This window comes from Vicia villosa, unplaced genomic scaffold (genome assembly GCF_029867415.1).
Source record: "Vicia villosa cultivar HV-30 ecotype Madison, WI unplaced genomic scaffold, Vvil1.0 ctg.000352F_1_1_1, whole genome shotgun sequence".
Classification (NCBI taxonomy): Eukaryota; Viridiplantae; Streptophyta; class Magnoliopsida; order Fabales; family Fabaceae; genus Vicia; species Vicia villosa.
Window position 1 is genome coordinate 336944 of NW_026705158.1, and position 72089 is coordinate 409032.

Sequence of the window (72089 nt, forward strand, 5' to 3'; positions counted from 1 at the left end):
AGAAACTTTTATACAATGAGAAAATTTCTTAAAAAAAGTCTCTACTCAAGAAAATGGGAAACTTTTAAAGAAGAGATAATTCTCTCATTGTGTGTGTTGAATCATGAGAGGAAGAGAGTTTATATAGGAAAAAGTATAAGGTCATCTTTTGAATTTTTCAATGTGGGACTAAAAGTTAGAAAAACTAGGAAAAAGTATAAGGCCATCTTTTGAATTTTTCAATGTGGGACTAAAGTTAGAAAAAACAAAAACGATTAAAAACAAACCAATATATACAAAATGCACCAAGTGAGATTCGAACTCGTGACCTTTTATTTGCAAGCCTTACTTCCTAACCAATTGAGCTATGTTATTTGTTTGAAATAAAAAGCTAATTGAAAGTGTATGAAGCATCGACCAACATTTTTTATTTATTAAAATATAAGCAATTTAAGAGTAAACTACTATATTTTAAAATAAACTTTAAATCAAATATTTATAAAATTCAGGATGTCAATGTAAATGAACCCGAGATTTTATAAAATCCAATTTTTTGAAATAGTTTCGAATTTTTGAAAAGTGTGGGCAAATTTTGGGGTATGACAGCTGCCCCTGTTTAATCTTCTTAAACCTGAAGAGGTAGATTGGTGTATTCGCCAATCATGATCTGAAGGTGGAAGAGGATTGAACACTAGAAGACCACAAAATTTGCACTCGCAGGTGCAAGCAGAAGTGCTTTTTGGAGATGGGCTTAGAGATGCCATCCGGGTGTTTGTCTAAAGCATATGCTTTTCAGACTATATTGATTGTATCTGAAGGAGAGATGGAGTAATGTCTTACGGAAGACTACCTGGAGAGGTTCCTGAACAGGGTAGATCATTGACTGATGTAAAGAAGATTAGGCTTTAAACAAAGCTCGGGAAGAACTGCCTTGTAGAAGATTAACTGAGAAGCTCCTTGAAAGGGCAAGAGATGTCTTAAAAAAATTGGATAAATATGTTAAGGAAGATTACCTAAAGAGATTGAGACATGTCTTAAACAAGACTAACCTAGAAAGGCTCCTAAAAAGGATATGAAACGTCTTAAACAAGACTACCTAGAAAGGCTCCTAGAAAGGATGAGAAACGTCTTAGAAAAGACTGCCTATAAAGGCTCCTAGAAAGGATATGAAACGTCTTAGAAAAGACTACCTAGAAAGGTTGATAAACGTCTTAGAAAAGACTACCTAGAAAGGCTCCTAGAAAGGATATGAAACGTCTTAGAAAAGACTACCTATAAAGGTTGATAAACGTCTTAGAAAAGACTGCCTAGAAAGGCTCCTAGAAAGGATATGAAACGTCTTAGAAAAGACTACCTATAAAGGTTGATAAACGTCTTAGAAAAGACTACCTAGAAAGGTTGATAAACGTCTTAGAAAACACTACCTAGAAAGGTTGATAAACGTCTTAGAAAAGACTACCTAGAAAGGTTGATAAACGTCTTAGAAAAGACTACCTAAAAAGGTTGATAAACGTCTTAGAAAAGACTACCTAAAAAGGTTGATAAACGTCTTAGAAAAGACTACCTAGAAAGGCTGATAAACGTCTTAGAAAAGACTACCTAGAAAGGTTGATAAACGTCTTAGAAAAGACTACCTAGAAAGGTTGGTAAATGTCTTAGAAAAGACTACCTAGAAAGGTTCCTAAAAAAGGATGGGAAATTCTTTGAATTATCTTTGGAGAAGGACCTGGAATGAGGCATCAGAAACATATTTATGTCTTGAATGAGCGTTAAGATTGAATTGTTGATACAATCGTCTTTGCACCGTATCTGGATGATAATTTTCTTTTGATTGTGGAATGACCTGAAAAGGCAAAATAAGTTTTATGCACTGTCATGATGCATGTATTGTGTAATGAGGTTCTCGAAATAAATGAGAATGATGTATGTTATGTATGTATTATGAATAATGCATGGATGGACTATATAGTCGAAGCATATTAGTAACTTTGTATAGCAATTGCTGGTTGAGAAAATAAATCTTTGTATGCTGCTGGAGATGATGACAAGGTGGTTGTGTTGAGAATTCCTGTCTTCCGTTCGAGGATATCCAGCTGGGGATTTTTAATACTGCTTGGGGGTGAAAGTAGCTTGAGTGATTTGATCATGATGTGCCCTGATTGGGGATAAGAGAGATGGATAACAGACCAAGTTTCCACTGTGAGTGCCAACTTTACTGGGAACAGTGAGTTTGAATAAACCCTGTTGGAGAAGAAGATTGTATCAAAGAGCCTGTTGGGGATCCAAGTCTTTGTTGGGAAGAGATTACTTGAAGATAACTCTTTGAGGATTACTCTGTGGGGGTATTGTTGTGAAAACAACTTTGTGGGTAAGATCCTTTGAGATTTCAATTTTCATTGCCCCATGTCTTTGGGTACTTGCTGTTGAAAAACAGTTTTTTAACCATATATGGTCCTTCGCTTGTGGAAGTCTACCTGTCCCTGAATTCAGTAACATGGTATGCTTGACACTTAAAGTTACTGGATGAGAGAGTGATACTGACATCATTTGATACTAGTAGCTAAATGGCTTTGCGGAGATTGATGACCAATGCAACATGCCCCCAGTGATGGACTAGCATTTGTGGTTGTTCAACGCCTTCGAGAGATTCTATGAATTGTGACCAGATTTCCCTTGAATTCTTACTCAACAGAGTATTTCGACTGCTTTTGTGCCCCTGAGGGTGATCAAAATAATAGATATTCTTGCTCGAACTCAACGGAGTTCTGAAGACGACTTGTCCCTTGAGAGGATTAAACTTTTCATCAGCAGCTCATGATGGAAGCTTTCCTGGTGTCAAATACTTGTTCATATGCAAAGAATGTTTAGTATGAGAAATATAATTCTAATGCAAAGTTCATGTTTGTCGCGAGGTTTAAAGAATGATTTTTTTTTGAAAGGATGTTAAAACATCAATTTTTGTGAAAGGTGATGTGATACCAACTCGAGCTTTTAGCAAAAACTCCTAGGAGTCAGTTTACCGTATTCTCGTTACAGTATGCTTTCGAATTAACCCTGCCTCAATTAGGACTTTTGAGGGTTGTAACGTGGTCAGGTTCACGGTTTTAGAAAAAAAAGATTTTTAGGCTCAAAATTTTATTGGTGCCCACCCCCTTCGTGATGTTCTCCAACCTAAGTTCAGTTAACTCGATGCGAGCATTCACCCTTCAAGAGGAGTTTGAGGTGATTGAGGAATCAATGAAGTGTTTGGACATGGAAGTCACTTTACCTTTTGTATTTGGTGTCTGATCACACGATCTTTTTTCTTTTGTTAAGGATCTTTTTGTTTCGTAATCCTTTCATTTTCCCTAACTTTTGCCTGGACAAATTGTTTTGATTTTGATGTCCATCGGGATGCCTTTATTTTTGCCTAAGTCGTTGGTTTTCAAATTCGTTGACTTAGCAGGCTTTCTTTTCTCTTTTTTTTTGTATTCATTCTTTTCCCTTGTTTTTTGAACAAGTCGTATGATCCTGAGACGTCTTTGATTTGTTGGAAAGATTGTGACTGCCTCATTTCTTGGTCGACGAGGGATAGCCGTTGTGGTATTGACTTTCCTCATCCTTTTGAAAGATAACCATTGTTGTATCCTTAGATGCTTGCTCCTGATGAATTTTGAACGCTCAATCAGGTTAACTGAACACTACCCTGCCCCTGGGTTAAATGTGAGGGTTTTTCGTATAGAAAAGAAACTCCTACTTCAAGGCTCAAATGGGTTGACAAGGGATTAAATTCCTTATATCTCCAGTGTTTGGATTTGAAACAATGCATGTACATCATCAACAGGGTTTTTCTCGAAAGCACACCATTTGAGATTATTGGTATTATGTGTTCGTCATTCTCCCTTCAGAGTCATCATGCTTTATCATTGAGAGTTTGGTATCACAAGCAAATAAAAACATATTAGAGCGAGAGCGGATGAATTTTTTCAAGACAAACATATCCAATGCATCGTTATTATAGTTCAAAAACAAACAAGTATTGCATATAGACAGTATTGAACAAGAACAAGAAAGATTACGCATGAAAATGCACGAGAAATTACGAATTGCCAACATTGAGGAGATTTTCTCCATATGGACTTATTGCTTTAGAAGGTCCATTGAGTCGAAGGAGAACTTCAAATCTAGCCTGCAGGTGTGAATATGATAGCCTTTGCATCAATTAGGTCTTGTACCTTATCTCGGACTGGTTGGCAATTATCGATCGACTGACCAAGTGCCCCAGAGAGGAAACCGAACCAAGCGTTCGTATCTGAACTACAGATTACTTCTAAGAAGAAGATTCTGACGAAGCCACAAAGGAGTTGTAAGTATCAAGCTTTAGGGATTTGAGGTAGAAAATGAGAAGCTCGTTGTCTGGAAACCTGTTATGCAATGATATGTATGCAAATGCATATGCAATGCTTTCAAGGATCTTTTTGGAACCCCATTTGCAACATTGACATGTAGTTGCAGCTTTGTTGAAGAACTTCGACTTCCGTCTTTGAACGTCCTTCTTTAAGAATCAGGCTCACCATATCCAGTGGGTCATAGCCTCTGATTCGGGGTACGGTACTTTTGATTTTGAAGGCATATAGTTAAAGGAAAATAAATCCTCTTGCCCCTTGATAGGAACTCTACCGTTTGAGTTTGAAGGTATCTGGCTAGAGGAAAATAAATCCTCTTGCCCCTTGTTAGGAACCTGGCTCTTGATGATGGCACTTGGAATTGCGCACCCTAAATACTTGAGATCCTTGAAAAAGGTTAGTTAGGTGATGAGGACGAGTTGTTAGCGTACACAAAAATCCTGCAAGGAAACCAAGCGGTTAGGGTATAAACAAATCCTGCAAGGAAACCAAACGATTAGGGTATAAGCAAACCTTTCAAGGAAACCAAACGATTAGGGTATAAGCAAACCTTTCAAGGAAACCAAACGGTTAGATAATGAATACAAACAAGTCACACAAGTAGCCTTAGGTTTAAAGGCTTGCATGAAGTCCATAGGTGCATACCCTCCCTTCTTGAGTTTAGTTGGTTCAACCTGTCCTAAAAAAGTAACCGGGTTCTATGGTGCTCATATCCCTGATCTTTCTCGCGGGCATTATCTCAACATGGCACTCAATCAGCCAGCCAAAAACATCCCTAGAGTCCAATCTCAATGAGTGTAGCATCGAGTATCAACCGGCTTCAGTCAGGAATCCAAAGCCAGCCATCTCGCTACTTCCTATAGGCCAAAGTCAAGTTCACTAAGGTTCTAAGGGCGAATTAGCGCTTGATGACACTATGCGGTAGCCAAATGTCTCCTCGATCATTTTCAAGGGCCATCAGGACAAACCAAAGTGTCGCACTAATGGTGGCCACCAGTTCAACCATAACGATACATGTCGTACAGTCTCCCTGGTCTCATGCCACATACCTAAGGTACACTAGATTCGGGTGTAGGATCTTTCACACAGTAATATACCCAAGCAATACCACTAAAAGTAAAGCAAACAAAACAAACAAGTATTAAAGTGAACTAAGCTCTAAGGTAAACCCCTCTTACAATATCCCCAGCAGAGTCGCCAGTTCTGTAACACGGTGAACTGACTTTAATTTAATAAAAGCAACAATGTTGCGGTGAGCAAGAGTCGCCACCGACTTTTATTTTGTCCAATTATAGGAAAGGCAAAAAGTACAGAAAAAGACCTTATTTGAAAGAAACGGGCTCGGGGGGTAAGTTATGAAAAGGGAAGGTGTAAGCACCCTTTTCATCCGTAGTTTTCTACGGGCTCTTAACTTGCTTAGCTCATGTTTGTTTGTTTTGAGTTGAAAAGGGACGTAAGGACTTTAGCGTAAATGCGTAGCCTTTGTCTTTGAAAAAGTTTTTGAGAAGATTTCTTTTATTGAGCAAGGCAGGTTAAGAGAACTACCCTAATAAACTGGTCTTTTCCGTAATTTTTACAGTTCCCAGGACCATCCATACTATATAGAAGTAGGAAATCCTTGTTATATTGGACGTGCGGGTCATCGAAGGGTCATCGTATGGTCGTTGAAGGCAACAAGTAGAGGAACCTTAGCATTTTAGCGGGACTATCATCATTTTCCGAAGGGACTCCGAGGGACAAGATCTTTTACCGTAGGCAACAATCGAGGGTCATCGAGGGACTAAGATCTTTTATATGATGATATTTTCAAGGGTCATCGTTTGCTAAGATACCTCTACATTCGAGAGACACGACCATATAATCGTAAGGCAACCGAGAGGGGCGTACCCTAGAGATGAGTGTGTGCAGCAATCACGTGTGTTATGTTCAGTTATTTTATTTATCTTTTAATTAAAGGTGATCTAACGATTAGTTTTATCTTGTCATACAATCCTAAGGCATACATCTAAACAGTTAAATATGTACAGAAAATAAAGAGCGGAAAATAAAGTTTCTACGCTATTACAAGGCTTCGGGGAGGGGACTACAATTTTAAACCAATGTGGGATGAAACTTATTACAAACCCAAATGAAAATTAAAACAGAAAATAGGATGATTAATATATACAAAATAAGATAGAACTTGCAAACGTCCACAAAATAGTATGTGCTCAAGATAGTACCTCGCAACCAAAATAAAATATTAGTAACACAAATATATAGGAGGAAAAAAATAGTAGAAATATAAACACATGTTAATTGAAAAAAAAGAAACTAAAGTTGATGCATGAAACAAATACTTTTGATATAAAAATATAATATGTCTAAATTCTAATACGTATTTTTTATATTTTTGTTATTATATAAAAACTAATACATTTTTTTTGGTATTTTTGGTATTCAAGATGTTACTTTATAAAGATTAAGTTATTTATTAACAAACAGATCATAACCAAGTAAATATAATATACATTTTAGTTTAATGATTTTTATGTGATTTTTTATTGAAAAAAAAAAAGATTAAAGATAATTAAAAAATAAAAATAATTAAAACTATGTGATTAAAAATAAAAATAATTAAAAGAAACTAAAACAAATAATAATAACATAAAATAAACTAAAGATGAGAAATTACCTAGTGGAGAAAGTCCACTGCCTCTTGAAGCCCCTCCTCAATGAACTCCAATCTTCAGAAATCCTCTTTTGAACTCTTGAAGCTTCAGATTTGTAGAAAAATCTCAACTCAAAGGAGAGAGACTTTTATACCACAAGAAAAAAATTCTAAAAAAAAGTCTCAACTCAAAGGAGAGAAACTTTTATACAATGAGAAAATTTCTTTAAAAAAGTCTCTACTCAAGAAAATGGGAAACTTTTAAAGAAGAGATAATTCTCTCATTGTGTGTGTTGAATCATGAGAGGAAGAGAGTTTATATAGGAAAAAGTATAAGGTCATCTTTTGAATTTTTCAATGTGGGACTAAAGTTAGAAAAACTAGGAAAAAGTATAAGGCCATCTTTTGAATTTTTCAATGTGGGACTAAAGTTAGAAAAAACAAAAACGATTAAAAACAAACCAATATATACAAAATGCACCAAGTGAGATTCGAACTCGTGACCTTTTATTTGCAAGCCTTACTTCCTAACCAATTGAGCTATGTTATTTGTTTGAAATAAAAAGCTAATTGAAAGTGTATGAAGCATCGACCAACATTTTTTATTTATTAAAATATAAGCAATTTAAGAGTAAACTACTATATTTTAAAATAAACTTTAAATCAAATATTTATAAAATTCAGGATGTCAATGTAAATGAACCCGAGATTTTATAAAATCCAATTTTTTGAAATAGTTTCGAATTTTTGAAAAGTGTGGGCAAATTTTGGGGTATGACAACAGCCCATGGAAAACTTCATACAATCTTAACCCACATACGGTCTATCATATACCCGGTTATAGAGATTGAACTCCACCCTTACCTTGGATTGATGGTCCCTCTATAATTTTCCGGTCAAATTCCGCTTCGCCGCAGCTTCCAACTTTTTCCTCATCTGAACTTCTACGGTTAATTCCAAGCTTCTTATTCTGCCTCTTTTCTTTTCTTCACAACCAAACCCTCATACTCCTCTTTTTCTCTTCTTCCTGCTACCACTAAAAACCTAAGTTCTATTTTTTTATTCAAATTCACCAAATAATAATATTCTTATTAGGCCTAACAACACACCCCCCATTCCTACTACCATCAACACTTAATTAAGCCCATAATAATATTGTCTTATAATACTCCGAATAATTAAGTAGTCACATAACATATTCGAATATTATTTCCAACAATATTCCACAACTACAATCGATCCATAATTTTAATAATACCAACTCGCAATTAATACTTCTTCGACTAGTCCGACTAATTAATCTGACTTTAAACTTAACGTTTCCAATCAACATATTAATCTAATTACGCCTCTTATAATCATTCTCATAAATCCCAACTTCGCTAATTTCCAATAATTAAATCCTCAATAAATTATTTAACCAATTAATTAAATTCGGGGCGTTACAACTCTCCCCTACTTAGGATATTTTCGTTCTCAAAAATCTATCCGACACAACCATACTTAACTTCACTCTCACGTCTAACCTTCCGATATAACAACCAATTAACACGTCTTAAATCAACTACACACATGTCAACCGTTACTAACTTGCTAACCGCTCCAACAATATCTTGGGATATCAACTTACAAAGTAGTAACGACCATCACTCGCTCATCCTTAACTATACAACATCGCAACATCATCTTGACAATCCTTTCAATACAACCTCCATCGCTTCACTCACCATCAAGGTAGTAAGATACGTCCATACCACCCACTCACGATTTCTCCCACTATCAACAAGAGATTAAGGGTGATCAGTTCCTCAATTTGTCAATAGATATCCGACAATCAAAATGGAGTATAAACTATCGTTGCTAACTACAATAGTGTTCCTTCAGAACTTGTAATCAAGTCACCTACAACATCATTATTCCAATAATTTCACATCCTTATCAATGATGACCATATCCTTCATCAATCTATTTTCCAACAAAACATTTTTATCCCTCCAAAAATTTAAACGGAGCATCAATCTGACATTCGAAACACAAGATACAAATTCCCAACGTCATCCGAAAATGCAAACATCGACGTCATACATCGACACATTTCACGATAACACTAAAGCCTCTCAAATGGTACACTTGATATTATAATCGCTTCTCGAAAAACCTTTTAACTATTCCTTCAATTCACTCAACTCCGACGCCGACGTCCCGTGCGGCACCAACGAACAAATCCAGTTCCAAGGACAAGCGTAACCACAAATTCCACCTCTTTCCAACATCGTCTTGTTACAAATAAGTCTATTACAGCTTCTGGAACCATTTTTAAAATAAATTTCATCTCGTTAGCTTTCCAATTCTTCGAACGGGACTTGAATCGGATGTCCAGAACTCCAGTTATGAATTTTTGAAGTTTCACAACGATTCAGCAATTTCCCTGCATTTTGCTTACGGAAATTCCACTCCAAAACTCCTCCTTCTTCAACTTAGACATATTCCAAACAACGCTTAACATATCTCTCACTCCCAACTTCTCATAACTCACAAGGCACATTCTTTCGCCGAAATTCAGTTTCCAAAACACTGAGACAACAATTCCTTTCGCAATCTGCAACTGAAACGCACCCGAGAAGAAAAGCTTCTCCCCCACTTTGCTGAAACTAATTCCTGCAACAAAGCAAACAAGTAAAAGTTTTGGTTCATATATATGCATGTGTGTGTATAAATAACACACGAAATTACTCTTAGAATATATTTTCAATAAATTTGTTAAAAAATTCAGACAGTTAAAGTTTTGGTTCAAGTATTTGGCTCACTTGTGGAACTAATCTTCTATTTTAAATTTATATAATTTTGAACATTTTTTCAAACAAATGTGTATAAAATCCAAAAAGACCGAGTAACTCAACAATAATATACATAGCAAAACGCTTAGAGATGAAAGTTTCATATAGTCAAATAAAGCAATGACTCAATCACTATGCGGTACTTATTTACCTCTATTTCAACAAGTGATTCCATCTTTGTTTTTCACTACATTATAAGTCACTGTATATAAATATATTTGATTTCATATCTTTCGTGTCAAACATTTTTAGAAGTTACATGCAATACTTTATCTTTTTTATGAAAGTAGCATTCTCAACTTTCTTGACATGGAGAAAGTATGTGAGTTCTCTCATTAAGAACATGTCGAGTTCACCCTGTACCATCTTAAAAAACCTACTACAAATATATTTTTCAGTAGAGTCTAATATTATAGTGTCTATATGACTATATGTATATCCTAAATTTTGATAAACAACCTCTAGTTTCTTTATTAAAGGTTACTTACCAGATCGATTAGAAAATTCTAGAACATAGTGTCAAAGCCTTATCAATTTTATGTTTATTTGTGGTGATGTGAATGTTCAGTTTAATTAAACACACCTATCAAAATTTGATTCTTAAGGCTAGACTAAGAAATTGACTGGAAAATGTAAAGTGAAAAGGGTAAAATGTTTGACAAATGAAGTAAGAAAAAAAAGTTGTAAATTTGCAGTAAAAAATAAAATTGCTTAAAATTTGTAATATAGAACGCACACATACATTTTCCAAATGACACTCTTTTCTCTCTTTGATGTGTGTACTTTGAGTTTTCTTAAGAAATGTAACAAATGTGGACCCCCCAAACTGAAAACAAAAGCTACTTATATAGAGATCCTAAAATAACTGTCTATAATGGTCAACTAAGCAAATTCTGCCATATCTTCGGCTTCATGCAACCTTTTGTGCCACAAGTTTCCACGTGTCTCTGAAAAACCGTTTGTTCTTATCCACTAAAGCTTTTCTCGACTTCGCTTCATAGCAGCGAAAGAACCTAAAACTTTCTAAGTCTTTAGAATTGCATGACTTCAGCATTCCAATAGGAAGATCCGATTGAGAACTATGGGTACTACACTTCGACGAACCCAACTAAAACACAATAGACTTCCAAGTCGACCAAGACTACTTCGATCAACAACATAGGCGTCCATACCTCTGCTTTCGAGATACTGTCCCTCATGCCTTGTCTTACATATGTGTCGAAAATTCCAAGGTAACACTATATAAATATGAACTAGCAACAAATGTTTTCCTTTACGTTTATTAAACATGGTAGTATCTACTTTCCCTTGAGTGAATCATTTTTCAATACATTTTTTTCTCATTCTCTCATACCAAGTTCTAGGAGATTTATTGAGTCCAGATAATGCCCTCTTTAATTTTAAAACATGATTGGTATACTCGTGGTCCATTAATTCTAGAGATTAAGACATCCAAGCCTCCTCGTTTATAAAACCATTAAAAAATATAGACTTAACATCCATTTGATAGCACTTAAAGTCTAGGCAACACGTGAAGGCCAAAAGTATTTTATTTGCCTAGAGGCGAGCTACATGAACATACGTCTCTTCGTAGTTGATACGTTCTTCTTGACTATACCTTTTGAATACTAAGTGTGCATTATTTTTAGTAATGACTCAATTATCATCTTTTTTGTTCCTAAATATCCATTTTGTGTATATAATCGAGTGGTTTTAGGACAAGGTACTGATTCTTATATGACATTTCTCTTAAATTGGTTGAGATCTTCTTGAATCGTAAGAAGTCGACCCTCATAGATTATAGTCTCATTTATGGTTTTAGGCTCTAACTTAGAAGTACAAGTGGAATAATTACATAATTTTCTTACCTCATACCTAGTACTTACGCCCTTTTAAATATCTTACAGTACATTCCTCAAGAAAGGGTATTTTATGATGACCCAATCATAAGAAAGTTTTTGTGAGGTTTCTTGTTCAATATATTCTTCTTCACTTTTTCATTTTGTTATTTTGTGCGGATTCCTCATCTTTTTGAGGATCTTCTCTTGGAGAGTCATATTTAAATATATCATCCTTAGAATACCTGAAACATCATAAATATCTTTCCATTTATTTTTGATGTAGGTCATGTCAAATATAATTTGTAAAAATTCTTCAATTACTATGGTACGTATGGGTGGACAATGGGTCGGCTTGGGCGGTTTCGGGCCCAAAAGGCTCACCCAACCCAATCCATAGTTGAGTCATATAGGCCCATTTCCTCCCTTTTTTATCAGTTTGAACGAGTTGGATTAGGACGGATTGCGATTTAATATGAACGGTTTAATCGATTTAATCAATTTATTGGACTATTTTATGTTGAGCTCAATAATACATTTTGAGTTAAAAATTACTACAGCTAAATTCAAATTACCATAACTTAATTCCAATGGCCTATCAATGGCCTCCACATAAATCCAAATTATACAACATAAATTAAAGATCAACATAAATATAAATTACAACTAATTTCTATAATCCAAATTATATAACATAAATCAAAGATCAACATAAATATAAATTACAATTAAGTTCTATAATCCAAATTATACAACATAAATCAAAGATCAACATAAATATAAATTACAACTAATTTCCATAATTTAAATAGTAACAGTATTATAAACAATTATCAATGGCCTTCCAATAATAATAGCATCATGAGAAGCCCGATAAATGGAGCCAACGTGAGAAGCCTTTCGTGAGAAGCATGAGCAGCCCCCGATAAATCTAGCCAGCATGAACTTATCTCCAATAAAATTGCATCTAATCTCATCAATTTCAAGCTCTTCTGAACAAGCATCAAACTATCAGATGGAAATGAAGCTAACATGAAGATATGAAAAAGTATGGCTAGTTAGAAGAATTTTACATATAACAGTAAACAAACATAAGTGAAAAGAAAACAAATAAATATATGACTTTATTTAAAATGGAACTAATAAGTGAAAAGAAAACAAAAGGCTAATCCACCAAGATGTAAAATAGGAACATTTCAACAAAGTTTTATGTCGTAGCCACTATATCACAAAGCCTAAAAAATAAAAAATTGCCCACTTCTGGTCGTCTCATGCTTCTCTAATAGAAAACTAAGAAATTTAAGTCAAAATTTATTACTAATATAATTGCTTCTAGCATTGGAACTAAGTTGCAGTGCTTCCAAAGACTTTATGGAACCCCATAGCTTCTTATTCTTTACACCCTATAAAAATTAAAGCAAATAAGCTCAATCTATTACAGTGTGTTTGGATGGATGGTTTTGAAAGGAAATGAAAGGGGGCTTTAATTTTGAACAAATATTATATATTATATAATTTAGCAACTTTAAAAATGAAAGAAAAAATGACATTTTAGCATAAAACTTAATGTTTTAAGCCATTATTCATGTTTATAAACATTCATATAATTCTCTTCAAAATTTATTATACAGTTCCTTGTATTTACAACTATCTTGTAAATTGTAGTTTCAGTCAGCAGAGTAAAATCAAGATAACTTATTTTCTCTTGTTGCAAAAGAAATTTCTTCGAACTCTGAAATAATGAAATAAAAATAAGTTATTCAAAAGATATAACATTACAACATCATATTTATTCAAAATAAAGTAATAATTTTACCTGCGATAATATCTTTAGAAAGCTCAAAATCTTCCATGAGGTTCATGTCTTTGAAATAGGTAAAAGACGACTTTAACCAATTCTCGGTGCAAATTAATGCCTCCGCCATTTCAGATTTTAGAGAGCTCTTATAAGTTTATAAGACTTTCCCTCTCGTGCTGAAAACACTCTCTGACGCAACTGTAGACACTGGTGTGGCAAAAATATCCTTAGCTTTTGTAGATAAAATAGAATATTATGCTGAATTGTGTTTCCACCACACAAGAATGTCAAAATTAGGATCCCTATTGATACACTTACTAGAGTAAAAACCCACAAGCTCATTTTGTTGATCAATCGAGTCTTGTTCCTCTAAATGTTACTCAAAAGCATCGGCTCTAGCCATTATTGAAGGAAGCCTAACAATTGTTTCATCATTTGAAACATTGTTTGGGGCTACAACTTATCATTTAGAACGGAGTTGGAGAAACAAGAAGAGGCATGGTGTTAACTTTGTTAGGCCTGCTGCACCAACTTAGACGGTTATGAGAAATATACGTAGTTATGCTCTAGCAAATCAGGCTTTAAGAAGTGAGAGTAAGAGTAGATGGGTGGAAAATCTTATTAGGTGGAAATTTCCGCTAGGGGATGGATAAGGTTGAACACGACTGGTTCGTGTCAAGAAGATGGTCATATAGGGTGTGGAGGTATTGTTACAGGGAGCGACAATTAATGGAGGGAATAGGCTAGGCCAAGTTAGGCTTTGCCAAGCCTAAGCCTGACCTACTAATAATTTCTAAGCCTAGCCTATAGTCTGTCATATGCTTATTTTGACTAACCTTTTTGAAGGTATGATTAGCTTGTTATCATACTTAAAAGCCTATTTCATTTAAACATATGTAAATTAGTAATTTAATTAAGGGTTAAATACATTATACCCCCTGCCAATTAAGTGTAACACCCCTATAATTCCCCGCGGAAATTAAATAAATAAATCAGAGTAACATGCAACAAGGGTGTCATAATTCATAATAAAATAAACATCATTCCATCACTGTCATGCATTCACCAAGGAACATCTTAATACGAATCATAATTTAAAATTTCATGTTTACACAGCGGAAATAAATCGTCAAATTAGCATCACATCATTAATGCATTAATCCTCAAAACAGATCAAACAAATAGATTTATTAACTAAAAACTCAAAGCATCGCGTTCCCCAGTGTTACATCTATCAGAGCATGACACCTGACGCTAACTAACAAATTGACTCATGAGCTAATCCTCACCAAGTCTAAGCCGCTATCCTCAATATGAAAATATAATCTAAGGGCGAGTCTCATCATAATTAACTGATATTATTGCATCATAAATAATAACATATCATAGTTATAACATTCACCCAATCATATTATATCCAGACAACTCAACAAAACACACACTAGCGATCATCGATTCATAACACTTAAATACATTCAAAACATGTTATGAAAATCATGCATATGTAATGACTGACACTATGCATGTGGTACCAAACATCATCAATGGGAATAACCCACCGACCGATCCAACATCATCAAGATACGGCCCTGCCAGCAATAATTCCACACAATGAGAATTATGCCCTTCACTGAATCCCCTCATCATCAGGATTCAGCCCTCAACATATGACTATGAATGAATGCAAACATATATATAACATACTTATACCATCATCATCATCATCCTCATCATCATCAAGTATGTTTAAATATATATTAGCATCATTCAAATACCACCCAATTATCATCATCATACAATTTAGAAATCATCACACGATTATTACTTCAACATAGCATATATTTAACACATCTCATGACATATATGTACAATACATCGTTCATCAAGAAATAAATCATGTTTTTTAAAACAATTGAATCTACACTTCATTTCTATCATTTAAACACGTAGGTTACCTCGTAAGGTTCATCGTGCTTGAAACGACACTAAAAATGGACCTACGGTTTGAAAGTTATGCATCTTTTAAATTTCTCCAAAAACAACCATCACTTACAGCACGCGGCGCCAACAAGGTTCGCGACGCGAACTGAGTGCATCAATTTTCCTTAGCTCTCTGCCAAGCACTTCGTGGTGCAAACAAAAGGTTCGCGGTGCGACCTGAACAACACAAATGAGTTCGCGGTGCCAACACGTGGACGCGGTGCGAATTGGCGATTTCACAGATTTTCAGGTCTGCGTCAGACCCTGCGATCTCACCCAAATCAAGTCCAAAACTGACTCTAAACATCATATACAAACAGTTAATCATCAATTGCATCATTATTCATCATCACACATCAAAACAACACACAATAAACCAATTATCTATGCAAATTTCATCAAATTATAACCTCCCTAAACCTAACATATAATTCAATTGACTCAAACAACATCCCTAATCAATATTATTATCTAAGAACGCGATAATAGATGCTAACCGGAGAGTCCCCCCTTACCTTAGCCAATTCCTTGATCTTGATCTCTCCCTCTTCTGATCCTCTTTACGTTCTTCAGCTCTTCTCTCCAACTTCTCCTTTTTCACGTTCTGACACTTTCTTTCCCAATTCATTATTTCCTTTATTTTATGAAAATATAAAATAATTAGTAATGGGTTTACTCACTTAGCACCCCCACACTACTAATCTCACCATCCGGCCCAAATGCCATAACCATCCTCTTCAGTTATTTTCATAAAATTCATAATATTTCTAATTATTAATTCAATTCCAAATTAAATTAAAATTAAAATTATACGGGTGTTACATTAAGCGTGTTTTGGTTTTGCCCCCCTTAAAATATTTTTTTATTATGCAACCCTTACCAAATTAATATTCCATCACTCTACACCCTGATCCATGTTTTTACCTAAGATAACAAGTTACCATCCTATGTGTCAAGTTTAGTTGCCACGTTGGAATGGAAAAACGTCTTCATCCTCCATTTTTCCCCATTCAATACTATCTAACCCTAGGTTTAGTTGCAATAAAAATCTCACCAAATTCTTCCTCCGTCTTCATCCTCCATCTTCATCTGTGATTTCGTTTTCAAATTCGTCAACTGCGAGACATGGATCTAAGCAACAATCGTGGAAGCAGAAACTCTTATGAGATGTCAAGCGTTCCCAATTGTGGTTGCCGGCGGCCTATGAAGATGTTTGTTTGCAAATACAGTGTGAAACAAAAATAGGAAGTTTTGGAAAATATCGTAATGTCGGGGTAAGGAGTTTCGTAATTTACGTATAAATTGTATACAATTTTTATGCCATTAAATTATTTGTATTTTGTGTTTGCAGAACCTGAACTGCTGTGACTTGTTTATATGGGATGATGAAGTTGCCCTAGCCATGAATGAGTCCATAAAGAGTGATATTGGTGAATGCAAGAAATGTGATGTGGCATTGGTGAAGTTAGAATTGACAGCAAAAAAGCTACAAAAAGCCAAGTTGAAGCTTACCATAATGCAGAAGAAGAATTTTCAAATGAAACTCGCCTTATGGTTGTGTTGGATTCTATTGGCAGTGATGTACAATTTTAAGTAGAATTAGGATTTTGTTTTTTGTTGTGCTCTTATCATGGATTTTGATGTTATAAGTTATGTAAAATTCAGTTAAGTTTATTAATGCAATATGTTATTTTTTAAGTTTAAAGAAATATGTTGTTGTAAGTTATGTTAAATGACAGAAGCAATATAGTACACATAAGATTTGACAATACACTTAAGCAATGGGCACAAGCCTTTCACAAAATGTAGTAGACATTACACATAAGCATTACATTGGCCAAAATGCAAAATATAGTACACAAAAGATTTGACAATACACTTAAAAGGTTCCAACATTCCAACATAATAAAGGTTCCAACATAATAAAGGTTCCAACATACTAAAGGTAACATATTCATAATAAGGTCATAACATTCTATTTTCTAAGTTTCTTCCTTCTTCTTTGTGAACCTCCTCCCTCTTCTTCATCTGTCAGAGACATGGGCTGGTCAGAGCTTGATCCAGGCCCTATGAATGGTTTTGGTTTTTTAAACCAATTGATCTTAATTCTCTCACTAGAAATCCTTTTCAATGGCTTCACCTCTTTCCCTCTTTTTCTTGATTTGTTGGTAGCTATGCATATTCTAGCTGGTGCCTGACTTGTGTTGATGTATGGTATGCTTGAAAGGATGTCATCACTAATGTCATCAAAATAGTCAGTTACTTGAGAAGCATGTGCCTGAGTTGCAGCACCTTGAGTGGTATCACCTTGACTTGCAGCAGTTGCACAGGTTTGAACAACATCAGTTTGACTTGCACCAGTTTGAACAACATCAATTTGACTTGCACCAGTTTGAACAACATCAATTTGACTTGCACCATTTTGATTTCCATCAGTTTGAGTAGTAACATCTCCATCAATTTGAGTTGGTTGTGTCTTGACCTTTTTCTATCAAAGTCTCTAATCAAAGCTCCCCCACCAGATAATTTTTTGAAATTTACATACAGATGCCTCAAGAACAACCTATGTTCTACCCTTTCATTCATTTCTTCAAAAACAGAAACTAGGCCCTGCAAAAACAAACTCATATCAGTACATAAATAACATGGAATTTTACTAACAGATAGAGGTAATGCCGCTGACCTTTTCTTGATCAGATATAAAAACATATCTCTTGTCCAACCCAATGTCTCCCATCAATAGGTCAATAAACCATCTCCATGTCTCCTTTGTTTCTGTTTCAACTACATCAAATATTAAAGGAAAATACTGGTCATTAGGGTCCCTTCCCACAGAAATTTGCAACTGACCCCCATATTTCGTTTTTAGATGATAACCATCTACCCCAATAAAGGGTCTACAACCATTAGTGAAACCCTTTTTGCAACCATCAAAACAGAAATAACAGGCACCAAACCTTAGTTGTATGGATGGATTTGGTCTGTTGACAGTAATACTCAAAGTATTCCCATGATTAACTCTATGTAACTCAGCTGCATACCTCCTCAAATTAGCATATTTCTTGTCTGCATCTCCCTCTATAATCCTCTTTGCTATGAGCTTTGCCTTCCATGCCCTAGCCACATTGATACCAACATAAAAATTCTGCCTCATGTCTTGAATGATGTCACATATCCTAACACTCTCACAAGTTTGCATCTTTTTAACCACAACTTTAGCCACCCACCTTGAGCTTGCAGATCTGTTATCTAAAACCCTAGCACATGTGTGTTTGTCAAATATTTTTTTAAAGCAAAAGTGTGCTTATGGCCCACTTTTGAACAAAGTATTAAAAAACCACATTTGGCCCTAGATTCTACCCTTACCCTGTTGCTCTCATTTTTCACAAAAGTTATTTCGCTACCATTTAATACTAACCACTCACGTATTGCTTCTCTAAAATCATAAAGACAATTGAATTCCATACCCCACTCAAATTTAAAATTCTTATTGAAATGCTCCTTCTTAAACTTTTCAAACTTTGGTCCTTTCTCCTCCTCATCTGATATATCAGAGTCTGAGCTATCCAATTCATCACTTACATATTCATCATCATCTTCCACTTTTTTCTTTTTTGAACACATCATCAACCTAGTAAAGGAAGGTGCTTCATTAATAGGTACAATAAAATCAATGACTTCAAACCCATCAAGCAAGGCAGTGACACGTTCATCCTCACTATCCCCAACCCTTATACTTCATCTTTATCACATGTATCCAACACAACGGTTTCATTCACACATCTAGGACTTCTTAATGGCACTGAACTGTCTATTACATCATGTTCCACAAAGATTTCACCCTCAACCTCATTGGCACAAGAATATGCAGCCAAATCGTAACAATCATCATCTCTCCTAATCTGGAAAAAGTTCGGATCAATTTCAATAACCTTAGTCCATGGCCTATATGCCCTTTCATTGTAACCCCACCCATTCAACATATTCTTAACGATATCCATTGTAAACTTATCAATGTGAATGTTACTAACTAATGTCGTCACACCTCCCCTTTAAATCATAACCTCATCATTCATGCTCACAAATTCCCCTCCATAATGGAAAACATCACTGAATAATTGCTTATTCTAAAATTTTTAAAGAAAAGACGGATTAAGACCTAACCTTCGATGACTATTTGTTGCCTGGAAAGAAACGGTTAAAAAAACAAACCTTTCGAGCTTCAGATACTTCTTCTTCTTCATGAATGTCCGGTTTAACTGCTTTTGTATCTTCGTTTGCTTGCTTTGCTACCTTCGGTTTCTTAGACTGGCTTGACTGCGCCGTCTTCTTCGTCTTCTTTCCCATTTTCAAGTTTCTATTTTCTCTGCAAATAAACCCTAGTTTTTCCAGGGGGTGAACTGAGAAAATGTAATAAACTAATGCCTTTTATAATCAGATAATGGGGCAACCAATTAAAACCAACGTGGCAACTAAACTTGACACATAGGATGGTAACTTGTTATCTTAGGTAAAAACATGGATCAAGGTGTAGAGTGATGGCATATTAATTTGGTAAGGGTTGCGCAATAAAAAAATATATTTTAAGGGGGGCAAAACCAAAACACGCTTAATTGGCAGGAGGTATAATGTATTTAACCCTTAAATTAATGTTTTTATAGACATAAAAACTAAAAGATCAATTATACTAAAAGTTTGTTTGCATTTGAATTATTTGAGCTTACTTAGTAACATAAGTTTTGTGAGACTATTTACTTATGAAAAACAAATTATGACATTGTTCATAATGAGTTTTCATCATATTTTCATAAGTTCTTCAAGATAATTAAGTTTTATTTTTGTAATTTAATTCAAAATATAAAATATAATATAATAATAAAAAATTATCTATGTTTATTTTGATAGGCCGGTTTGATAGGCTTAAAAGTTTTTTTTATGGCCTGTGATCTAGCTTTTTGAGCTAAATATGCTTATAAAAAAAGCAGAGACCTTTTCTATTTAAAAAAAAAAAACGACCTAGCTTGGACTTGTGTAGATTAAGTTGTATGCCCCTAACCTATTCTCACTCTTAGCAACAATGAATGAATATGTGGTTTTGTTAAATTTGCTAGTCATGGAAATGCATATTTAGTGGAGTTATGGGAAGTGGCCACTAATCTATTGCAAACGATGAAGGATGTATGTGAAAATGAGGAACTTTCATCGTGTAGAGTTACATGTGGACTCTTTGGTGGTTGTCAAAGTTATAACATCCAATCGCATTGGAAGTATTGGTAGTAAGTCTTGTTGAAAAAATTCGATGGTTAATAGATTTGGATGGCAAGATGTTGGTTCATCATACTTACCATGAAGCAAACTAATATACTGATGCTTTAATCAATATTGAGTATAATATGGATGATGGTTGGGTTTATTTTGATGTTTATCCACCATTTATTTTTAGTGAATGTTTGAGGATCACTATCCAAATAATGATTTCATTGTAAATTGTAATTGTTTCCTCTTTGATTTTCGACCCTCTTTTTTACATAATAAAAAATAAAAAATAACATGATTAATAAATGAATCAAAATTATATAAAAAGAATTTCAAAAATTCAAAATTTAAAAAATAATTGGTGAATGTGATTCACGTATGTTATTCCCACAAGTGTATAATATGATGAAACTAAGAATTAAGTTCAACTTTTTTATTACCAAAAAAAAAAAATCTATTTTCACGTGTCAGATGACTCACATCACATGGTGCCGCCTTAAGAATGTACTACTGTTTTTCCCAAATCCGAACTAGGATTTCCCCTCACGTTCACACTTTTGACTAAAATATTACTAAATATATTCCCAAAAAAAAAATAAAACAAAAAAAACCCACCATATATACCCAACAACACACACATGTTTCCTTCCCTCTAACTCTTCTTCTTCCTTTCCTTGTACGGTCACTTGACATGTTCCAAACCATGTCCGATCCACCAAATGATTTTTTCCAATTCTACCACCAAAGTTTCCCAAACCAACCCCCTCCTAACTTCACCACTATTACTACCAACACCACCCCCGCTACAACCTTACCCCCGCCGGAGACCATAAACCCAACCTCACCAACATCCGCCACAAACTTAGGCCCAGACGGCCGTGTCTCAAAGCCCATCCGAAGAAGATCACGCGCCTCAAGACGAACTCCCACCACCTTACTAAACACAGACACCACCAATTTCCGTGCCATGGTGCAACAGTTCACCGGAGGCCCGATTGCACCGTTTGCAGCATCAGCATCTTCAGCATCTACGAATTTCTCAACTCTGGCAGGCCTTGGTCTTGGCCCCGGCCCACGGGCTTCTTCCCACCCTATGAATCATCAAACAATGATGTCTCATCATCCTCTCTACCAACATCCTCAACAGCTTCAACAATATCAACATCACTACAACAACAACAACAACAACATGTATAGTGGCACTGGCAACGTAGGAGGAGATGAGAGCCTGTTTTTTCAGAGACTTATAAGCAACCCAAGACCTTCAAACAATGATAGTAATATTAATAATGCTGATATTCATGGAGGAGGAGGAGAAGGAGGTTTTTTCCCAAACACTTCTTCTTGAGAATCGATTATCAGAATCGATTATTCCGGTAGGAAAAGAGATAGTGGTTTTCTTTTCTTTGGTTTTCGTTGGTCGCATGGGGTGGCGGAGGCATGAAAGCGACGTAAATTAAAGCAGACAAATTAGGTTGCTAATTTGGCCTAAATTGTTGACCAACCATTTTATTTTATTTCTACAATATTTAATATTTGTTTTTTTTATTATTATTATTGTAACTATAGTTACTATTACTATTACTATTTTCATTTTTAACTTTTGTAATAATAACTTTTGGGATTTTTTTGGTGGGCACTAGGCTATGCTTCTTCTAAATCTCTTTGCTTGGCGTTGCAAACACGTTTGTTTATTTATTTATTATTACTTTTTTTTGGTGTTGTCAAGCACTTGATTTGTGGACTAGTATTATTTATTTATTATAATGTGCTGACTTTTCCTAATTCCATGAATAATGACCACGCTATATTTTGTTTGATGATGATGGTGGTGGTAATAATACAATTGGGACCCTTTTTTCTCGAAAGAGTTAGCCATCAATGAAAAGTCGTATCTTAGTAGTACTATATAGATACATTAAATAATGTTACTTTAGCAGTTGGAAATGTGGAATTTGTATGCTTTGCTTACCAAATTCCATTGACGTAGGTGAGTGACTGATCGCATAGCAAGTAGGAGTACTAATTAAATGTTTCACTAAACTTTTACATTAACTTTATTCGGTTGTTATTCGGTTTTTAATCCAGAAAGTATCTCAAGATAAGAGAAAATGCTAGCAACACTCTCTTTTTAATATATTTTTTAACACTCATTTTCTTATTTGTTGAAACATGTGGGTCTTATCACTTTATATGAAATTCATTTCTAAAGTGAAAGACTCACACATGTTTCAACCAATAAAAAAGTGAGTGTTGGAGAGAGTGTTAAAAATAAAGTGTTGCTAACACTCCTCAGATAATGTCTAGAGTCGATTGGACATAAATGCAAATTTTAAGAGTTTATCATTATACTTTTTAAGTCTATTTTGGACCGTCTCCAAAATCCATGAACAAAATTCAATAATTATTGTCACATAAAAAAAGGCATGAAACATGTGGACGATCATACACGCGTCACATTTTTTATTGTTAGATCTAATTGAACGATAACTTGCATAAAACATTGAGTTATACGAGATTGGTTTTAATTGTGCATACTATATAAGGATTAGTTTGTGTCATTTCATGAATTTAATTTATTTTCACTCTCAAACTATTTTTCACTCTGTCACAGACTTAGGCGTTGGAGTGTTAATCTTGAAGGTCTACACTTTTTCACTACACCAAGAGTCTAATCCAACATGTATGAGCTCTATTTCATCACTTCATCACTTATCTGTAGTTTCCTAAGTGGAATAGTGGCGATGTGTGTGGATAACAATTGTTGATTCCTGTCATCTTTCCATGAAAAAACCATCATCTCTTCATCAAAGCTTCATATACTTATCTTTTTCTCATGAAGCACTGAGCTCTTTCTCGAACATATCGCATATGGAGCTCGCAAAACTATGGTGATATAGAAGATTATTTGATTCATCACTCAATGTCACGCTGCTATTACTACCATTGAAACTAACAAAGCTCCACATCCTCCTCTAGTAGAAGATGATCAAATTCTAGTCATATCTTTGTCTGTTCCTACATAATAAGATTTTGTTCCTCTGAGAGTTAATCAGGGATCCTTCCAAGCCCACAGGTTTTTCCAACCTTTGGAACAAATTTGCCAAGGCTTACCTTTAAAGCAACCTCTACCGCAACCGCTAATGCCTAAAAAAGAGATTCTCCCAGATCTTTAGCAGTTACAAGCTAACCTAGGCGTGCAAGGAGTTGTTGATCTTCTGAACGCTGTCAATAACTTAGTATAACAACAAAACTTCCAATCCCTAAACATGATAATTAGGATTCAAGAGAACATGCAGTACGCACCTCTAAGAGCTAGCACCATGTGGGAGGCAAATTTGCGCAACAACCAAGGATTCATACAACAAGAAACTCCACTAGGCGCAACCTCACAACATATGGGGATCCTTGAGATCGTTTTCCTCTCCGCTCACCACCGCACCACTCTCGAAGAGGAGAGAGGCACAAGTTAGATACTCGAGCACAAGTGTAAAACATGCATATGCCCCTTAAGTTTCAACAAACAAAGCAACAAGCAATTCTGAAACATGCAATTTCGAGTAAATATAATAAACTCGATAATAATATATCAAAAACAAAATTTATTGGAAAAATACATTCTCAAGATCACCACCCTTATCAAGAAAATACCTTGGATCACCTCAAAGTTTCCTTACACTACAACAAAAATTATAAAATTGAACCATAAAAATGAATGAACCCAGTCATCACTAACAATATAACGAATAATAATCAAAATCAAATGAAATTTTGAGTAATAAATCAAATAAATTCGATGATTACATATCATATTGAAAAATACCTTTTCATAACCCCCATTTAAAATTGCCATACAATGCAATAACACAAAGAAAAAAAATAGTGTATCATGGTCCAAGATCAAAGAGAACCCTGCAATAAAAAAAACACATAGTACAACTTTTTTTACAAACACTAATTATACTTTACTTCTCAAGTCTCGCCTACCTTTTAAATCAGTAAACCTACATAATAATACATGACCAAATTTATTAACAAATGGGGGAAGCAACATACAAAAAGTGATATTAGAATATATTACAAAATCAATTTAACTAACACAAAAATATAATTTACCTTTTGATTAATACTACAAAAAGTACATTTCATAATGCCGTTTCACCTCGCCCAAAGGATCCACCATGGTAGAATCTATTCAATTAGGCGATTTTCTTTTATTTTTTATTTTTAAGCCACTTTTCACCAGTTAGAACTTTCAATCGTGGTGAAAAACGCCGCTTATTCAAATCCTAGCACCTACGGTTTTATTTTTTTATTTATTTTTAAGCCATTTTTTATCACGGTTGAAAGTTTCAATCGTGGTGAAAAGTGCCGCATGGTCAATGAGTTCGAATCTTGTTGTTGTTCTATTGATGCTTTTATTTTATTTTATCAAAAGACATACTACAACGGTTGTTTAATACAACCGTGATTGTATGTAGCGAGTTATCCAGTTTTCTGATATATATATATATATATATATATATATATATATATATATATATATATATATATATATATATATATAACTCTCTATGTTCATTCTTTTTGCCCTAGACAAAGTTAGACGAACTTCATCTTCTACCTCCAAACGCCATCTTATATTTACGAGACTCTATTTCTCTATTAAACTAAGCTCGAAAACATCATTTCTTCCATGAACAAAACTCAAAAACATCATTTTTAATTAACAAATTTCAGAACGCCGTCATTTCTTCTCCAACTTGAATGAGACAAGGAAAACATGGATTCAAGTTAGCAATGTTGGTTGTTGTTGCGTTAGGTAAAATATTTAATGTTGTTGTTGTTGTTGAGATTTAATGTTTTACCATTTTATTTATTTTGTTGTTGTTGTTGTTGTTGAGATTTAATGTTTAACAATTTAATTGATTTTGCTGTTGTTGTTGTTGTTGTTGTTGTTGTTTTTATTGTTGTTATTGTTGTTGTTGTTGTTGTTGTTCTTTTTATTGTTGTTGTTGTTGTTATTGTTCTTGTTATTCTTTTTGTTGTTCTTTTTGTTGTTCTTGTTGTTCTTATTGTTGTTCTTGTTGTTGTCGTTCTTATTGTTTTTCTTGTTAGTGTTCTTGTTCTACTACTACATTTTTTAATTTTAGTAAAAGACATATAACAACGATTGTTTAATACAACTGTTGTTGTATGTAACGCGCTATCCAATTTACTACAACGAGCAATAGATCGTGATTGTAAATAACTCACTTACAACTACACGCTAAGTTACAACGGACCGTCAACCGTGATTATAGGTCTTTCACAATGGTTGTTATATGTATTTTTCATAGTAGTAGATTCTCAACAACCCTATAAACAAGTAGAAACCTACAAAAATAATGCAACCAATTCAATTAATAAATGAAAGGCAAGAGAAAATATAGCATTCAAATATGCTACAAATTCAAATTATTTAGCAGAAAGTATATTTTACCTCTTAAATCTCACCAATCCTTTAAAATAATCATTTAAATTAGTAACCCTAAAAATTAAATCAACCTGTTTATTAAAAATAAAATCATTTGAAATCCCAGGCCTAAAAAAATAAAATTTATTCAAAACAGAGAGAGATAAAAAACAAACCCTAACTCAAAATTTTATCATAAGTAAAAACTTAAATATAGAAAAATATCAAAACCCTAATCTAAAGTTCTTCAGTAATTTAGAAATTAATAGAAAGGGTGAAGAAGTATAAGAAATATAACCTCATTCATAGTGAAGAAAAATGAAAAATAGAGAAAAATTACCTCTTGTTCTAAATGGAAAACGAAAAAATTAACATGCAGTTGTTCTACTTCCTTCTTAAACATAAATGAGAAAGGACATAAATTATTTTGAATAGTGAATGAAATATACAACTAATAATAATAGGAAACAAAATGGAGATGACACACTTTGATAGATGGAGAAGATGAATGTGAGATGACTTACACAAAGGAGATGGAATCATGACATGAAGATGGACGAGTTTAACAAAATGGCAGTGCATGATGCTTGGCTAGGGTTATGGTTAGGATGAGAACAAAAGAGTGAAGGAGATGGAATATGAAAAAAGCGAAAAGAGGGTGAGAAAATATCTAACCTAGAGAATTTTCTACCTCGCCAATGCTAAATACTTACATAAATAAAAATTTAATATCATTGGGGTTGATTTGGATACCCGCGAGGATATTTAAATGAATTGAACCCACCCATCTAAGTTGAGTTGAAACTGAGATTTGGTCCCGATGAATCCCTGACCCATTTCAAACCAATTTAATTCAATTTTTCAAATTATGTTACTACAGGTTAGGCAAGTTCATGGTTTATTGTCCCGTCCTAGCCTCCAGAGGTAGACTTCCATCTCTTTTAAATAAGAGTCCTCTCCATGGAGTGACTTTGAGATATTTAGAACAAGGTCAACAACCTGAAAGTGTGTCACCCTTAGATCATGCATGAATTAGCTCACCACAGTGATTTCATATTCCAAATATGTCCTAGTGTGTTCTAAGTAAATCAACTTTCTCACTAACCTATGATACTGGCCCTTACCAACTTTGGAACTTTCCTCTCACAGTTCATGTTATGATTTTGTTCAATAGGAATACTAGTAGGTTTTCATTCAAGTTTTATCATTTCTTGCAAAAGATCAACACATATTTTCGTTGAGACATAAAAATGTTTTATTTGAATGGGCTACCTCAATTCTCCAGAGGTGCTTGAGTTCTCCAAGGTCCTTCATTTAAATCTCAACTGATAATTTCTTTATAAGTATTTAAGTAAAATAATCTCATGTTACAATAATATCATCAACACAAATAAGAAGTACAATCTGATTTCCTCCTTCTGTATGTTTAAAAACAAAGTGTGATCTCCTTGACTTTTCTTATATCCCAAACACAACATTTCCTTTGTGAATCTTCTAAATCGTTCCAAAGGGGACTATTTAGTCCATATAAGTCTTTCTTCAACCGACACACCTTGTTGGCTCCACCCGTGGTACTAAAATCGAGTGGAATCTTCATATACACTTCCTCCTCTAAGGTTCCATGTAAGAACTTATTTTCAAATCCAATTATTGTAATCTCCATCCAGAATAAGCAATAAGAGATAGTAAGATTCGATCAGAATTCATCTTTTCAATTGTTGAAAATGTATCATCATCAATTCTATATGTCTGAGTATAACCTCTTTGCGTTAATCTTGCCTTAATCAAGGGTGTCATATGATTTATACTTTACATTATAGATCCATTTGCATCCAATTGGCTTCTTGCCTCGCTATCTCTCGATAATTTCCCAAGTACCATTATCAATAGCTTTCATTTCCCCACTCATAGCTTGGGTATAATTTTCTATATTCCAATATTTTTTTCCAACCGATGATGGGATTCTCATAAAATCAATAGGTGCAATAAATTTTGATATTGGGTGGAAACATGTTTAGAGGAGACATATTGAGAAATAAAATATCTATACTTTGATGGAAAAGATATTTTATCTTTTATCAAAGTAATTGGTAAATCATTCATATCAATATCACAAGTATTAAAAATTTGAGAATCACCAATATTGAGTATCATTTTTAGTACTTATCTCTAGTTTAGGTGATAGAAGTTGTTTGTGGAAGAGATCAGATTTACTTTTTCTCTGATACATAATAGTTGGTGAAGAAGATGATGGTTTCTGCAAAATAGAATACAATAAAGGAATGAAAATATGACAAGATGTAGACTCATGACTATGAATAGGAGTAGGTTCACTCGCAACATTATTCACTTCATGTGCGAGAAAAAATAGGCCATTTTTCACATACTTTAAGTACATAGTCTTTCACCACATAGTCCTTTACAAGTATAACACCACATAGTCTTTCAAGCACGAGGCTTTATGTAGAAGGCTAAGTGTTTTTAGATAGCAACTTATAGGAGTATCTCAAGAACCTGCATTTCCTTTAGCAAGGCCTAAGTTATGTTGAGAAATATAAGTTCTTTAGTAGCAGTGTAACCTGGCTAAAGAGACATTAAGTCGCTCAGGTACAATAATAAATTGACCTCTCGAGCAAGACTTATATCAAATCACACATGTGTGATTCCAATCATACAACCTTGCACCCTTGATTCAAGTGTTATAGCTTATGATTCAAGCAATACTTGTGATTTTGACATAAAACTAATTGCTAGGCTTGAAAGAAGACATAAACATGAACTTTCATTAACTATGTTAATACCTCAAGAGGTTTCTCAAAGGTACATGAATGTAAATAGTTGAAGCGAATGAATACGAATACAACATGTTATTCCAAGTGAATTACAATAGCAATGCTACAACAATAATATAGATAAATTCACATAATGAGTAGGAGACGAACAAGAGATAAATTAAAAAATATATTGTACACATAAATTGGCAAACAATCAAAACTAAAAAGTGACACCGATGGTGACTGCAATTCTGGATGAACAATGCCCCAAATTTCAAACTACCCGCAACTAAGATGAAAACTAAATAAATTGTAATGACGTCAGCTAGGGTTTAAGCTGAAGATAGAGCCCTAAAATAGGGAGTTTTGGTACCATGTAGAAAAATTATTTTAATATATTTCAAAGTTATGATTTTTATTTAAAAAATCCTACCTTAAATAGAGATAAACCTAAATCTTATGAACTTACTTAATTAATCTCATACTAATCAAATAAAATTACTATAAATATTACTATTTACAATCTAATATTTACAACAAGAAGGGAAAAAGAAAATGATGGTTGGGGTAAGAACCATCCATAGGTAGATCCTAGATAAAGGAAAGATAGAAGATGAGGAAAGAAACTGTGTATGGAAAAATAAATGTGTTCTCTATTTTTTTTCTAACTCATTTGGACATTTAAATAAATCTGATGGTGTATAAAAGTGATCCACCAATAAATCATTTATTTGATGGCTCACCTTGTATGCCACCTATAAAAAAATAGAATATTACTTTAAGAAAATAACAAGTGAATATGTTGAAATTGAACTAGTGAATATGTTGTTGAAGTATAATTCAAGTCTAGAGAATGTGTGTGGTGTGTATGTGCGTGTGGGCGTGCGTGTTGGGGGGATTGATTGAGCAAGAAAATGAAGGTTATATTTAGTTTCTAATATGTGATATAAATAGTGCAAGCATGTTTGCAAGATGTTTCTAACAATGCATCATATGTGGTAATAATGACAAATCTAGAAAATTGAGAATGCTACATCATCGAAGGAGGCATGGAACATTATTGAGAATGGTCATTTTTGTGATGGAAAATAAAGAAAGATTGCTTACGAACATAGAGAAGAAAATTCAAGTTGTTGCTGATGAACAATTCACAATAGTCTTGTAAGAAATGTAATTAATGAAAAATATGGATAAAAAATCAAGTAGGAATTCTTTTTCATTTTAGTTACTTTAGGGATAAAGAGTTAATACCATGTGGGGAAAGAAGAACTTACAAAAGAAACGCATAGATGTTTTTGTGGGACTTAGGAATTTTCTCGATAGGGAATTAATGCATATACTTTGACGTTGTAGACATACAACATTAGGCCATGTCCTGGACTCATTTTTCACAATATATTGAATCATACTCATACATTAGATGGAGTTATTAAATGGATAGTTGAAAAAGTTGTTGATCCGCTTTATTAAAATCTTTACTTCCAAGTTGTAATTTCTTGTTTCTGACCAAGTGACAACCATCAATTATTTATTATTTCTGCTCATATTCTTTCAACAATTGTTGAGTTCAAAATCATTAATGTTAATATAATTTCTGTGGGATCGATACTTTTCTTATCACTTGCTACTAATATTGACTATGTATAGTTGCACATAGAAAATAGCTAAGAACTATCATGAACATGACTAGATGCAAATTGAAGGAAAATTTTCCACATGTCATTTAGGTTGAAGCTATTACAACTGCATGTTACGTGATCAATAGAAGGCCATCAAAGATATTAGACGTGGTTCCCAAGGTAATATGGTCCGGTCATGTTTCATCTTTCAAGCACATGAGGATCTTTGGATCTTTATGTTTCAAACCTAGCACATACCAAAGAAGGAAGAAACTTGAATATAAGAGTATAGTGGTGGTTCTTATAGGTTACCATAATGCAGGTTCGTAATAGTTATATAACCATATTACCTAGAGAGTTATTGCAACAAGAGATGATGCAATCAATAAGCAATATTAGAATTAGTAGAGTCAAAATGTTAAATAATCTTCGAGTGTTCCATTTGTATTTCATGATTACAAAATGGACATATTGCATTCAAATGCGTCTACAAAGTGAAGTTCCTTTCTGACAAGCCATTGACAAACATATGAAAGAATTGTTGAAAGGTGATTCTTACAAAAGCTTGGCCTCGACTTTATATAAATTTTTGCACTACTTGTAAGAACTGAGATAAACATGATAATGGTAGTTGTGGTTATCTTATCATAAAATTTTGTTCAACTAAATGTCAAGTTTGCATTTTTCAATAGATGTCTTGATGAGGAAGTTTATGTTAAACAACCTCATGTGTTCATTGTGAAGCTTATCAAAGTTGTCTATGGAATGAAAAAAGCTCCAAGATTGTGGAACAAGAGGATTTATGATTTTTAAAGTAGATTGGTTAGTTCGAGTGTACAATTGAACATGGAATATATGTGAAAAGCATAAATCAAGACAATCTCAACATAGTGTGTTTATAGTGAACGATCTACTCATCACGTGAAAAAATCACAATGAGATTGAGAGTCTTAAATTCAACATGAAGACTGAATTTGATATTTGATATGACTGAATTAAGAGGCCTAAGTTACTTTGTTGGTCTTGAATTTGTTGTCTATTCACTAGAGGAAGGTCATAAATAAATCCAACAAACTCAAAATTAAACAAAAATGAAGATGGAAATGTGGTTGATATCACTGTATACAAGCAAAAGTTGGGATACTTAAGATGTGCTTGCAATTCAATACTCATTATATGTCACATGTGGTGTGCAGATTTATACACAATCTAAATTGTCACACTTGCAAGCAGTTAAGAGGATCGTGAGATATCTTATGGGCGCAATAAACCATGGCATTATTTCCTAAACTTGATGATCAGAATGATAAGTTGTTTGGTTTTTGTGACTTATATTAGCGTGGAGACAAAGTGGAAAAAATCACAATAAAAATATATGTACAAGTTATTGAATTCTCCAATTTGATGGTGCTATAAGAAGGAAGCAATAATTGTGATGTCTTCTTATGATATTGAGTATATCTCAGTCACCAATATAGTTTGTCAAGAAGTGTAGCTGTAATCTCTACTGATTGAGATGAAAATAAGCAAATAGAAAGAAATAGAATTAATGGTAAACAAAAAAAAAAAAATCAACAATTAACTCAGTAAAGAATATCCTATTTCATAGAAAGAGCAAACACGTTAAAACTAAGTTTTACTTTTCCCTCCTGAAAAGAGAATTAGGTTGCAGATGTTCTAATCAAACTATTAAAGATGTGTATAGTTCTAACATATAATTCTATTTTTAAGTAGAAGTGCCTATTTCATGTTGGGTCACAATTCAAATAAATTAAAACTTATACTCCATTGTATTTAAACTATACCCATTTTCATTTGAACAACGTATTGATTAAAGTTGAACTCTATTCCAAAATAAAAAAAATTGAACTCGATCATAATAATTGATTAAAAAAATTCAACAGTTATGTTTTATTATTAATAATAGTAATACTTGTAACTATTATCCATTTACTTTAAGTGAGATTTGAATCACATTCTATAAATTATTAAATAAACTATTGTCCATGAACAAACATCTTTTAAACATAAAAAGTTTAATAATTATGCATTTTTTGTATACAAAAACTACATAAGCGGTCAATTATATCATATACTTGTATCATGTCATATTATTATTTACTAAATTATTAAAATTTTCAGCATGAATATCAATACAGCTTTGGTCCTTGAAGCATCATTGTCTGTAAAAAGGGCTATGAAAGTTAGGTAGAGTCTGATAATGGAGCTTGAGTTTTACTCCACATAGATTGCTTGAGATCCTATAAAACTTCGGCCCTCAAATCATGTCGACATAAGTTGTCACCATTAAGTGAATCAGGAAGCTAACCTTAACAGTGTCACAAGTGATTATACTCATCAATTAGCTTAAATAGGTCAATTCAAAGTAGCCCCAAGTCAGGTCTTACTTCAAAGAGGTCTGTTTTATTTCCCCAATATAAAGACCTCAGCCAAGTCTTGGTCCCTAGTTGTAAAGGTTTGACTTCACTTGAAATTCTATTTAAAGTCCATTTTTATATTAATTGAGACCATCAGATGGAAAATAAGTCTACATCTAATTAGGTTATATGCCTAATCCTATCCAAAATAAAGTTATAGGAAAAACACCTAAGTTTTTGTGTAGGCCAACTTGTATACAATTTTAAAAAAAATATATCTAATAAATCCATTTAGCAAAATGGTAAAAACCAGTTTAAAGATTATGAAATATTAAAAAATAAAGTACAAAACATTTCTAATTACCAGCAATCTGAACATTTTCTAATTGTTCCATCAACTTGTTCCATCAAATATTTCCATTAAAGATTAAATCCATTTTGCATAAACTTGTTCCATCAAATATTTCCTTCTAATTACCAGCAATCTGAACATATTCTAATTGTATTCTGCAGCAACCAAATTTAATGCAGACACCACAAACATACTTTGAGCAAAACTCTCCACCTATGTTGTAACATGGCAAAAACCATGCGGCAAGGAATTGCAGATATTCTCGCCCTTCAGGGCCCTATCTCTCAAGTCCCAAGTCAGTGTGGGTGAAAACAAGTAAAATAGAATGAACATTTTTTAGGCTGAAATCTAAATAACAGATGAAAAGGAAAGAACCAAATTTTCACTATCATTAAGTAAATTACATGTCTCTAGTCAGAAACAAAAGTTCAGGGCTGGTATACAAACAACATTTTCATGTAATATCAAGATGTAATGCTGAGAATTTGGACAGCACCAGCAAAACGGAAGGTCCCTTCTGCAACATTGAAGCATGTTTCTTGATACAAGACTAAGCACAGAATTTTGCTGCATAAATCTCATGGGAAGTTGCTAAGCATATTCTGACAAGAATCTAGCAAATCCATTTATGTATGCCTACGTTTTGTTCTTATCTTTCCCACTATTCTGGGGATTAAGCTCATTGTTATCAAAATATTCTTCAAAATACTCTTCCTCACTATCCTCCTCATGATCATCATAATACTCTTCATCCTCGTCATCCGTGCCATTTTGAAGAAATGAATCATCATTTGATTGCTGACCTCTTAAGCTTTCTTGAATTCGATCACAGATGGCAGTTCCCTGACATATATGACAACCAACAGAGAAAAAAGTTTAAAACTAAATACTAATTTTCTTGCATAATAAAAGTCACATAATATTTTTCTGCATAAATTAGCTCACCATCTTATGGCAACCTTCTTCAAACATTTCTAGAAATCCAGCAACCATACGATCAGCATTTTCCACCCACTCATTCCTATGCATACCAGCATTCTTCGCAACAGTTTGGATCTAGAAGAACAACAAAGATGTGTACATCCATCAAAATTTCAATCCACTGCAGGCAATTTTAAAATGTATGGCACCAAAAATTATAGTTGCGAGTGAATGTTCACAGCCATGACTGCTGCAAAAATATTTGACAGCCTTAGATTTTGACAACCTGCTTTCTCAACAAGAATCTCGGTGATTCACTATTGTTTCATCCCCAAATCTTGGCTCCATCTATACTGCCATACATAGTTAAAATTATGGCTACTGTATATGATAGTATTCATGCATCCTACTCCCTCTCTCACCAAGATCTACATTTAGCAGAGTGTCTCCACATCTGTAGTCTGAGTATTTGGGTCATTTAACCAATCTTTTATCTACCCCATAAAATTGTACAACTTATGGGTTGAGAACAAAAAAAGGATCATTTAAATTGTTGAGCATTAACTGTTTCTTAAACAGCAATTGCATGAAAAATACAAATGTAAGTTTGATGACAAGAAAAGCGACACAGAACCTAAGAGTGGAAGAGAACCAGAGTGGTAGTGAGCATCACTTTTACTTCTCTGCCGCGGCTAGAAAAACCGTTTTATAAAACTTTCTTCACGTCACAACAATTTCCCTTGCCCCATCCCCAAATGCATGCACGGTGCAATCTCTAACTTAGTCAAATGACATAGTGTACAATAAATTATAAACCTTTTACACCAACCTTTTCTTGCTGTTCTTTTACTTTCTCTTGCAAAGTTTTCAGTCTCCTATTCACGCGCAATCGCTTTTCCTGTTCATATTAAATACCAACACAATCGAACATGAGCTCCTCCCCAAATGGTAGACAAGACTAAGGGCAATATAAGAGTGAACAATTCAAAGAGATATAGACCAAAATCCCACCTTAACATAGCTCACACCAAGATCTTTTCTTGAGTACCCACGATCCAAGTTACGCAACACATACTGGTTATAGTCTTTGACAATCCTCATTATTATATCTGATGTAGATATACCTTCGGTCCGTTGTGTTTCCTTAAATCTTCCAACTGCCTTAACCTGTATAGAAATCATACAGCCCATCATATATGTAGCAGAAAAAAGTCCCAATGAAATTAAAAAGAAAATTAAAGAAAAAAGATGATGAAAAATTTCTCATTCTTACAAATTCATAAACATCATTTGCAGCACCACTGGTATCAGCATATCTGTCAACATTTCATTGATAATCCAAAGGCATTAGTTATATAATGCATTCAAATGCTTAAACAACAAGCCCATAAGGCAATAACAATAAACAACAACAATTACAACAACCTTATCCCACTAAGTAGAGTCTAGCACATGGTTCAACTTCCACCATAATGCTCTATCCAAGAACATGTCTCTATTCAAATCGTTAATCTCGAGATACTTTTTATAATTTTTCTAGGTCTTTTCATCTACCTCTAGGTGTCTGACTCCTCTCCATCTGATCTACTCTTCTTACCACAGAATTTCTCGGTCTTCTCTCTACATACCCAAACCACTAAGTCTACTTTCCACCATCTTTTCTACTATAGATGTCACCCAATACACTCTAATATTCTAATATTGTTATTTCTAATCTTGTGAAATATTCAACTTTTACCCTTAATTTATTAAATATACTTCTATGAATTATACCTCATATTGATTAAGTGAATAGAAACAAAGGTATAATTCTGAAATGAATAACTAAAACTAAACTAAATTATTTACAACCATATAAATAAAAATACAAATAAATATTAAAAAAATAAAAGAAATGAAATGAAATCTTACGGAAGAGAATCGTGAGCTACAAAATCAATATTGTTTTTGTCAAGAAACTCCTGATTGATAACCCAAGGTGCATCCGGTATCACTTCATCCACCCATCTACTCACCATAAAAAAAACAATTACACATCAATTTCCCTCTCTCACCCTACAATCCACTTAGGGTTACAATAACAAAAAATGCAAACACAAAAACGTATAACATCATACTTGCAGTGACGGAGAGATTCATAACGTTCATCTTCAGTCATAACAGTTTTTCCTTTATACTTATGTGTTACCGCATCGCTGCAGCATCCAACCAGAAGGTACGTGTTCGGAAACCTACAATTACAAAATAAAATTATCATCATATGAATCATGAATTGACGAATGAAGTTGAGATAAAAAAAAAAAAAAAAGGAGAGTACGATTTTTTGGCTTGTTCAAGAGAACGAGCGTGGCCGAAATGGAAGAGATCGTAGATGCCATCGGCGTAGACACGAACGGGGCGGTCTTCCGGCGGAGGGAGATGAGGGATGGTGGAGGATGATGTCATTTTCCGTCTCGATCGATGATTTTGCTCTCTGATTCCTTTCTCTTTTTTAATTTACTAACGCTCACTTGCGATTCCGCGTTAATTCCGCTTTTTCTTTATTTTTTTGAATTTTTTAAAATTTTGCCGTACCTTTTAATTTTTTATTTTTCCGGTCTTAAATTGAATACAAGTTCCTTTCAAAAAAAGTGACAGATACGTTGGCACCCAAGGAAGTTACGTGGTATCACATTCTTCCATTTGGCAGCTGTGTGTGTACTGTGCATTACGTGTGAATATTGTGTTTTTTTTTTTAACTAGTAACAAACCCGTGCATATGCACGGGTGTTCGGTTACGCGAATTTGGATACATCATTTATTTTAAATAAAAATATTAAAAAAGAAAAAAAAATTAGATAAATAATTGATTATTTCATATATAAAAATATTTAGATCAATAATAGATTTTTTCCCGTATACCATTTTTGGATTAAAAATATTTAATCATAAATACCATTTCTCGTATATAAAAATATCTAAATCAATAATAGATTTTTTTTCCCGTATACAGACTTCATTTTTGTTTAGGTATCATTTACAAAAATATTTGAATCTATAGTAAATTTCGTATATAAAAATATTTAGATCAATAATAAATTTTTTCCCGTATATCATTTTTAAATAAAAAATATTTGGGTCATAAATACCATTTTTCGTAAAAAATAGATTTTTTTTCAGTATACAAATATTATATTTGTTTAGGTATCATTTACAAAAATATTTGGATCAATATTAAATTTTCGTATATTAAAATATTTAGATCAATAATATATTTTTTCCCGTATGCCATTTTTTGATAAAAAATATTTGATCATAAATACAATTTTTCGTATATAAAAATATTAGGTCAATAATAGATTTTTTCCCGTATACAGAATTCATTTTTGTTTAGGTATCATTTAAAAAAATAAGGGTATTTTGGATTTTTCTACAACCATTAATTTTCTTATATTATAGATTGATAGATTTTTTTTGAAAGAAAGAAATGAGAAAGTGATGAAAGAGACAAAAAATAGATAATAGAGAGAGATTTGATAAGTTTGATAAAATATAAGAGTTGTATTATTTTAATAATAAAATTATGAACTTTATGGTACAAAGACCAAAAAACTACAATTTTAATGTGGTGGCAAAAAATCAAATAAGGGTATTTTGGACTTTTCCACAACCATTAATTTTCTTATATTATAGATATACTGTAGTAGCGTAAATAAGAATGATACTTTTGTTTTGGTAGAAAAATAAAAAAGTTACTTTTTACTACAAAAATAAATATAGATTATTTTGGACTATCATGTGAAATTTTTGTTTTTATTTACTCCTTGCACCATCTATTTACTCAACTCATACCCCTTTGATTTATTTTGGTTTTTATTTGGATTATTTGATTTTTGTTTGTTTTTATGATATTAATTGATTTATTTGTAAATTGATTAATCAAATCAAACTTTTATTCCATAATTTAAACTTCACTATTTTTTACGATTAAACCAAAATCAATTTCAGAGTTCAATCAATTTTAAATTTTTTCCCTCAATCGGATTAAAAAGGATGTGTCGGATGTACATCCAGTTGATCTCCGAATAATCAGACGTAAAGTGTACACTTTTTTCAACTGATTGTTTGTCTTCCGTCCAAAAATACCTAATCAAAACTCAGACTAAAACAAGGGCAATCAGATGAACATCAATGTGATTCTCGAGTATCGGACACAAATCGTACATATTGTTCTAACTAAGAATGATTTTCAACAAAATTGGATTAAAAAGGAAAATTGAGTGTACACTCTTTTTACCCATCAAGTATTTGAGCGCAAAGTGTACACTTTGTTCTAACTGATTACTTGTCTTCCATTTAAAGTCGATTTCAACTCATGAAAACTATGTTTCCGCCTTAGCGTGATCAAATAAAAACATTTTTTAAATCAACCAACCGGCAAACTTTTGATACAAAGAACTACATAACTTTGAATTCCTCATCGCACCTGAGGATACGTAGAAGCGGGATTCAATATCTCGCCAAACACTTTTATAAAAAAAATTCATTTTTAGTCTTTTTCATTTATTTTCTGTATAATAATGGGAGAACCGAAAACAATTTTAACCTAACTTTCTCCCAAACTAACTAAACAGTTCCTTCTGAGTACAATAAATGTTGTGAGTGCTAATACATTCCCTGCGCATAACCGGCTCCCGAAACTAAATTTAGTTGCGACGACCATATTTTCGTTCTTCAATTGTTTTATAGTCGTTTCCCTTTAAAAATAAAACTTCAGTGGTGACTCTGTTTATTTCGAGCAATCGTCCCCTCAGGTATTTTTGTGCCTCGACACTAGCAATATTATAATGGATTTCTGTATGGCTACTAGGGAAAATGTCTCATCAAAGTCCACTCCTTCTATTTTAGTATACCCTTGAGGAACTAACTTTTCCTTATTCCTTGTCACATTACCACTTTCTTCAGATTTGTTCTTGAAAATCCACTTGGTGCCAATGACACTCACATCTTTAGGGTTTAGGAACTAACTCTCATACCTTGTTTCTATTCCTGCGGGAGGCAAAAACAATTCCTGCTAGTAGCTCAAGTGGTAGCAGGAATTGCTATGAATATGTACTTAACCCCTAGGTACATGGTTCGATTCCTGCGGGAGGCAAAAACAATATTTCCTGGGCAGCCGATAAGCGGACCTAGGGGGGATTATTGATTAAGCCGGTGACATGCTTGGTAGGCCGGAAGCCCTGCGGGGTAAGCGGAAATCCAGGGTGTTACAGTGTCACCAATGACAACATTTATAGACTTCATCATAGATTTGTTCCGCTTTTTATAAACTCTATAAGCTCTGTTGTTAGTGGAGTATTGTCATACCCCAAAATTTGCCCATCATATTTAAAGATATTCTGGCTCATATGATCTTCAGCTACTCAAGGCCACACAAGGGATAGGCAAGACTATCTCTATCCTAAGCAATCAACCCACGACTATGGTTTTGCTTCTCTCAAGGTAAAATCAGATTCTGACACCTCAAGTGGACTTCATAGCTTCCCAGATGTCTCCAAGTATCTCCATGCCAAATTTTAAGACTTACAGTACAAGATTACTCAGTCAAATGCTTAAAGAGTCAACAGTCGACTAGTTGGACCTAAAAGTCAACTATGGTCAACATACAGTCAAAACTCCTGATTTTTTGTCAACATTAACATTTTGAGGTGATATTCATCATTTGATAAATGGTTGATCATGATTCATCAAGAGAAGTTCAAAAATCAACAAAACTCATAGTTTCTAAATTAGGGTTTTGTAGGAGAAAGTCAACTGAACTTTGACTGGCCTACAACTTTGTCTCTCTAAAGCCAAGGCCAAATAAATTGCCTAACTGAACTTTGTCTTCTCTAAGACGTTTATCATACTTTCTAGGAACCTTTCTAGGTTAGTCTTGTTTAAGACATATCATATCCTTTTTAGGAGCCTTTCTAGGTAGTCTTGTTTAAAACGTTTCATATCCTTTCTAAGAGCCTTTCTAGGTTAGTCTTGTTTAAGACATATCATATCCTGTCTAGGAACCTTTCTAGATAGTCTTGTTTAAGACATTGCTTATCCTTTCTAGGAGTCTTTCTAGGTTAGTCTTGTTTAAGACATATCTCAACTTATTTAGGTAATCTTCTTTAAAATATTTATCCAATCTTTTCTAAGACATCTCTTGCCCTTTCAGGGAGCCTTTTAGGTAGTCTTCTCTAAGACAATTCTTCCCGAGCTTTGTGTAAAGCCCAATCTTCTTTACGCCAGTCTTCTATCCTCTGTCTGAACCTTTTCAGGTAATATCCTTTAAAAACGTCTTTTATCATAACAATATTTAAGCCAATCATCTGTTCTTTCCAGGAACCTTTCTAGGTAGTCTCCTTCAAAATATTTCTTCTTGAGCCTCGCTTAAAGCGCAGTCTTATTTAGGACAATTCTCTGCCATATCCATGAACCTTTTCAGGTAATCTTCTGTAAGACATTACTTTGTTCTGATAAATCTCTCCTTCGGACACAATCCACGCATATGATCCAATCTGAAAAACATTTGCTTTAGACAAACATCTTGTCAAACATCAAGATGGCATCTTTAAGCCCATCTCTGACAACACTCTGTCAACACTTGGATGGCATCTTTAAACCCATCTCCAACATTACTTCCTGCACCAGCAAGCGCAAATTTTTGGGTATTCTAGTGTTCAATCTTCTTCCACCTTCAGATCACGAATGGCGAATATGCCAATCTACCTCTTCACATTTAAGAAGATTGAACAGGGGCAACTGTCATACCCCAAAATTTGCCCATCATATTTAAAGATATTCTGGCTCATATGATCTTCAGCTACTCAAGGCCACACAAGGGATAGATATGACTATCTCTCTCCTAAGCAATCAACCCACGACTAGGGTTTTGCTTCTCTCAAGGTAAAATCAGATTCTGACACCTCAAGTGGACTTCATAGCTTCCCACATGTCTCCAATTATCTCCATGCCAAATTTCAAGACTTACAGTACAAGATTTCACAGTCAAATGCTTAAAGAGTCAACAGTCGACCTAAAAGTCAACTATGGTCAACATATAGTCAAAACTCCTGATTTTTGGTCAACATCAACATTTTGAGGTGATATTCATAATTTGATAAATGGTTGATCATGATTCATCAAGAGAAGTTCAAAAATCAACAAAACTCATAGTTTCTAAATTAGGGTTTTGTAGGAGAAAGTCAACTGAACTTTGACTGGCCATAAATTTCACATGGTTCATCAGAAATTGCCAATATCATAGATACATAGCACATAAGAAAGGGTGAGATATAAAACCCCCCTATAAGTACGTAAAACAACAAACAACTTAATCACATATATCATAGATACATAGCACATAACTCGGATGAACCGATAAAACCTGTTTACTCTTTTAAAAATAAAACAACTTTTATTAATAATAATAATATCAATTATTCAACTTCACTTCGCATAATATTTTTATTAAACTAAAACAACTTCATCAATGTCATATTACTTCATAAATTCCACTTAAAAGTTAACAACTTATAGTTATAACAACAATTAAAAGACAATCGTTCACCCCCGAGTGCTACGTATCAGAGCAAGACCCAACTCGAACTAACAGTAACTAAAGACTTCATAAAATCACTTCAAACTTCCACCGCTATCTTGAGTACTTGTCAATTTCCCATGGTAGGGAAACATCATTCAGAAGGGTGAGATATCCAACAATATAAACAAGCGTATGATAAATAATATATTAAGATTAGATCATACAATTTCACCACTTCATACTTATTCAAACAACAGTTATAATAACAAATAGCAACAACGGTTATAATAATTATTTACCAACAACAAGTCTAATAACAATTATCAGCAACAAGTATAACAACAACAACTTATAACAACAACAACAACAACGTAATAACAACAACAACGTAATAACAACAACAACTTCAAATGCGACTCAACTGTGCAAATGCATGTGGTACCATTAGAGCAGAACTCCCAACTTAAACATATGCCAGGTTATCGAGGCATTTCAACAAGGCATAAGCCTTCAACGTGGTGCCATCAAGGCCAACTTAAACAGGTGCTGTCAAGGCCAACTTAAACATTTTGCCAATCCAGGCCAACGTAATATGCAAATGTATGCATGCAACAATAACAACAACTACAACGTCACAACACAACAATGCAACAACCGCAAACAACTTAATCAACCTTGGTCATAAGACCTGTAACTTAATCAACGCATCATCAATAACTTAAACAACATTGGTCATAAGAACTGCAACTTAATCAACGTATCAGCAACAACAACCAGAACAACAGCCACGAAAACAACAATTTAAACATGCATCAATTGCATCAACTTAATCATTACAAAACAACCCCTAAACATCTAGGTACTAATTCTTCAATTTATTAATTAATCTACTAGCAACAATTCTTATCATTCTAATTCTAATTCTACTATTCGTTAATTCTATTATTAATTCCAATTATGCTACTAATTCAGCATGTTACATATATCATCGTTATTACTACTGTTATTTCTTCTTCACACCAATTCCATCTTTATACAACTTAATCCATTAACTACATATCTCATCACTAAGAATCATCACTATAATTTCTACTAATTAAATTAATCAATTCCAACGGTATAATATCCTAATTAATTTAAACCAATTTCTTCACTAATAATAACTATAATTCTTCTCAAGTTAATCCTACTAAGGCTTGATCCCAACAACCAACGTAAAACATCAACAACCAGAAATCAAAACATATTTCTAAAACTCGTATAGCACGCGCCGCGAACCACTCTTTGCGCCGCGAACACTACAAAAACCTTCAGTTTGCGCCGCGTCCAAACCTTGGCGCCGCGAACTGAGTCTTACAGAAATTCTTACCTGCGCTGATAGCATCTTCCAACAAAATTAAAACTCAATTTTCTTCCTTCGATTCCAATACAATTTAATTTCGACCATCACAGGAACATAGCAATATTATAGTTATACTCCACCAACACCTAGCAATTTTCTATAACTAATTCCTCAATAATAATTATTATAAACTCTAGGTTAATTTCCCACAACCATTGATTGAACGTTTATAACCTTATTCACCGATGTCAATCAATTTCAACATTCAACAATACAATCACAACACACAAAACAGAGGCAATCATACAACCATAACTCCCACATATCATTCATCATAATCCCGTTTATAGAGCTAGAACCCCACCCTTACCTTGGATATGATATTGCTCTACTCTCCCGGTTGCCATAGCTTATGCCGCCGCTTCCAACTTTTCTCCGAAAATCTTTTCTAACAACATGCAGAGACGCACCAAAAACCTGTTCGAAAATCGCTTTGTCAGACAGACTTAAAATCATCAAAACGAAAATCGCTCTGGTCAGAATTTACCTATACGAGTCTGGAACGCTGTGTTCGAGAACCGCGACGATCCAACGGTTGAATTGGGAGAAACGTCCGTTTTTCTAAGGTGTCTCACTGCAGAAACTGGCTGCATAAATTGGATTTCCTCTAGCTTTTCCCTTCCGCCATGACTCTCTTCTTCACCTCTCCTCCAAACCCTATTCCTCTTTGTGTTATGATAGCTCTTCTTTCTTCCAATTCTAAATCTAACATAGTAAGGTTATTTTATTTAATCACTTAAATAATTTAATTGGGCCTAAGTGACATACCCCCTCCTTACTTCACAACAACTCAAATTAAACCGAAAGTTATTTTTAAGCTCATTAATAAAATAACACTTCAACTTTATTTCACTAAATTAATCCGATTAATTACCATGCCAACTTAATAAAATAATTCCGACTTCGTCGATAAAATTCGAATTAAATACAAATAGTCCAATATTAATAATAATATTATTTCTACTATTATTTCTTCAACGAAATCAACTTTATTAATTCTCCGACTAACCGAATCAAATCCGACTTTAACTTAATAATCCAAATATGCTTCCCAAAATAATACCGACAATTCCGATTGACCCGCGAACTTCGATTAAATCCAATGATTAAATTCTTAAATAATTTAATTAACTAATTAATCAAATTCGGGGCGTTACAACTCTCCTCCACTTGAATATTTTCGTCCTCGAAAATCTATCCGACACAACCATCCTCAACCTCGCTTATACTCGACTATACAACATCACAACATACTCTTATCAACAAGATTCTCGTTATAGCATCCATCACTTTACTCACCATCAAGATAGCAAGATACGTCTATACCATCTAACACGATTTTCGTCCACTATCAACAAGGGATTAAGGGTGATCAAGTCTTCAATTTGTCAATAGACAGCCGACAACGATATCGAAGTATAAACCATCATTACCAACATTAATAGTGTTCTTTTCCAAATTTTACTCACCGACTCACATTTCCGATCCTAATTCACAATTCAAAACTTTCCAACAACTTCAATAACTTCTACAACTTTTTCCAAATTTTCAGTAAGAATCACCCAACTTCAAACACACTTATCTCTTTCAATACAGACCTCCCAAACACAAAATTATATTCCAAAATGAAGGAAATTTCATGTAGATTCCAAAACTTCAAGAATCGCTTAAATCTGGTTTACGAGTATAAAGTTATCATCCTTGCAATGGGACTGGTCCAGAATTCCCGTAAGCAGAATTTTTCAAAAATCAGCATCAGACCCAAATATTAAAATGCACTTTTCTTCCTCTTCACAAATTTCCTGAAGACAAATCTTATATGCAAACTGTAGAGAATTTCGTAAGCTTTCCAAAAAGTTCAGAATCGCTTCAATCAGAATCACGAGTAAAAAGTTATGCCCCTTTTACTGACAGTTGTTCCATAATTGCAAAAATCAGAATTTGAGGTTGATGGACATAAGTTCCATCTCTCTCTCTCTCTCTCTTGCTTCCAAGATCTACCAACATCCTTTCTTCATTCAAGACACTCCAACTTGTCAAACAACTAAAATCTTAAATCCATGTTACCTCGGAAAACAACACAACTTAAACAATACTTGCACTGTCGCCAACTGTAGCACACCAACATCTTACAACTGAACAGATCCGAGAAGCACCGCTTCTCCCCCACTTAGCTTCAAGTCAACTCCTGCAACCAACAACTAGAAAACAAACAAGTATCGACAGTGTTTCACACACTTGTCGCATACAAAGGGATAAATAATATTAAACAACACTGGCCGGACTGACCGACCTGCTCAGATACCAATTGTAACACCCCAAATCTACCCAACGAATATTTAATAAAATCAGAGTGCGGAAATTCAATATACAATTGGGATGTCACATTCAACGTAAAACAACAAACAACTTAATCACATATATCATAGATACATAGCACATAACTCGGATGAACCGATAAAACCTGTTTACTCTTTTAAAAATAAAACAACTTTTATTAATAATAATAATATCAATTATTCAACTTCACTTCGCATAATATTTTTATTAAACTAAAACAACTTCACCAACGTCATATTACTTCATAAATTCCACTTAAAAGTTAACAACTTATAGTTATAACAACAATTAAAAGACAATCGTTCATCCCCCCGAGTGCTACGTATCAGAGCAAGACCCAACTCGAACTAACAGTAACTAAAGACTTCATAAAATCACTTCAAACTTCCACCGCTATCTTAAGTACCTGTCAATTTCCCATGGTAGGGAAACATCATTCAGAAGGGTGAGATATCCAACAATATAAACAAGCGTATGATAAATAATATATTAAGATTAGATCATACAATTTCACCACTTCATACTTATTCAAACAACAGTTATAATAACAAATAGCAACAACAGTTATAATAATTATTTACCAACAACAAGTCTAATGACAATTATCAGCAACAAGTATAACAACAACAACATATAACAACAACAACAACGTAATAACAACAACAACGTAATAACAACAACAACTTCAAATGCGACTCAACTATGCAAATGCATGTGGTACCATTAGAGCAGAACTCCCAACTTAAACATATGCCAGGTTATCGAGGCATTTCAACAAGGCATAAGCCTTCAACGTGGTGCCATCAAGGCCAACTTAAACAGGCGCCGTCAAGGCCAACTTAAACATTTTGCCAATCCAGGCCAACGTAATATGCAAATGTATGCATGCAACAATAACAACAACTACAACGTCACAACACAACAATGCAACAACCGCAAACAACTTAATCAACCTTGGTCATAAGACCTGTAACTTAATCAACGCATCATCAATAACTTAAACAACATTGATCATAAGAACTGCAACTTAATCAACGTATCAGCAACAACAACCAGAACAACAGCAACGAACACAACAACTTAAACATGCATCAATTGCATCAACTTAATCATTACAAAACAGCCCCTAAACATCTAGGTACTAATTCTTCAATTTATTAATTAATCTACTAGCAACAATTCTAATCATTCTAATTCCAATTCTACTATTCGTTAATTCTATTATTAATTCCAATTATGCTACTAATTCAGCATGTTACATATATAATCATTATTACTACTGCTATTTCTTCTTCACACCAATTCCATCTTTATACAACTTAATCCATTAACTACATATCTCATCACTAAGAATCATCACTATAATTTCTACTAATTAAATTAATCAATTGCAACGGTATAATATCCTAATTAATTTAAACCAATTTCTTCACTAATAATAATTATAATTCTTCTCAAGTTAATCCTACTAAGGCTTGATCCCAACAACCAACGTAAAACATCAACAGCCAGAAATTAAAACATATTTCTAAAACTCGTATAGCACGCGCCGCGAACCTCTCTTTGCACCGCGAACACCACAAAAACCTTCAGTTCGCGACACGTCCAAACCTTGGCGCCGCGAACTGAGTCTTACAGAAATTCTTACCTGCGCTGACAGCATCTTCCAACAAAATTAAAACTCAATTTTCTTCCTTCGATTCCAATACAATTTAATTTCGACCATCACAGGAACATAGCAATATTATAGTTATACTCCACCAACATCTAGCAATTTTCTATAACTAATTCCTCAATAATAATTATTATAAACCCTAGGTTAATTTTCCACAACCAATGATTGAACTTTTATAACCTTATTCACCGATGTCAATCAATTTCAACATTCAACAATACAATCACAACACACAAAACATAGGCAATCATACAACCATAACCCCCACATATCATTCATCATAATCCCGTTTATAGAGCTAGAACCCCACCCTTACATTGGATATGAGATTGCTCTACTCTCCCGGTTGCCATAGCTTATGCTGCCGCTTCCAACTTTTCTCCGAAAATCTTTTCTAACAACATGCAGAGACGCACCAAAAACCTGTTCGGAAATCGCTTTGTCAGACGGACTTAAAATCAGCAAAACGAAAATCGCTCCGGTCAGAAGTTACCTCTACGAGTCTGGAACACTGTGTTCGAGAACCGCGACGATCCAACGGTTGGATTGGGAGAAACGTCCGTTTTTCTAAGGTGTCTCACTGCAGAAACTGGCTGCGTAAATAGGACTTCCTCTAGCTTTTCTCTTCCGCCATGGCTCTCTTCTTCACCTCTCCTCCAAACCTTATTCCTCTTTGTGTTATGATAGCTCTTCCTTCTTCCAATTCTAAATCCAACATAGTAAGGTTATTTTATTTAATCACTTAAATAACTTAATTGGGCCTAAGTGACATACCCCCTCCTTACTTCACAACAACTCAAATTAAACCCAAAGTTATTTTTAAGCTCATTAATAAAATAACACTTCAACTTTATTTCACCAAATTAATCCGATTAATTACCATGCCAACTTAATAAAATAATTCCGACTTCGTCGATAAAATTCAAATTAAATACAAATAGTCCAATATTAATAATAATATTATTTCTACTATTATTTCTTCAACGAAATCAACTTTATTAATTCTCCGACTAACCGAATCAAATCCGACTTTAACTTAATAATCCAAATACGCTTCCCAAAATAATACCGACAATTCCGATTGATCCACGAACTTCGATTAAATCCAATGATTAAATTCTTAAATAAGTTAATTAACTAATTAATCAAATTCGGGGCGTTACAACTTCCACTTTGGGTTTCCACACCTTCTCCATTTTAACCTTCTTCTCTTTCCCTTTAGGCCTTGGTTGACTATGGGTTTGAGGATAACCATACAATCTGTAACAATTTGGTCTTATGTGCCCATATCTTCCACAGTAATGAAATTTTCTATCAAAGTTCTTGTATCCCTTCTGATGAGGGTGCACACGTCAAGGGAGATGCTGGAATATGTGGCCCTTCTTTTTCATAAAGTTATAGTTAAAGCCTATTGCAATTGAATTTCTTGACTTCTTCCGTTCAACATGGATATCTTCTAGTAATTTAGCACCATTCTTCAGCCTTAACTTCTTCCCATATTCCACAATTGCATCTAACATGTCAGGACCTTTATTCAATATCCCACCAGTTTTTGTAATGTCCTCAAGCTTGGATGTTAATAATGAAAAACTTCACCTTTTAGACTCGTGACAGTTGTAGGAAGTTTCTCCTTTTCTTGATGAAGATCACTTATAGTTTTCTTTTGTTTCTCTATGTCCATGCAGGCTTCATCCCACTTGGTCATCAATAGTCTATAAGTAGCAGCTGTCTCTTCAATAGTTAAGTCATTTCATATCAAACCTCTTAGGCAATGATCTGAGAATTTTTTTGGCAAGCTTTTCTTCAGACATCCTTTCACCTAAGGGAAAATAAGTGTTGGCAATATCACACAATCTAATTTGGAATTCACAAATAGACTTATCTTCATTTATTCTCATATTCTTAAACTTTGTTGTAAGTAGTTGTAGCATTAAAATATGAACTTTGGACGTGCCTTCATATGCAGTTTTGAGAATCTCTCAAGCTTCTTTAACTTCTGAACACGTGTTGATCAACCTTAACATGTTCTTATCCACACCATTGAGGATATCATTCAAAACCTTGGAGTTTCCAAGAGCTTCATCATCTTCAGCATCAGTCTAATCAACTTCTGGTTTCAAACTAGTTGTACCATCTTCAAAAGTAACCATTGGATGTTTCCACCCTTTTATCATAACTTTCCATGATTTATTGCTCATGGATTTGAGAAAGGTAATCATCATAGACTTATAATAATCATAATTGGTGTCATTCAAAACAAAAGGTTTATTGACTGATCCTCCATCTTTAATTATGTCCATTTGAGTTTATTTCTCTTACTTGGAGCTCGCCCAACATGCTAGGGGGCATGCTATGATGCCAATTTAAATTTCGTTCCTCAGGGGACATATGTCGAAGGCAATGTCCTGGACAACTGGTCCAAGTTGTTAAGCCATAATTCGCACAATTATACCAATTTAACTTATGCAATATGATGGAGTATAAAAGAAATAAAGAACACAATAATTGGTAGCCATGTTCGATGCAACAACACCTATGTCTGGAGGATTGGCTTCCAACCCAAGAAAGGAATTTCACTATTAGTGGCTTAGTACATTTAGTCTTATATGAACAACAAGCCCGTGTTATTTAATGCCTTTTCCTAACACTATCCATTGACTTTCTATTTAGGACTCCCCCTAAATATGATAACCCCTATCACTTTCTCTTAATCACTAAACACTAGTGATCAAATTTATCAATGTTAATGAACATTGAATTACAACTCAACTAGACAAACCTGCATTATGCCAAGTTACTGAAATAAAGTATGGTGTACATAGAGTAATAACAAGGACTCAAACAAACCCTAGCACTCTAAATATATTCAACGTATTTCCTTCTTTCCAATGTAGGTTTAGAGCTCCTTATATAGCAAAGTATTCTGGACTTTTCTCCTTGGATATTAGATTTGATTTCGTCCATAATAGTTGCACAATTATTTGTATATGATTTGTTCCACAAATCTCTCGAACAAAAAGATATGATTTGTTACAATTCAATTTCAAATTTAAATCTGATTTGATCTCCACATCTGTCAAACAAATCACCAAAAACATATTGCTAAATAAAAGCAATAAAATTTGATTGAAGCTTCATCACAAAATCTTCACAAAATGCAACACTCTAGCCTGTTGAGCAAGGCCCATATGTCGTACCCACATGTTGGGACATCGCGTCTAGCATGTGTACCTTCTTCACCAGAAAAATATCTTGACACAACTAAGCAATCTTGAAAACGTTTTTATATTGTTGTTTTGCATAATATAGTCAATGCAAAGAGGAACTACAAGCCTAGAGAAAGTGGTTCGGGATGGCGCCATTGTAGGATATATTGAAGGCCCCAAAGGAGACAATGATGAATAATTTGTTTTGTTTTGATTTGGCATACGCGCCTTTGTTTCCTTTTGGGGTTTTGTAATGACTTTTTTCCATTATGTTAATTTATCTTCACTTCTTCTATCCAGTTGCTTTAATAGTTTGATCTTTTTGAGTTGTTTTCTTTTTCAATGATATGTCTGCCCTCATATTTGATGTCTTTAGTGTTGATTTTACTTCATGATTCCTCCTTGTCAGGAACAAGGATATCTTGCTACATTGGTTGGGTTGTCCTATTTGTTAGGAACCAGGACGATCTTTAGAGTTTCGTTATTACCCATCGCGTTTATTGGGAACTAGCGTAATTTTTACCATCTTATTTATTGGGAATTGGCATAAGTCTTACCCATCTCGTTCGTTGGGAACTGGAATAATTCTCCAGCGTTACTAGTGATCATCCTAAGACAAGAGTTTGGTCCCCTTCCTTGCCTCTAGCTAGGTTTGAGCTTGGTTCGAGGTTGACGTCTCTGGGCTCCACCGCATATTCCCTTAGAGTGGCTAGCTCCTTAGGGGGGTGCATTAGTTGTGATTTAATGCACTTTATTTTTTGACTATGCTTTTGAAAATGGAGTAACCCACACCATTTTGACATAAACCGTAATATTATTCACATCAAATATTTTTATATTATAAAATAATTATATGATTCAAATATCTATATTTCAAATACTTAGCCTAAATATTTTGTTTGGGTGGTTTCTCAACCTGTCATTTCCCTTAATGAGGTTGAGGTGAATGGTCATTTCCCTGATGAGTGGTGACATTGGCATGCGTCTGACGGTGGTGGTCTGTCATATCGACCTAAACTATTTGTTCATATTTTTGCACCCCGACCATCCAAGTCATGTTGAACTATCAGAATTTCTATTGTTGTGGGGTTCTTGGTTTTGTAGATGTTGTATTAAGGACCTCGTCGATCCTTTTGTGGTATCGGGGACGTTTTATTTACGTAAATCGAAAGAAATTCAGTTGCAGAAACTTCTCCTTGTGCGATGATTTTCTTTTGGCTTCATCGACATCAAGAATTAGAAAAAGTGTCAAGTAAAAATATATAAAGGAACTCTAAATAGAGGTTATCCTCTCTTATCTTGGCGTTGCATTACAGCAACCTGACTTTCGCATCAGACAACATATGATAATGGAAATTTGTGAGAATCTGAAGTCGCTTCCGACAGAATGACAGATGGTGCCACTGTTCTGAATCGGAACTAGAATTATATTTCAATTGTGATGTTGGACTCCCGATGCAGTGCTGCAAGTAGGGATGAGAATAGGCCATGCCGGTCTACACGGGCCTATAGCCTAGCCTATTTAAGGTAAGACTAGGCCAGACCTATTTAATAAAAAGGTCAGACTTAGGCTTTTTTAAAATTCTATTTAATTAAATAGGTCAGTCTTAGGCTATTACAAAAGCCTATGAAGCCTTATAGGTCGACCTTTATTTTTATAGATATTAATAATTGTCTAAATAGGTTGACCTATATATGCATATATATTAGAAAAAAAGACTAAATAGATTGACTTATATATGCATATATATATATATATATATATATATATATATATATATATATATATATATATATATATATATATATATATATATTAGAATTATTGTTAAATAGGTCGGCCTATATATGCATATATATGCCGACCTAAAGATTTCTTAAGTAATAAGGATTAATTGAAAATCTTAATGACAAAGAGACTTTTAAATAGGCTTTCAAGATAGGCCGGACTTTTAAAAATGTCATACCAGACAAAAAAAGCATATAGTAGGCTATAAGTCAGGGTCAGACCTTGTAAGTTTATTATAGGACAAACTCAGGCCTTCTAAAGTCTAGCCTAACCTATTTCCACCTCTAGCTGCAAGTCTCTAGTGCAGATGAATACGGTGGTGGACATGCAAGGTTAACTACTCCGCCCAAATCAGTGAATGAGTTCAAAAAAAAAAATAGAGTGAAGCATGAAAAGTGTGTGGACCTTAAGTCTTATGCATGTAGAAATGTATTTATATACATTTTGATCGAATATCTATTTGAGCTTTCTATGGAATATCAGGTGGACCTCCTTTATTAAGTTTATTGAGTTTATGGCCGGTCTAGAATATTTATTTTCTATATTAGGTCTTTTATTTTAATAATATTCTCTTAGAATATTTCTTTCTCAATATGAAATTTTCTATATTTTGTCTTTTATTATAATAATATTCTCTTAGAATATTCTTTTTCGATATGAAAGTGTAATCTCTCGGTTTATACCTGTTATTGTTGAATAATAAAACATAATATTTCTTATTTCTTAATACAACCAATAGAAATCGATTAAGAGGTGAGGAATTATCTCCTTTGGCAAAAGATTTTATGAATTTACTTTCTCTTTTGTGGAGAATGTGATAAGTGTTCTCCTTTGGCAAAAAAGATTTTATAAAACATAACAATATTTCTTATTTTTTAATGAGTTTGTCTACTAACAAAATGCCATGAATTTGTAATGTTTGCCGAAGAGATACAGTCGTGTATCTATTTGAAGATCATACAAACTTAACTTCTTGTAAAAGAGTGTTGTTTTGTTTTCTCAGGTTAAGAATTCAACAAAACATGGGAGTTATAAGGTGGTTTTAGGCATGGGATGAGAGCAAGGTTGTGAGCCATTGATCCATAATTTAACCCGAAACAACATTTCATTGTATTTAAACAAGTTGATGATACATACAAATCCACAACTTTGATAAAAAGATATCAATAGTTTAATATTTAAACTCAATAACAAAATAAAAAACTGGCATATACAAAATTAAACTAACAAAGAAAATAAAGAGCTGGTAGTTATAACTAAGATGAAAAATGAGATAAAAATTTATGCGAGTTAAATGAATTCACTACAAGTCCAACAAAGTAAAGGCAGTTTCATTTTCAAATTAACCAAAATTTGAGTTTTCTGTTAGGACTATAACATAAACCCAAACTAGTGTAATATAATCAACATATAAATCTTACAACAATGATGTTTAATTTAAATAGGACAACTTCACAATCACATACTAATATTCATACTTTATCCTAGCATTCACCTTTTCCAGTAGATTTTTATTTTACTATCCAATTTGGCTCTTTTCTGGAGAGAAAGATTATTCCCTGAGTTTCTCTCGCACTAATGACATCTTATGCAAGATCTGGTCAAAAAGCTGAAGGATAGGAGGTGTCTCACCAGACATTGATGTAGGCCTAGTCGGCTGAGTTGGAGTCATGAAGTCCTCCATTGGTGGAGCCACCGCAGCAGGAGGATTCGTAACTTTGGGAATTTGTTCTTCCTTATTTTCCTCATTTACAGTTATCTCTTCATTTTGTAGTTGATGCAATGAAGTCATATTTTCCACCTTCTTCTTTTGTTCGAGTTCTTTCCCTGAATTTGTGTGATCACCAATAGAAACATTAGTATTCGTATCTGATAGGGCAGAAAGAGATCTCATCTTACACCTTGCTGCATTTTCTGTTTGAGTGTTCTTTCTCTTCTTCTCGCTTTTGGTATCCACAACACCATTGTCCACAGGGTTCAATGTTTTCCCTTCATTCAGATTAAACAGGGAAGTAGCAAGTTCAGTCTCATTATGATACTTTGATATTCTATATTTGCAGAAGAACCACTTAACCATATCAAAACTATTATCCTCATTTGGAGACATGCTACAAACGGCTAAAGAGTGCAGTCCTGAAAGTAAGTCACTGGAAGATGCATCGATGAATTTTGGACTGCTATACATTTTACTACAGCTGATGAATTTTCTGTACCAGTTATTTTGAAACCTCTCGCCACCCCGATTTAGTTAATGAAAGAGACTCATTAGTAGGATTACTGGTTTTGCTTGATGTTTTTGCTTTAGGAGCGAGACTTGGAGTCTTTGATTCTTCTGTTTCAGCTGGAAAACTTTTGAGTTTTGGTCCACTACTTGTGTAGGGGTAAGATAAATACTTGCTTGGTTTCCGAGCTCTAGAGTCAGCACCTGTTTTGAAGATAAAAAAATTGCCCAGTGAATGACTTGTATCCAACATTATGAAATCTCAAAATTGTGTTTGCAAATTGCACCATATGAAACAATGCCGAACTAATCGCAAAGATTCAGCATAGTGTATGACAATGAGGAATCAATTATGGACCCCAGCATAATAAGAACAAAATTGAATTATACATTACCAAAACAACGGAGCTTAGGTTAATTTATGATGCTCTTTTAACACTTCTAAAGTGAATCCAACACCTATAAGTAAATAACTGCATGGATTAACAGTTTAAAATCTATTAGCATTCTTTGATAGTTGTTTGCCAAATAAATAGGGTAACATAATAAAAGTCTAGTTTCACATCAATTTCATATACCAAAAAGTGTCCTTTCATCATAATCAAATCATGAAATCATTAAACGATAAATAAGCTCTAGAGAGTAAGCATTAATACACTTAAATATCAAACTTGCATGACTATCATTAACACAAGAGATTTTGTAATTTAATAGCCTATTTGTTTTCATGGTGATATTAAATTTGACAATAATCCTTCCTAATGCTACAGTTTACAGCTTCACTGGTGATAATACATCAAAACATAAAGATTCAATAAATCATCAACTTTCCAAACATACAAGGTAGAAAACCATAACTATATTTCTGACACCATCATCTAGGAAAAGATTCAAGCATAGCATAACAGATTGCACAGATGAGATAACCATTTCAATATGAATATCTTACCCCCTCGAGTTTTCGGAGAAATGCTAGCCATGGGGGTGTTTTCAGTTTTTCGAGCCTCAGAGCCCGTGTCACCATTTCCAAGTCCTGCCTGAAACACATCCATCACTCCCCTCTAATATAAGCAAAGGAAAAAAAAACAGATTCAGTAAACTACTTGAGCAAAGATTAAACTTAAAAATTATCAAGTGAACATTAACAAAAATTGCAATAACAGTAGCATTGCAAAATGCAGAGTCTAAATATATTTACGAAATTTCATTAATAAATATATATATATATATATATATATATATATATATATATATATATATATATATATATATATATATATATATATATATATATATATATATATATGGGGACGACTCAGGTGAGAACACTTGGTTATTATGAGAAATGAGAACAATGAATCACGACCATTAAATTTTGATTTGTTGATTTTAATGAATTGGATTGGTTTCTCTTTTTATGTTGATTTAAAATAAATATTAAGGATCTTAGAAAGATAAACCAATCCAGTTCATTAAAATAAAAAAATCAAAATTGTATGGTCGTGATTCATTGTTCTCATTTCGCATAATAACCAAGTGTTCTCACCTGAGTCGTCCCCTATATATATATATATATATATATATATATATATATATATATATATATATATATATATATATATATATATATATATATATATATATATATATATATATATCAAGTGGAACATTTTATAACAAGAGAAGAGAGAAATAAATATCAACTATTGAATTTATCAATAGAGAGAAATTAATAGCCATATTAATATATTAACATTCTCTCTTGATGAATCTATTGGTTAATATTTATTCCTCTTATCTCTCATTATTAAATACTCTCAATATGATATATATATATATATATATATATATATATATATATATATATATATATATATATATATATATATACATATATATATATATATATATATACATATATATATATATATATATATATATATATATATATATATATATATATATATATAAAATCAAACCGATTTAGCTCTGATCGGCTGCGAAATGAAAGGGAAATTGCATTGCGATGGATCCTGGAAGAAGCTACGTCAAAAAATTCGAAAATGAAAATGAAAAAGAGTAAGGTATGTGAAATTCTCACCATTTTCAGTGGTTGAACCGCAACTTCAGGTGAATTTTTCGGCAAACTTTGAGTTTGTAGTTTGGGCTGAGTTCAGACTTCAGACACTCTGTCAATCCGTTGGTTGCATGGAATTCAGCCGCTAGCCCGCTACTGATTTTTTTTGTTTTTGGTTTTGGTTTTTTATAGGGAGCGCTTTTATTTCCTAATATAAAATACGATATCACCCTTTTAAAAATTTCTTTTTTGAAACATCCACGTTCAAAGAACTTATTGATTCTTTGAATTAATTTTACTAAATTTTAATATTATTCTTTATGTCTCTATTATTTAAACAATTCAATTTGAAGAATTTATTAATTATTTGAATAAATTTTACCAATTTTTTATATTATTTCTATTTATATGTTATTTATACAATTCAATTTAAAAAATTTATTGATTATTTGAATTAATTTTATTAATTTTTAAATTAATTTCTATCTATTTTTTATTTAAACACTTCAACAATTCTTTGAGTGAATTTTACAAATTTTTTATATTATTTTTCATTTCTCTGTTATTTAAATAATTCAATTTAAATAACTTTTTGATTCTTTAAATGAATTTTACTAATTTTTTATATTACTTTTCATTTCTATGTTATTTAAACAATTTAATTTAAAGAATTTATTGATTCTTTGAATGAATTTTATTAATTTTTTATATTATTTTTCATTTTTCTGTTATTTAAATAACTTATTGATTCTTTGAATGAATGTTATTAATTTTTTATATTATTTAAACTTTTCGATTCAAAAAATTTAATGTACTATTTGAATGAATTTTAGTAATTTTTTATATTATTTTTCATTTCTATGTCATTTAAACAATTCAAAGAACTTATTGATTCTTTGACTAAATTTTATTAATATTTTATATTATATTTATTTTTAAGAAATTCATTTACAATTTTTTAAAATTTATATAAATAGTAAAAAATTTAATGTGAAATATTCTATTAAACACCACATTTATATTCCAAACTCAATTATTTATATTTTTTAATATGAAAAGTTAAAGAATAGTTTAAAATGCTAACCATCATTGTCCTCTTGAGACAAATGAAAATACATGATCTATGTTATGTGAGAAATTAGCCTCTCACCCACACTTATATCTGACAACTCATACCGACAACTCATAGTGCTATTACTCTTATGTCTTTTTTTAAAAATTGCGTTTATCAGAAATTTTAAGAAAATATTGGATTCTTTTGAAATTTTTGGAAAAATTACCGAGATTTAAAAAAAAACGGCAGTACATTTTTGAAAATAAATTATACTATCGAAAATTCAAAATTTCTGGTAAATTTCAGAAAATTTTAGTATGTTTCGAAATTTCCAGTAGAATAAAAAAGTTTTAAAATTATAGCGGAAATATATAATTGAACTACCGGAATTTTGGTATGTTATCGAAAATTTCACAAATTATCAGAAATTTTGTTCTTGACCATCCCCTAATTTATTCATGGACATTTTTGGAATAATAAAAAATAGAGGGTCCTATGTAAAATTTGAGAGGTGACATGTAAAATTATCATTTTATATGGATGACTATAACTTGGAACCTTTGGAGAGCAAGAACAAGAACGAAGTACTGTATAATGTGAAAATCCTTTCATGGATGTAGTTGGTCATTGATGTAAAAATTAGGAGTTTGTATAGTTTCTATGATTGGTACAAACTTCCCTTATTTTGTCTTAAATAGTATACATTATTTATAAATGGGTGAGAGTATCCCTGGTATACATTATACATCTTGCTTATAAGAAGAAAAAAAAACTGTTTTTCCCGATGATTTTGCTTTTTAATTGTCTGAAAATGTTGAAGATGACTCTTTGATATCACCTTTCTCTTGCAATAGAATTGTAGAAGAAAACTGTGCAAAGTTCAGAGAGTTTTGTTTTGAGTATATATTTTCATGGTATATTTCTATCACAACCAAGAGCCTTAACAATATTTCTAAGGTAAATTTTATAATAAATAATACAGTAATAATAATAATTATTATAAAAATAATATTTTTTGTTTAAAAGTTAACTTTTTTAATTTTTTAAGAAAAAAATATTTATTAACGCTTTATATTTTATTTTTAATAGACAATAAAATTAGTTCATTTAATATTTATTGCGACATTGTTGATTTTATATAAAATTTAGTTAATTTTAATGTTTAAAAACTTTTTTATAGATACAATAAACAATAAACACATTTTTAAAATAATCAAGTCTTTTTATATAATTAAGAATGATTAGTTGGTGAAAATTTGAATTTGCGCTCCTGCAGATGTTTCGCGTTTAAGATTTCAAATACTTCATCTTTTTGCTTAATCGCATATATTCAAATTTTTCGACTATTCTCATCGACAAATGAGACAAAATACCTGTTTCCACCAATGGTATGGCCTTCAAACGGGCCACATACATCTAAATGTATTACTTCTAGTATGTAGGAGAATCTCATTGGCATATTCGAAATGAAAGACTTTATGGATTGCTTCCCTACTAAGCAGCCTTCATAGAATTTGTCAGGCATCTCAAGACTTGTTATACCAGTTACCATATCTTAAATAATAAGTTGATTGAGTGACCTAAAATTCAGATGGCCAAACCTCAAATGCCACAACCAACTATGCCTGTGGTTGACAACTTTTTTTAGGTATTGCACCTCAGTCAAACTGATCATGATCTTAGATGTCTTATTCTTCGACTGAGGAGATTTTAATACCAGATTTTAAGCTCCATCTTTCATAACCACTGAACACTTAACAGATTGCATTTAATTCTAGGTAAATAGAGTACATCTTTGATCATATCTTTTGCTCCATTGATCGTTTGAATAACCATGTTGCCAACACCTTCTGCTTGCAACAAGCTATTATCACCAAGTTTGACCTTACTCTTCTTTGACTCGTTGACATCTGCTAACCACACTCTTTGACCAGTCATGTGATTTAAGCAGCCTGTGTTGAGGAACCAGATCTTGGATTCGACATGATCATCTGAAACTGCGACCATAATCACCATATTTTCATAATCATCTGAATCTTGGCGTGCAAGGTTTGCTCCTTCCTTCTTGCCTTTTGTTGTTCCCTTGTCTTTCCTATACTAACAATTATTGGCCAAGTGACCCCATTTTTCACAGTTATGACATTGCACTCCTTTTTTTCTCTTCTTTGTCTCTCTGATAGAATTTTCCTTCTCCTCTTTTCGATGATTCAGAAGCCCTATCATTGACCTTATGTTTTTTAGGGTTCGCCCAAGAATTCTTGCTCTAATTCTTGTCTCCTTTGTCTTTGAACTTGTTGGAACCACCATGCTCCTTCCATGTCTGAGCCTCCAGTGCTTGTATCGAATCTTGAACCTCTTTACTTTTGACAATCCTCATATAATGCGCCTCTAACGAACCAACCAAATCTTCCAGTTTTAAGGTTTCAAGATTGTTGGATTCATTAATAGCTACTATCAAAGTGAGAGGTCAATGTATGGATTACCTTCTTAACTATCATCTTATCAGTTAGGGTTTCACCACAACCTTTCATGAGATAAAGCTTCTCAACTAAGTATGCATTACCCACTTGATTTTATGAATGTATATTTTAGCAACATAGTTAAAGCTTGCTAAAACACATCTTCATAAAAATAAGTGGGCCTATTTTAGCAAACCCCTGTGAGATTTGCTAAATTACACCCACTTATTTTTATGAAGGCGTGTTTTAGAAACATGCACCTTAAGGTGCATTTAACCACTTTTTAGTTAATGCTTACTAAAATAGATCTTCATAAAAATTAGTGGGTCTACGTTAGCAAACCATATATATATATATATATATATATATATATATATATATATATATATATATATATATATATATATATAAGTAGGTTTCTTGCTCACAAAGTAACTATTATAACAAATTAATTAACTTGTTAACTAAGTAACTAACCAAATTGGATTATATAACAACAAATATGCCAGTAAAATCAACGTCAAAACAATAACAAAAATCTCCAAAAGTAGGGCTGACAATAAACCAAACTAACTCGAAAATAGTTCAAAATTTGATTCAAAAATTAAATAGTTGAACTAGGTTCATGAACCAAATTAACTGAATATGAGGTAAAAACTAAGTTCGTTAACTAAATGAGTTGAACTTGAATTATACATAGTTCGACTCGTTGGGTTCATGAGTCTATTTGATTATATATGAGATAGATTATATTATCTTTAAAAGTAGGTTTAAAGATTTGCTCTAAATCATAGTATCATATTTTCTTTAATTTAACGATTTCAATTGATAATTTATATTCTCAAGTGAGCAAATTATTTCTACAAATAATTAGTATCCTACATCCCTAAGGTCGTGTTTGGAGGTTTGGAGGGGAGGAGAAGGGAGAGCTTCGAAAATTTATTTTTTTTAAAAATATAGAAAAAAATTTAACATTTTTTTTAAAAAAGATTTTGTTTAGAATGATAAAATAATGTTTATCAATAATGTATTTTTACTTTCTGAAATACTATAACAACAAAAATTATATTTGAATATTTTGTCTAAGCCCTCCAAAACCCTCATTTAATACAAATTTTGAGTTCCCTCAAATTAGAAGATTTTTGATGTTATGAAGAAAACCAAACCCTCCAAAACCCTACAAACTAAAATCTTTCTATTTTTTCCCTCCAATCCTTCCTATTTTTTAAAGTCTTTCCCTCTCTTCCCCTCCAAAGTCTCAAACATAGCCTAAATTCATATTTCATAGTTAAATTCAATGGTGCTCAACATAAAGTTACAACAAACTAGTAGTGCTTTATGCCTCGTAACTACATATTCTCAATGAAAAATGATAGAGTTACACCTTAAAATGACAACTACTCCGTATTTATATACCATTTCATATACTTTTTGTTTTTTAATTATTTTTTCCATGCCTAGATTTCCGTGCCACTTTTAAAATGTCTTGAAAAAATTACGGTGTATAGTTACTGTGTAGCTAATATAGCTTACACAAAAAAAATGGCGTAGCTAATATAGCGTAAACATAGCACACCTCATTCTCAATTCCCTTAAGTAAATTAGTGAATATTAATAAATAAATGGGAGGAAAATAATGGATAGAATATAGTAACCTTTATCCTAGTGTAATATAATCTACATATAACTCTCACAATAATGATGCTTAATATAAACAGGACAACTTCACATACTAATGTTCATACTTTATCCTTGAATTCACCTTTTCCAGCAGATTTTTATTTTACTATCTAATTTGGCTCTTTTTTGGAGAGAAAGATTATTCCCTGAGTTTCTCAAGCACTAAGGAGTAAGGACATCTTACGCCTTGCTTCATTTTCTGTTTGAGTGTTCTTTCTCTTCTTCTCACTTTTGGTATCTACAACACCATTGTTCACAGGTTTCGATGTTTTTCCTTCATTCAAATTAAACAGAGAAGTAGCAAGTTCAGTCTCATCGTGATACTTTGATATTCTATATTTGCATAAGAACCACTCAACCATATCAAACCTCTTTTCCTCATTTGGAGACATACTACCAACAACTAAAGAGTGCAGTCTGTAAAGTAAGTCACCGGAAGATGCATTGATGAATTTTGGACTGCTAGACATTTTACTGCAGTTGATGAATTTTCTGTACCAGTTATTTTGGAACTTCTTGCCACCCAATTTAGTTGATGAAAGAGATCCATTTGTAGGATTACTGGTTCTGCATGAAGATTTTGCTTTAGGAGTGACACTTGGAGTCTTTGATCATTATGTTTCAGCTTGAAAACTTTTTTAAGTCTTGGTTCACTATTTGTGTAGGGGTAAGATAAATATTTGCTTCTTTTCCTAAATCGAGAACCAACACCTGTTACAAAGGAAAAAATTGCATAATGAGTGACTTGTATCCAACATCATGAAATCACAAAATTGTGTTTACAAATTGCACCATGAGAAATGCTGTCCAACCAATCACAAAGATTCAGCATAATGTATGACAATGAGAAATCAATTTTTGACCCCAGCTTAATAAGAACAAAATTAAATGATATAACCAAAACAATGAAGGTTAGGTTAATATATGATGCTCTCTTACACTTGTACACGTGAATCAAACGCCTATAAGGAACTAAATGCATGGATTCACGTTTAAAATCTATTAGCATTCTTTGAGAAGTTGTATGCAAAATAAATAGGGTAACATAATAAAAGTGTAGTTTCACATCAATTTCATATAAAAAAAAAGTGTCCTTTTATGATAATCAAATCATGAAATTAATAAATGGTACTTAAGCTCTAGATATCACATTTGCGCGACTATCATTAACACGAGATACTTTGTAATTCACAACAACATCAAACTTAACGCACATCCTTTATAAAGCTACAATTTGTAACTTCACTGGTAATAATACATCAAGACAAAAGAATTCAAGAAATCATGAACTTTCCAAACATACAAGGTAGAAAACCATAACTACATTTCTGACGCCAGTATCTATGAAAATATTCAAGCATAACACCACAAATTGCACAGATGAGATAACCAGTTCAATATGAATATCTTACCCCCTCGATTTTTTTGAGAAGTGCCCGTCACATGGGTGTTATTAGTCTTTTCAGGTCCTGACTTAGACACATCCATCGCCCCTTACTGATATAAGGAAAAAAAACAGACTTAGCAAACTAGTTGAGCAAAGATTAAACTTAAAAATTATCAAGTTAACATTAACAAAAATTGTAGTAACGGTAAGAATCCATAGATTAATTACAAAGTGTGTGACTTCATCTAGTTAGCAACAAAAACTGAATTCAAATCCAAAATTATCTTCCTAATGCACAATTGCATGCATAATGTAAATAGATTTACTAACTTTCATCAATATGAATACATTAAATCAATCCGCTTTATGGTACAATTGAAGTGCAAAGTGGAGGTCCGATCTGGTGGGAAATGAGAGGGAAAATTGCATTGAGATGGAATCACATCCTCGAATGTTAAATTATAATAATTCATTGTGTCGAAAAGATTTGATTTAATTTAGAAATGTGGAAACAATTTGTTACACATAAATTTATTTTAGATCTAGACAGATTTAATTTAGATTTAAAATGGATTAAATTTAGCTATGTTGTTGAAGATATGCGCTACGGAAACGGTGTATCACATTTGGCTATGAAGAAACAAGAAGATTTTCCAACATAATTCTGTGCAGGATTTGGAATTTCTTCATATCAAAGATATAGTGTATGAGCGTGCTAAGATAGATAGAAAATTATGGGCCTATTGTAACACTCTTTAATTAGGTCTCTTGTTTTTCTTGTTTCTTGGAAGTTTGGATCCTAGGATCAGCTTGTAACAACTATTTTTTTGGAATTATTATTTATTTTCTAAAAAAAAAGATTAAATTTGATTTAGTTCCAAAATATGTATTTTAGTCTTTTATAGTTTTGGGCTTTGGCTTAGGGAACAAGCTAACCTAAATCTATAAATAGGGAATAACCCACATTATTTTGCAATCAAGTCAAAAGGTTGTATTCACATAATTTGCAGTTACAAGTGAATAATAAAGTTTTCCACAACTTGTGGGCAGAGAGTTACTCTGCAGAAACCATAGTCTGTTTCTTTCTTTAAATTTCCTTTCTTATTTCCATCTGCATTGTGTGAGTGATTATAATCTTGTTCATCAAGATTGATAGAAATTCATCATAGGTTTTGGTAGATTTCCAACATTTGGTATCAAGAGCTCTGGTTTATCGATCAAGGGAAGAAGAAGAAAATCACGATGGCGCTGAATAATGGGAATGAAAATTATCCAGCAAGTCTACTAATTTTAAAAGTAGATAACTATGAGAATTGGTGAAAAAAGATGAAGGTTTTATTCAGGTGTCAAGGTCTTTGGGATCTTGTAAAGGATGGAGTAGAAGAGCTTGAAGAAGACGCCTCAAAAGAAGAAAAGGAAGAACACGAAGAATTGGAGAAGAAGAGTTATAAAACACTCTTCATAATTTATCAATGTCTGAATCCAGACAACTTCGAAAATATTAGTGATTCCGAATCTGCAAAAGAAACTTGGGAGATTCTTGAAAAGTATTTTGGAGGCGCTGAGAAGGTGAAAGAGGTGAGGTTACAAAATCACAAAAGAACGTATGAATTTATTTAGATGGAAGATAGTGAAAACATAACTGATTTCTTCACCAGGGTTACGAAACTAGTAAATCAAATCAAGATATGTGGAGAAGCGCTAACAACAAGAGTTGTTGTTTCAAAGATCTTGAGGTCTTTGGCCCCTAAGTTCAACCACGTGGTGGTAACCATAGAAGAGTGATGTGACTTTGCAGGCTCAGTCGGCAAACGAAAAGAAAGGAAAAGGAAGTTGGAACATAAATAAAGGTAGAGGTGGCTACAACAATTCGACTGGTCGAAGTCAGCAAGAAGGAAGCTGGTCAAATCAGAGAAAACCCTCATACCAACGCAACCAAAAAGGTGGTGTTGCAGGTAGAGGAAGAGGTGGTGGTCGAAAGCCTGACTAGAGTCACATTCAATGTTTCAATTGTCAGAAGTATGCTCACTGTTCTACAAAGTATCTAGAAAAGAATAAGGATCAAGAAAGTGATGCAAAGTTTGCAAAACAAGAAGAAGAAGAAGAAGAAGAGGAGGAAGAAGGAGAAGAAAAAGAAGAATAAGAAGAAGAAGAAGAAGAAGAAGAGATGATGTTGATGGTCACAACAAAAGATGAAGATAAATTCAAGGACCAATGGTACTTGGATTCAGGATGCTCATCACACATGTCTGGAAGGAAAGATTGGTTTTTCAACATAAAGCCCTCAATGAAGAACATGGTGAAATTTGCCAATGACAATACTCTAGAAGTTGAAGGTATTAGAGACGTTCTAATTATGAGGAAAGATGGAAAAAGGTCAGTAATTTCCAATGTGTTTTACATACCAGGCATGAAGAGCAACTTGCTCAGCATTGGAAAGTTGGTCGAAAAGAACTACAAAGTGTTGATCCAAGAGAAGATGATGAGAGTCGTCGACCTAAGTGGAAGGTTAATCTTGAAGGCTCTTATGTCTCAAAATAGAACCTTCAAGATCGAACTCGATGTGATGGAGCACAAGTGTCTTTCGACTGCAGCTAGCAAAGATAAATGGATGTGGCACTATCGACTAGGTCATCTCAACTTCAAAGACATCAGAGACTTGAAAAGAAAGAATATGGTTTCAGGACTGCCATAAATCGACATTCCAAACGAGATATACGAGGAATGTGTGCATGCGAAGCAGCGCAAGAATAGCTTCAGCAAGGATGCAAGAAGTAAGTCGAAGGCTATTCTCTATATCATATACTCTGTTGTATGTGGTCCTATCCAGGTGGATTAGAATGGGGGTAACAAATACTTTGTTATATTCATAGATGATTTCAGTCGAAAACTGTGGACTTACCTGATCAAGAAGAAAAGTGAATGAGGTATTTGTCAAGTTTAAATCGATGGTTGAAAGACAAAGTGGGAGAAAGCTTAAGGTTTTGAGAACTGATGGTGGTGGAAAACATGTGTCGAAAGACTTTGACATATTATGTGAGAAAGAAGGGATTGTGCATGAGGTGGTGCCACCCTACACTTCACAGCAAAATGGAACTGCAAAAAGGAAGAATTGAACCATCATGAATATGGTGAGAAGTATGTTAAAAGGCAAGAATTTACCTAAAAAGTTTTGGGGTGAAGCTGTGTCGACCTCACATATATTCTGAACATATGTTCGACGAAGAAGCTAGAAGGAATTACTCCAGAAGAATGTTGGTCTGGTGTGAAGCCTTGTGTCATACCCCAAAATTTGCCCATTACATTTCATGATAATTGAGCTCAGTTAATCTCTACAGGCTCACTCTCCTCCTAAGCAATGAAGGTGAAACCAAAAGCATCTTTTAGAAGACTCTTTGAGCTTTCTAAAAATTACAAAAAAAACACCTTCATGTGATAAAAAATGAGGGAAATACGATTGGTACAAGTTGGTCGATTTTCAAGAAAGGTGTAAAAACCTAAATGAAGAATTTTGCATTTTTAAGTAATGGGCCATGGATAATATATTGCCCATGTGATTTTAAGGTTAAACAAGGCCCAAAGACTATTTGGATTATATTTTATGATTTTATTTTATTTTATTTTAGGATTTATTCATATAAATTCATTATTAAATCAAATAAAATCAAATAAATCCAAATAAATTCAAATAAAATCATGGAAAAGACTCATTTATTAAAATAGGGCCCAAGATTCAGATTTTATTTATTTTATGATATTATTTCATTTATCTTTGATTTTACTCATATTAAATCAAAATAAATCAAATAAAATCATAATAAAATAAAATCAAGTCACACAATTTTTCCACTTATGAAATCATGACCAAATACATCCAGCCAAGCCAAAGTTCACGTGAAAAAGTGTCAGAAATAGATTGGAAATTAGTTTGGAAAGTTTTCATATTCTTTTTAAAAACCAAATATTTTTCCATTCAAAGCTTGATTTCATTCCATTTTTTTTAACCCTAATTCACATCATATATATATCTAATATTTGCAGCCTAAAAGAAGACGAAACCCTTGCCTCAAAGTGCCTCTCAAAAGTTCCAAAAAATCTCAAATAATACAATTTTTCGTTTTCGGATTTATAGCATCCTTCAAGGCTAAGCAGTCATTCCAATCTCCTCTACAGGTAGTATGAAGTGATAATGGACCAATGATAAGGTCCCATAACATGCATAACGTTAATCTCATGTTCATATTACTCACATACTATTATTTTTTCGTTTATCATGTTTTGACGTTTCTCCATTAAAACTAATGCTTTGTATGAGTTCAGGGTATTGTTTAAGACAGGTTTGAGCCCTTTAACCGAAGCTATCACACGTGAATAAGGTTTGGCCATGGTTAGGGCATAATGAATCTCCCTCGTCGAATGCATATTTCCGTCCGTTTTTTGGACAAAATAACCCCATATTTGAATTCAGGACACGATTTTACATGGATATGGGCTTTCACTTGTTTCAGTTAATATCGTTTATGCAGGTTTTGAGTTTCGAAGGATTTTTCGTAACAAAATCCGCAGCTAATTCCCTATGAGAATCCGCAGGAAAAAGGTAGGGGAAGATGAATAGTACCCCTGGAAAATTGACTAGCACGCGTGGCCAGTTCCGCTGTTGACTTTTCCCCATAACCATGTGTTTTTTACTTATTTTCAGTGATGGTTATTTTTATTTCAATTAACACGTGCAGATGGGTTGGTTTGAGAAGGAAGTGGTAACCTTGTGGTGCTGGGTTCGATTCCCAGCGAGCCCCTTTTATTTTTCCAGATTTTTAACCATTTCTTCCCTTGTTTTTTTTCTTTTTATTTTCCAATTATCCAATATTAGCTAATTAACCATCTAATACTCAACTAATCCAAAATTAACATAAAAATTTTGATTAACAAATAATTGGTAGAATTAGGTTTTTGACAAAATAATTTTTTACCACTCATAATTTAATTATTATTGTCTCTTTTTTTTTTTCTCACCATTTAAAAATAATTTAGTTGTTAATAAATATAACTTTTTTTTTTAATTTTTATTTAATAAGTTTAGGTTAGTTAATTTATCTAAATGACTTAATAATTAATTTTAAATTTAGGATTTTATTTTAACTAGTTAATTAACCATCAAATCTCAATTCTCTCCCGATTTCTTCTCTCATCTCAAAATCTCGTGTATGACGCATGTTTGATTTATTTTACTGCTCTTATTTTGACATTAGAATGTATATAGGACAAAAATGTAAATATCATAGTGAATATTTTTACGTTTCCGCACCTTTAAATTCCTGCATTTTTAATTATTATTATGCTTAGATGTATGTTAAATTAGGGTGTGTATGGCAAGATCGAATCAAACGTTAGCTCACTAAAAGATACAAGATAAACTATAATTGAATCCAACACACTTGCACGCACTCACCCTTAGGGTACGCCCCTCTTTGGTTGCCTTCGATTAAAAGGTCGAGCCCCTCGAAATGTAGAGGTATCCATTGGCAAAGTCCCTCGATTAAAATCATTGCAAAGATCATAAGTCCCTCGATGACCCACGATGTTGCCTACGATAATATGATCTAGTCCCTCGGATGGTTGCCTACGAAACAATGATCGTCCCTTCGAATATTGCTAAAGGTACCTCTACCTGTTGCCTTCAAAACGACCTCGATGACCCTTCGATGACCCGCATGTCCAATATAACAAGGATTTCCTACTTCTATATAGTATGGATGATCCTGGGAATTGTAAAAAATATAGAAAAGGACCAAGTAATTAGGGTAGTTCTCTTAACCTGCTTGGCTCAATAAAAGACATCTTTTTCACTACTATTTCATAAAAACTAAGGCTACGCATTTACGCTAAAGTCCTTATGTTTCTCTTCAATTCAAAACAAACAAATATGAGCTAAGCAAGTTAAGAGCCCGTAGATAACTACGGATGAAAAGGGTGCTTGCACCTTCCCTTTTCATAACTTACCCCCCGAGCCCGTTTTCTTTCAAAAAGGTCTTTTTCTGTACTTTTTACCTTTCCTAACGTTGGACAAAATAAAAGTCGGTGGCGACTCATGCTTACCGCAACACTTGTTGCTTAAAAATAAAAGTCAGTTCACCGAGTTACAGAACTGGCGACTCTGCTGGGGACAAAATAAAAAAGAGGGGTTTACCTTAAGGCTTAGTTCATCATAAAATGTTTTTTGTTTGTTTGTGTGCTTTATTTTAAGGTTGTTTGGGTATTCTGCTGTGTGAAAGATCCTACACCCGGATCTAGTGTACCTTAGGTATGTGGCATGAGACCAGGGAGGCTGTACGACATGTATCGTTATGGTTGAATTGGTGGCCACCGTTAGTGCGACGCTTTGGTTTGTCCTGATGGCCCTTGAATCTGATCGAGGAGACATTTGGCTACCGCGTGGTGTCATGAGCACTAATTCGCCTTTAGAACCTTAGTCGAACTTAACTTTGGCTTATAAGAAGTAGTGAGATAGCTGGCTTCGGATTCCTGACTGAAGTCGGTTGATACTCGATACTACACTCATTGAGATTGGACTCTAGGGATGTTTTTGGCTGGCCGATTGAGCGCCATGTTGAGATAATGCCCGCGAGAAAGATCAGGGATATGAGCACCATAGAACCCGATTACTTTTCTAGGACAGGTTGAACCAACTAAACGTCAGTGGGGAGGGTAGTTACCTACAAACTTCATGCATGCCTTTAGACCTAAGGACACTTGTGTGACTTGTCTGTGCTTGCTACTAACCATTTGGTTTTCTTGCAGGTTTTTCTTGTGGGACTCACTCGTCCTTATTATCCTTACGCTTTGCCTGATGCATTGCATAACATCATGACATCATAACATCATAAGCATAACATGATTTAACTAACCCTTTCAAGGATCTTAGGAATTTAGGGTGCACAATTTCAGGTGCTCTTATCAAGGACTGAATACCTATCAAGGGGCAAGAGGATTTATTTTCCTCTAGCCACGTATCTTCAAAATTCAGAAGTATCCCGAATCAGAGGCGATGACCCACTCGATATGGTGAGCTTGATTCTCAAAGAAAGACGTTCAAAGACAAAATTCAGAATTCTTCAAACGAAGATGCGACCAAATCATTTCTAATGTTGCTAACTAAATTCCTTAAGATCCTCGAAAACACTGCATTTGCATTCATGACATCGCATAACAGGTTTCTCACAATGAGTCTCTCATCTGTCCTCGCTGTTTATTTCAGCATCATGAATCTCGAACAATCAGTTAAGGATCTCCAAGCTCAAAATGCTGAATTCCAAGCCTTGATTCTGAGTTTGTCCAAGGGGCAAGATGAGCTGAAATCCCTTTTGGCTAAGAAGGAAAAGAAGACCAAGAAACCTAAAGATGTTCTCAATCGGGAAGAAGGTTCAAAGGCCCCCTCAAAAAGGCTGAAGAAGCTGAAACTCCCAAAGAGGGCAAGAAAACTCTGGGGAAAAGGCTTAGACCGATCTTGCAACTCAGGGATGCTGAAGCCTCTGAAGACAGTGAAGAAGATGAGCAAGATGATGATGCTAGTATCAAGACTGAGGCAAAAAGTAACCATGATTCTGCCAAGCCCTCTGAAGAAGAAGAGGACTATTACCATGAGGGTGAACATCCTGATGACAAATACAAGTTGCTGGAGGAGCGTATGAAAGCCATGGAAATTCAGAAGATACCTGGACTGGATTTCGAAGAGCTAGGACTCATCTCTGGAGTTGTTATCCCTCCCAAGTTCAAGACTCCGACTTTTGCAAAATACGATGGAGTCTCTTGTCCTAAGCTGCACTTGAAATCATATGTGAGGAAGATTCAACCTCATATTGATGATAAGAAGTTATGGATCCACTTTTTCCAAGAGAGTTTATCTGGAACTCAACTCGAATGGTACTATCAACTGGAAAGTACCAACGTCCGTTCCTGGGAAGATTTGGTTGTTGCTTTCTACCAGCAATACCAGTACAATGCTGACCTCGCACCAACTCGCATGCAACTACAAAGCATGTCTATGGGACCCGAGGAAAGTTTCAAGGAGTATGCTCAAAAATGGAGAGATCTAGTTGGAAGAGTGAAACCCTCCTTGACTGATAGAGAATTGGTCGATATGTTCATGAACACACTGACTGGTCCTTTCTACAGCCATTTACTTGGAAGCTCCTCATCTGGTTTCACCGACCTCATACTGACTGGAGAACGGGTTGAAAGTGGTATCCGAAGCGGAAAAATTCAGGTGGCTACTTCTTCTGTTACTATTAAAAAGCCATACAATGGGAAGAATGAATCCAACACCGTTGGAGCAGTCATGGTCTCTGATCAAGCGCCAACACAACAACAACGCAATAATCAGCGCAAGCAGAATGCACCCAAAAGACGATTCACCAAGATCAACATGACTTTGGCCGAAGTGTTACCAAGGTTGCTGAAGGAAGGGCTGATTGCATTGAAGGATCCTCCTCTGAAGCCTAATACTTCATCTCATCAATATAATCCCAATGCAAGATGTGCTTATCACTCAGACAGTATTGGACATGACACAAATGATTGCTGGCCATTGAAGAACAAAATCCAAGACATGATTGATGCTGGTGAAATTGAGTTTGATCCTCCTAAGGCTCATGTGCCCAATCATGGCAAGACTGCTTAACCTCTATAAGGAGGACTTTTAGATCATTAGTTTTTTACTCGCATTCGCAATTTCCATTCTGTTTGTTTAAACATTTGAATTATGCTAGACATTATTTATTTTAAATAATCATCATCAATGCATTGCTTCTGTTTGTCTTGAATTATTTCTTCTCTTATTAATACAATAAAATTTCGTTTTACCTTTATGATATTCAACTCTCAGCCTTTCGAGGGAGGATGACGAAAACGATACCGCAACCTCATACAATATGCTTTTGAACAGACTATGCTGATGATGTACAGGCATTGTTTCAATTCCTAAACAGTGGAGATATAAGGATGTTAATCCCTCGTCAATCCC

The 72089-nt window shown here is 33.6% G+C and overlaps 2 protein-coding genes across 2 annotated transcripts; one reads left to right on the forward strand and one right to left on the reverse strand.

Moving 5' to 3' along the window:
* Positions 1-21347: 21347 nt before the first annotated feature.
* LOC131627208 (VQ motif-containing protein 22-like) lies at positions 21348-22354 on the forward strand. The gene has a single exon (XM_058898050.1). The coding sequence runs from the start codon at positions 21415-21417 to the stop codon at positions 22069-22071; it is 657 nt and encodes a 218-aa protein (XP_058754033.1). The 5' UTR covers positions 21348-21414; the 3' UTR covers positions 22072-22354.
* An 11313-nt stretch (positions 22355-33667) lies between these two features.
* On the reverse strand, positions 33668-36768 carry LOC131627210 (choline-phosphate cytidylyltransferase 2-like). Its single transcript, XM_058898051.1, has 8 exons — positions 36540-36768; positions 36340-36453; positions 36134-36229; positions 35496-35538; positions 35234-35389; positions 35052-35120; positions 34247-34357; positions 33668-34144 (listed from the first exon to the last, which is right to left on the reverse strand). Exons 1-8 carry the CDS (start codon positions 36665-36667, stop codon positions 33938-33940), a joined length of 924 nt encoding a protein of 307 aa, XP_058754034.1. The 5' UTR covers positions 36668-36768; the 3' UTR covers positions 33668-33937.
* Positions 36769-72089: the final 35321 nt, after the last annotated feature.

Coding starts and splice junctions, on each gene's coding strand:
- LOC131627210 (XM_058898051.1), bottom strand. CDS start 36,667: ATGACATCATCCTCCACCATCCCTCATCTCCCTCCGCCGGAAGACCGC. Junction 36,230..36,339: donor GAATCTCTCCGTCACTGCAA/GTATGATGTTAT, acceptor TATGGTGAGTAG/ATGGGTGGATGAAGTGATAC. Junction 35,390..35,495: donor CAAATGATGTTTATGAATTT/GTAAGAATGAGA, acceptor ATTTCTATACAG/GTTAAGGCAGTTGGAAGATT.
- LOC131627208 (XM_058898050.1), top strand. CDS start 21,415: ATGTTCCAAACCATGTCCGATCCACCAAATGATTTTTTCCAATTCTAC.